Raw genomic sequence first — 72,089 nt, 5'->3', positions numbered from 1 at the left:
ATTTTTTTTTCTGCTGCTCTATATACCTTACCATTCTCGAATTTACAAAAAATATATATTTGATTTTTAATATTTTCATTTAGTTCCCTAATGGAGATTTCATCTTAAATGAAGGTATACCAAACATAATTCCTATCTAGTTAAAGGTAACGATAAATGATTTAAATTTAATGACTTCACTTTAAGCGTTATGGATGATTTCATCGCTCGCACCTTCCTAAAAAATGTTGGAAATATCTCCGAATAGTTCATGCCACTCATTTCTTCGTAAATATCCACGTAGATGATTAATTCAGCTAAATACAAAAATGTGGAAGCAATGATCTTTGACTATGGAACCGAGTGGTTTTAAAAATTAATTTAAAATTTATGTCAAAAAATATTTTTCAGTATTGTGCCTCGAATCTGCTTGACATCACACGAAAATGGATAGAGAGAGAAAAAAAAATGAATTTTTAATTAAAACTTAATACAATGACGGCAAGTGAATGCATCAAACTGTGTCATTTAATCACTACATCAGTAATTATCAAGTGACGTATTCGTACAAAAAAATATATAAAAAAAAGTCATTTGCATTGCTGTAAAAGTACATGTTGCTTTAATTAAGTTGACTTGATTCCATCAATTTTTTTTTAAAACATTTTTATGCTGCTAATGGAAGCGAGAAGAGGCAAATAAAACAATAGAAATTCAAATCAGAATTTCCAATATATGGCATAAAGCGCATTAATTTAGAGAGCCGTAAAGCACAAGAGATTGCTGTATTAACAGTTCTATTATGGAGGCACTCCGATTTAATGAATAAACTATTTAATACTTCCGCTCACCGGAAAGAAGTGAGGGAGTTGTGAATTGATTTTTGTGTGTTGATTTTTAAAATGTAATGTACAGCACACATTGGGCAAAAAAGTGAAAAGTATGGCAATAATTGTTTTGATATGGCTATATTATAGACACTAGTTAGTAGTATACTGGAAAAATATTTTTTCCCGCCATAAGTCCAAAGTCCACCAGATATGACTTAAAACATTTTTTGTGTTTTCGACATTTTCAAGATGTTATAACTCTTTACTAGCTCATCCAAAATTTTTCAAACTTTTTTTATTTGATAGATATAAGTAAGTGCTTTTAATTAATAACAGACATGATATACTTTTGACCCACTGTGGGATCAAAAAATTGAAAAAAGTACGAAAAAATGTGATTTTTTGCACTTTTTCTCTTACTGTGACCGCATGGTGTAATAATAACTTTTTTAAGTTATACTATATTATAGATCTTATTTATATCTATAATAATTGCCTGCATTGTGTACCAAAATATTGACATCTATATGGTCAAAATCGACTTATAAGTGAAAATCTCATAGGTACGAACTCTTTAGAACCATATATGTCCCACGGTGTAACCCAGCTGTTCCATTTTATTTTTGATATTGTTAGAACTTTGGTTGGACTACTAGATAAAAAAATAAAATCAAAAAAATACCACCAACAAAATTGTCAAAAATCGACCTCAAGGGGGTCTAGGGGGGTACCTTGAAATTCAAAGTTTTATAACTTTTGCCACTATTAATGAAATTTGATGAAATTTTCATGTGATATTTATATATCTATTATCTTAATATTCATAATCGAAAAAATTGTTACACTGTGGAATTTTGTTGAATTTTGACAATTTTTGTTTTTTCATGTTTTTCAATCTATTTCATGAGGGTTAAGTGGACTGTAACTAAATTTCATAAAAAAAATCTTTATTTATGCATAGCAGATCCAATTACCTTTCCAACGATACCAAATACGTAACATAAAGTTTAATCTTCTCCGAAATATAGTGAAATTTTTGAAAAAATAGCAAAAATTTGAGGGTTTTGAAAATCTACACTTGACATATTTGCTCATAACTTTTGTAAATTTGAATTTTATGATATAAATTTGATATTTTCAGAAAGGTTAAAGTATTTTTTGGATGATAAAAGAATATTTTGAGATCAAAAGTTACTCTGTGCACCAATAGGCTAAGTCCAAAATGTCATAACTTAACTACCTCTACCAGGTGCGGTGAGCATCCAATTTTTATTTTTTGGAATAATTTCCATGTTTCTATACTGGAACTAAAAGTATTTTAGCGTAAAAGTATTTTTTTCTTCATTTAAAGGTGCAAATAAAAACCCGCATTTTCCAAAAAGAATCACATTTTCGATATTTTCTTTTTCAACTTTTTGAGGATTAAAAAACATTTATATGGCATTTATGTGTTAGTTCTAGTATAAAAACATGGAAATTATTCCAAAAAATAAAAATTGGATGCTGACCGCACCTGGTAGAGGTAGTTAAGTTATGACATTTTGGACTTAGCCTATTGGTGCACAGAGTAACTTTTGATCTCAAAATATTCTTTTATCATCCAAAAAATACTTTAACCTTTCTGAAAATATCAAATTTATATCATAAAATTCAAATTTACAAAAGTTATGAGCAAATATGTCAAGTGTAGATTTTCAAAACCCTCAAATTTTTGCTATTTTTTCAAAAATTTCACTATATTTCGGAGAAGATTAAACTTTATGTTACGTATTTGGTATCGTTGGAAAGGTAATTGGATCTGCTATGCATAAATAAAGATTTTTTTTATGAAATCTTTTAAACAGAATATTTAGAATGCTGTTATTTAGTTACAGTCCACTTGACCCTCATGAAATAGATTGAAAAACATGAAAAAACAAAAATTGTCAAAATTCAACAAAATTCCACAGTGTAACAATTTTTTCGATTATGAATATTAAGATAATAGATACATAAATATCACATGAAAATTTCATCAAATTTCATTAATAGTGGCAAAAGTTATAAAACTTTGAATTTCAAGGTACCCCTAGACCCCTTGAGGTCGATTTTTGACAATTTTGTTGGTGGTATTTTTTTGATTTTATTTTTTTATCTAGTAGTCCAACCAAAGTTCTAAAAATATCAAAAATAAAATGGAACAGCTGGGTTACACCGTGGGACATATATGGTTCTAAAGAGTTCGTACCTATGAGATTTTCACTTATAAGTCGATTTTGACCATATAGATGTCAATATTTTGGTACACAATGCAGGCAATTATTATAGATATAAATAAGATCTATAATATAGTATAACTTAAAAAAGTTATTATTACACCATGCGGTCACAGTAAGAGAAAAAGTGCAAAAAATCACATTTTTTCGTACTTTTTTCAATTTTTGATCCCACAGTGGGTCAAAAGTATATCATGTCTGTTATTAATTAAAAGCACTTACTTATATCTATCAAATAAAAAAAGTTTGAAAAATTTTGGATGAGCTAGTAAAGAGTTATAACATCTTGAAAATGTCGAAAACACAAAAAATGTTTTAAGTCATATCTGGTGGACTTTGGACTTATGGCGGGAAAAAATATTTTTCCAGTATACTACTAACTAGTGTCTATAATATAGCCATATCAAAACAATTATTGCCATACTTTTCACTTTTTTGCCCAATGTGCAGCATGGGAAGTTTGTGAAAAAAATTTCATAACATGCAAATGTGATTAACCGAAAGAGAAATTTATTTTATGGAAAAAAATATTTAATTTATGCTCCCTCTCGTTTACTTTTTGCTGGATACAAATGAATAATGTTTAAAAATATTACATTATTCAACATGTTATCAGCCCTGACTAGTTGCTCATTATTATTCACTGTGTTTTAGTTAGTTTGTTACAAATTATTTTAGTGTAGTGATTTACAGGTTGTTAATGATTAAATCCTGGACTGCTCATGAATTTGTTTTGCAATGTAATCAACTAGTCAATGTCGAGGTAATATGGACTCTATCAGGTGCATATCTTTTGTAGAGATGCATTTTGAGGTAGATTAGAATTTGGGGTATTTAGCCTAATCTAGACAAATCTGCCATTGCAAGAGTAAAATCTCTGAGGTCGAGTTAGGCAATGGATCAAAAATCTTTACTCCAATCTTTTAAAAGGACGTGGGTTCGATTCCTACCAGGAGCCAATATCTCAATTATTACATACTTAGATGACATATGAGTCATAGAGTTTGCTTTTATGGTTCAGAACTAAAACTACGGTCCCTAAAAGCGATTTGATTGCCTGTTGCATTTGCACAATGTGCCAGAGTTTGAAATGGGTTCGAACTGCAAATGTAGTCTAGTCCTGAGTTTAGACAATCCTTCAAACTCCAAGTTGACATTTCCATTCCATCGTAAGCTAAAATTGACTTCAATGTTAGTTTCTTTATAGTAATAGTAGTGAATCGTAGTGGCTTGATGGTGAAATGGTTAAATATCTCGATACTTTATTATTGGAATCATGGGCTCTTTAGTCTCAGCAGAAAGAATTTTTCGATTGCTTTTTCAGTATTTTATGTAGTATAACGTGTTTAACAGCCTTACTATTGTAGGCCATTGAAAATTATGTCACCCAAGTTCTTGTAAGAAGAGATTCTGATCCCAATTTAAATTTTAAGCATCCTGAGTATAGTGATTTAGGTCATTCTCACTTTTTTAATCTTAATTAGGCGCAGCTCAGGATCTCAGTGATCTGTATATGACTTTTAAATTACATATCATCGCATTCTAACCATCCTCTAATTGCTTCATGTTAACAAAAAAAGAATAGATTCAAAAATTCGAGCTACTAAATTGACTACCAAACAGACTTCCAAATAAATATCTCAAAATTTAAATTCTCATTGGGATTATTATTATTATTATTTCAAGACTGCATCAGGATACACTCTTGTTTGTAAGAAGAATTAAGAACAAATTTCAACATCAATTATTGTTTGCTAGGGTTCAACATCCTGAATTGACCAAAACGATCTATAAATTCTCATTAAACCATACTAAGTATTTTAAAATTCACACAAACTCTTCCTGTACATACAAAGTATTCAATTCATTCCCCCCCCAAAAAAACATTCTTATTCTACAGCCAATACTTGTGTTAAAACATTGAGATAGAGCAAAAAACGAGAGATCTTAACATTGAACAAAGAGCTTCCTTTCCACAATTTTATTATTCCTGTATCACACTCGAAACTTGAGTAATCATCATCATCTTTCCTGCATTACTTTCTCTGCTTTATACTGACAGAATATTTATTTAAAGTACATCGCAGTTCTTCTACTTCTTTTGAATAAGTTCTTCATGAACATTTTTTTTTGTGGATAATTGAAGAAACCTTTAAATGTGGTTCTTGATCGAGCCTATCATATTTCCACTCGTACTCGTCGTGATTCATGCATTGAGCATGATACACCTTGAATTCTTTTACAGTACATTCACTTGATTGAATATTTTATTTTTGTGCCTCAAAAAAAAAGTATAACAAAACAGCAATAGATTGTGCCGATCCACTTGTAATGAAATGCCATGTGAGGTGAAGTATGGCAGAAAAAAAAGAACTAAAATTAATTTCAGTTATTTTAAAACTTTTAGAGCATCATTCTTGTTACAGTTTGGTGCCCACTCCCACATCAATTTCCCGTGAATGTAAATATGTACGTTTGTTTGAAGAGACTCTACTCAGATGACAAATGTTTGCATGGTTGTTGTCGCTTGTTGGCCTATGTGCTTGTACATGTTGACATTACTAATAATGCTCATGTGTGTGTCCAAACAGAACTATATGTAAGTTTTCTTTTGCAATTAAAAACCTGTGGATTTTCACTATGAAGTAATTCAAGATAAGAATCTGAGGGGAAAGAAGGAAAAAAGGATAATTCTGTGTAAATTTGACCTCAAATGAATTTAAGTAGAACGAATTGCTTAGGGATTTATTTTGATGGTGTTTTATGACGCATTTTGCAGAATTTTCGGGCAACATGTTGGGTTAGAGGCTATAAACTTTATTTTTATGGCACTTCAGATTTTTGGTTATTTATTTATCCTTGACTTATGCTGTTGTTGTTTAATATTTTTTGGGTTATTTCCAGTTCTTGCAATATCAGTCGATCACATAACAGTTCGAACTTGATGATTATTTATCTCCGACATACTAAATTTGAGAATCTGCTGAAATTTATTACAGATCAAGATATGGATATATAGTGCTGTTTTAAGCGACTGGTGCAGTTCTAGGCGACTGACTGGTGCAGTTCAAGGCGACTGGTGCAGTTCTAGGCGACTGGTGTAGTTCAAGGCGACTGGTGCAGTACTAGGAAACTTTCTTGTGCCTCTGCATGTCAATCCACGACCAAAAAAACACACGACATGAGGTTCATGGCATTTCCATAAGATTTAGCTGCGCACAAGTACACCTCAGCACACAGGTTGACCACACCAGATCAAAGGACGCTCTCATCCCAAACAATAATCTGATATTGTGTCCATAATGTCTATCAATTCATTGGAAATTCTCCTATTAAGGCTAAAAACAGATTTGACAGATTATTTTGAAATCGAGAACACACATCCTCCCTCATTCCTACTACATTTGTGCATTTTTTGAAGCCGCATTATACTGCAATAAAAAAAGATCATTCTATGAACAACAAAATAAGAAGAAATCCTCACAAGATGAGATGCATTTCCAGTGAACAAGATATTTTATTATACGGCTTTATCGTTTCACAATCTCATCACTTTTAAGCATCCAATATCTCTTACTCTGGATGATTGGAACTCTCGGTATTCGGTCAGGTAAAGGAATTTTCTCGTTCATCTCCCTTTTTTCTTCTCGTTCATTTGAGCATCGCATCATCTTCTTTGAGGCACTCGAAATATTATTTTGGTAGAATTTTTTTAAATTATCGGTAAGAATGATTATTACTTTTTATTTCTTCTTTACAGTAATTTTCATAGATGCCTAATAGGTTCCTATGATTGATACTTGTTATTTGTATAATTTGAAACGTTTTTAAATTTTTTGCTGGATCACTGAATTGATGAATATCCTCTGAAGAATTCCTTTTGCATCAAAATTTGCAGTCAAGCAGAAAATTGATGGTAATTTTAGTGATGTAGTAAGATTAATAGTTATGGAACCGTGATATTAGTTTGACTAAGTTTGAATTTTGTACTGGGAATAAGCTACTAGTGTTAGCAATTGTTAATATGTGATCTTATGGAGTCATATGCTTAGTAGAAGTCATAATATCACAATTCGTGTAATCAAAGACATGATTCTTGTCAAATTTTAGATGCTTCACTTTGGAATCAATCTAACTCTGTGGAAGAACTATGTTCCTATGTATGTGGAGCTTAGATTAAAACAAAAGGTTTTCCATCTGTTTCTGTTGCTGACTCTAGTATCTAAATTGTACAAATTCTCTGTCCGCGCGTTGAACTGACATTCTTTCATCACTGTATCGCACCAAGTAGCTTTTAGAGCTCCTAGTTTGCTCCTGGCCGTCGTTTCCCTTGTGGATTCCATAGCAAATGTTACAAACTTGAGTATCTATCACAGCAATGACATTTTCAATTTAATTCTTCTTTGAAAGTGTAAGTCCTAATTGTGAAACAATTATTAACAGCTGTAACACATCACTAATCTCCACAGCACTAATAAGATTCATAATTATCACAGCCAGATTAATAATTTGTCACATACGCATTAGCACTCACCATGAAATTAAATTGAACTTACTACAATACCAAGTCCTTATTAAAATAGAAAGTAATAAGTGAAAAGAAATAGAAATCATTAGTATTATAGAGTGATTATCCTATGCTATATAAACTTTTAATACACCAAATCTCTGTCCACCCTTCAATTCTTATTTATTTTACTTCTCATTTATTTTGGCAATGAATATTGAATTTGTACTTAAGATGAAATATTTGTATACGTGTAAGATGCATGGAATTTGTTTGCGAAAGAATTTTTTTACTTTACTTTCTTTCCATCTCCTGATTATTATTTCTTGAGATAATCCATTTTCTGGATGCTTGATGCTTAGCGCTTAGCAAGATGAAGATGAAAGGAACAGCAAAAAAAAGAGAGAAAATAATTAAATCCCAAGAATTTCCAATTTCTGGACCAGTATTAAGATCAAATTCTTTGCATTTCTCTCATTTCACCTTTCCTTCTTCTTTTACTGTGCTGAATGAAAGTCTTAATCTGCAAATTAGAATTATGAAAAAGTGCCGACAGTTCTTTTAAATTCGAAGACTCTTTTTTTCAATTTGGCTTTTCTTTTATATGTATATATAGTACATAAGATCAGCAGTAGCAAGCTTAATATGAGAGATTTACTTACTCGAATGAATTTCATCTCATTCTGCAGTAATAATAATAAAAAGAAACTTCTTTTTTAATAAAAGGAATGAAAAGAAAGAAAACATTTAACAGTAACAGCAACAGCATGTGCTAACAGTTACAAGTCTCAAATGTCATAACAAATTATTTCCTACAGCGATATCGAAGGAGATTTCACGGGTATTTGACCAAATTATTTCTGAATAAAAAAAAACTGTTTGATTGAAATGAAAAACATAACAAAGTAGATGAGAGATTGAATGAATAAAGTAGACGGATCATGTAGGAAGGTGTTAAAATGTGATCGTAACAGCGTATTAACTATGTAGTGCTTCTTCATTTCAAACATTTATAATAAAAAAAATACAAATTTACACAACTTACCCTCCTTAAATAGCTTCAAAATATTGAGGATCAGACATTAAATACATTATTATGTTACATAATAATAATAACAGTAAGCTTGTGGACATATGAAAATAATGTGAATATGCAGAAGAGGCATGTTGAGTCTATCTTTTGAGTTTCTTTTATCATTTGTTTTGAATAAATGTGTTCTGGATCTTGATTTGACTGGATGTTTTTGCAAAATTTAGATTTTCTTGATTTATCCTGGATATTTGCTGTTGAATTGACTTTATTAACGTATGATGATCTATTGTAAGTCCTAATCTGTTGTTTATTTAGCTTAGAAGCACGAAAACTTGTAAAAACTTTAAAAATTGCAACTTTTGAATTTAATTTTCCAAAAAGGGGTTTTAAACTATGAAATTAAAATTCATCTAAAAGGGTGTAAAAGTATGAAAATATTTGAATATCAAATAACCGTTAGAAAACATTATTTTACTTTTAACAGCGCCATAATGTCTCGCAGTCCAAACCACAGCCAACTCAACTGTTTTTTATTGTAATTTTTACCATAATTTTTAGTTTTGTTTTATCTGTTTACATTCAACACAACATATAATTTATCTATTATGGTATGAATACACATAATAATGAGCACAAATTTGTGTACAAAGAGACACAAAAAAAACTGATTCTCACGTCATTACACTTTATTTTTTGTAAACAAAATAAGCAATATTTAGGATGTAACATATAAATTTTCTCAGAAAAATTAATCTTAATTGTCGTTTCTCCACATATATGTACATAAATTTTTATTTTAGGATGACTTTGTGGCATTTTTTTTTCGTATAAAGTATATGAAAAATTACTTATGGATGTGGAAGATGGAGAACAAAAAAATCAATTTTTATGACAGAAAGGTGTAAAAATTAACAACAAAAAGAAAACATAAAATACAAAATTGATAGAGATAGGAAAGGCGAAAGTGACATAGGCAAAAAATTAGACACAAAAAATAAAATTGGGACGAAAACTAAAAAGTTGAAGGTGTGCAGCATAAAAAGGCAAAAAAAAATTTAGCACAATAAAAGTCAGTCAATCATTACACATGACATTTTTGTGAAGCTTAAAAATAAAAATGTCTCACCATGCTATAGATATATTTTTAAAGATTTATGTATTTTTGGAAGGAAGAATGCTTTTAGTTGCACGAGAGAAGGACAAAAAATCACCAGCTGAGAAACTTTTTTTTTTGTGTAAATTTTAAAAAAATGCTGAAAAAAAAAAATGCATTCCGCATTCCTTTTTAAATTCTCCTTCGTCACTCTGTGCCTGCTCTTCTGTGTGTCCTTAACGCGGCAGTCGCAAGGTAGGTAGAATTTAGAACTGACTTTTTTTTGTGTATAGATGAGACCTTAGGACGCCTTCAATTTCATTCAGATGTTGTGTCACCATTGTTTAATAGTTAAGGTATATCATCATTGAGTCCCTTCCATTAGACATCACAATGGAATGAATCCTCTCCGAGTTATAAATTCCTCTTAATTTTCAAGGCGAAAAATTTTTACAACTTTTTTTTTTTCTTGATTTATTTTATTTTTTAATGATTTTTTCTTCTTTTCTCTTCGAAAATCTCTTCTTGGTTGTGGATGAAAAGAAACTTCGTTGGACAAAAGGTAACACCGAGAATCATTAATCTTTACGGACTGATCTTGAAAAATATAAGAAATTGAGGAATTCAGAAACAAAAAAAAAAAGAAAAAAATAAATTTCACCTTCAAAATCGATTATTTTTTTAATAGAAATCTCCACATCTAGTAGATGCGATGGGTTAGTTTTGATAATGAGAATGGTGCGATTTTCTTAGACATTCTGGCATCGACAGCATATTCTTAGTTACATGAGCACATTTTAAGCATTCTTTTTTTTTTGATTAAACGATTGAGCACGGCACAGTTCTTGTTCATGTTTGTGTGTATGTAACTTTATTTCCAAAAATGTGTATGTTTCGAGGAAATCGTAAAACAGGTGTGGTCTGCATTGCTCACAATTTTTTTTTTTTAATATTATAGATTTATTCTACCTTTTAAAGGTTGGATGGGCTGCAAAAAAACATAAAAATGTATTAATCACAAATGAACATGCATGGACACATGTTTTAATAAATAAATCTCTTTCATTATGCGAAAACAAGACAACGACGATGCAAAAGTATAAAATCCAATAACGCACAACATCTTGAGTCATAAAAATGAGTTTTATAGTCCTCGGAATTTCTCATTTTTTTATTTATTTCCATATTGCGAAGTATTTTTGGCATGTGTTTGACAAAAGGGAGCTTAATAATACATGTTGTTGGGCTGGGTGTTTAGCAAGTGTTTTGCTGGTTGGCGGGCTCAATGGTTAGCTTGCTGGAGGAAGAAAGGACTGAATCTCGACAACTAGACCTCGTAGAAAGCTAAAATTTGAAGCATTATTTTGGTGCCATCGAGTTATTCAGGTATCAATTGGTCTAAAGTCGCTGGATAATTAAAGCGTTACTGTCAGTGTTATGTGAGTAGAGGTCGCTCCATGATGGTTTCGTATTTTGGGACCTACATAATTACTGTCAGTATCAAGCGGTCTTGGATTATCGGGACTAGGCAGGAAAACTTCCTCACCTGCATTTTTTCGAATCAAATGCTGTAGAAAAGTAGCTCACAGCCACCATTTGCAGGCTAAAGACAATAAGCTGGCAATAGCGTCATCAAAGCAATGGATCTGATTACATTTCCCTAACAGGCAAAGAGTATGGTTTCATGTTTCAGAAACACAGTCCCAAAAAGCGGTCGCTTTGATTATTAGGGTTTATTGATTCCATTTGTATGCAAATGGACTGTCAGTGACTGAGATGTATCTGGATCTTGTTCTGAAGGTAGGATATTTCTCATGATTTTCCATTAGCCATTAGGTCCATTCAGCCACCTAACAGGCAAAGAACATGCTCTCGAGAGCTTAAATATACCTTAAATTAACTAGATGAGCATGCTCATAAGTGTTGTTCTAAGCATACTCTGCTCTTGAGAGCATGTTTGTTTCCTGCTAAGGAATTAATCAGTAACAAAAATGCGCTGAAGTCGCTCAATAACCTCGACTTTTTTTTTGTAATTTTTCTTTCATAAATTTTCATGTTTTGACATCCACAAATCATCGTTCGGAATTAAAAAAGATATAAAATAAATTGAAATGAAGCATTGCGAATATATTGATGAACTGACTGACTGATATACCTAAATTTATGTAATTTAATTCGTCGTATTAACTCTTTTTTTTTTCATCTCCATATTCATATTCATAATTTAATTTTATTTTATTTCTTTCGACGTGCAACTTTTAACAGCAAGAGATCTTTAATCGTCTGCTCGATGATGTTCAATCTTTATATATTTTTTTCTTTCCTTCATTTAATGGTTTTTTGATATTGAAGGATGCTTTGAAGATATTAATAAAACAAGTACTTAGTGTCATCTTTTGCCATAATTTAAGTAGCGCATTTAAATTTGTTGATTCTGTGTAGATTGACTGATGAGTTTTGTGAACCGGATATTCGCATGACTGAATATTGCTGCTTATATTACCATGAGTCTTGGACGTTTGATTAGCTTTGTGTAACTTGTAGTTTTGTGCTGTAACTTGCATTTTTGTGCTCTGTTGAAATAATTAGATGCAGAAGTACTTAAGAGCCTTTCTGAAAGAACCCGAACGAACAAGGAGCATGGACATGGATATGCTCACGAAATTGAACACGTTCAATTCAATTTATTGAGGATACTCAAATTTACGCTCATTTAAGTGAGACTGTTCAATGTTTGTTAGTGTAAATTGTCAAAAATCCTATCCCAGGACAATTTGACTCTGACCTGAGATCGGATTTTATCGAATCTGTTTTGGTTCTAAAGTCACTTTAGCCTCGGGTAAGATCTTTTGGTATTTTTACATCGTGTGCCTTCAGGCGCTTGTTTAGTGCAGAGAACTCGAATAATCTAGTATTGTGCTACTTTGGCGACTAATGTAGGTTGCAGTGAAGCCAAATTATTCATTGGGTACACAATTTGGTACCTTAGAGTGGGTTTCGGGATTGAAATCCCGATTCGAACAACCTGCTGGATGACAATGGTATGTGACAATCTGAGGAAAAGGATGTTCCGTTGATGGAATGCGACAACCTATAGAATAGGCCACCTTCGAAAGATGGACTGATAATCGGCAAAACCCGGTTTAAATCAACTCTGAATTGAAATAACCGAAATTCATCAAAACCATCAATTTAATGGAGCTTGGTCAGTATTAATTGGAAATTGGCAAGCGTTAGCCGGCAATAGAGCGTGTTAGGCGACATCTGAGGCATGTTAGGATCACAATTGTTCTGTACGACCAACGAATTAAGTAAGTTGGTCAATATGTACAAATTTTGATTCTGAATCTACCCTTGGCAACACGATCGCATAGAAACACTCGTAACTCCAATCATTTCATCCAAAAAACCGGTAATTTTTTAAAAATTAAATTAATACCCGAAATAAAGTCACTTGGGGTCAAGTTAAATCGAGGAAAAAAAGAAACTAATTATACCAATATAATTTTAATAATATTATCTCATGACTGTAAATTTATACATCTACGTGATATTGCGCAGCAATAATAAAAAAAAAATAAAAATAACCACAAAACTCATCAAATCGGATGGAAAGGTTGACAAGTTGAAATAACCAAAAATAAAATAATTTTTTTTTTATAATGAAATTTCAGTTTTTCACTGACTGCGACAAACAAAACCGGATGAAACGGTTAATGGTGGCTGATTTTTCATGAAACATATATGCTTCATGTGTGTATTTATCTCTTCAGTTGTGCTGCTTCTAGCTCACTACTGACAATTGAAGCAATATTGCTCATTTTTATTTTGTAATTGATACACAGAACCGTTTCTTTCCTCCGCTTTGCACCGAGTAATTGAATGTAATGTTACGTATATGTATGTATATCAAAATCAGATCGGATTAATTTTCTAAAATTTCATCCAATTGCCATATCATGTGTGCCTCTCTTCCTGCTTCACTGAATGTACGTGTACAAATATAAAGAAGATGATGCTTTTAAGCATCAATGACAAGATATAAAGAAGTTTTTGATATTACTCATCGAATATGAAATGAGAGATATAACTCATATGATGATCATAAAGGATGAGGTGCCAAAAATATACCAATGCGACTAAGACTGAAGAAAAATTATAAAAAGATTTGTCTCATTAAGTTAAAATTAATATTTGTCGTATGATTTAGAGATATTTTTTTGCTGTGGAAATGTGCTGTCTTTTGACTGAGTCTGATAGATGGAATTGCATTTGTTTAATACTCTGAATTGTGCTAAATTGATCTGAACTTGCTGAATTAATTTGAACAAACTGACTGTACTGAATAGAACTTAGTATGCTGAATTGTATTGAATTGAACTTAATTCGCTGAATAATCTTAATTGAACTGATTTTACTGAATTTAGCGGAGTATGGTGAATTGTGGTGAATAAGCTAGACTAAACTACATGAATTGAACTTCTTGAATCGATTTGCTGAATAAGATGAGCAGTTTAATGTATACTGAATTAAGCTAAATTTAACCGAATTGTTCTAAACTTACTCTATTGAGCTGAACAAACTAAATTGTGCTGAATATCTTCAGTAGATTTAGAAATGCTGAGTTAAGGTAAATTATGCTGTACCTGCTGAATTGAATGAATATGTTGCTTTATGCTGAATACATCAAACGATTCTTTTTATGACAAATTAAGCAGAGTTGAGGTGAATTAGACTGAATGTGCTTAAATTTTGCTCTAACTGAATTGAATATGCTGAATTGTGTTGAATATGGTGGAAAGAACTGAAAGTGCTGTGCTGCTTTGAGCTGACGTTATTGAACTTATTATCTGAATATGTTGAATTGTGCTGAACTTACTGAATTTGTGTTGATTTGTGATTTGTGTTGATTTTACTGATTTCTGCAGAATTTAGTAAATTGATATTAAAACGCTGAACCATGATAAAAGTGCTGAATTGAACTAAATGCAATGAATCTGTTGAAATTGTGCTGAGTTCGCTAAATTGATCTTATCACGCTGAATTTGCTGAATTATGATAAACTTTCTGAATTGATATGATAATGCTGAATTGTGTTGAATTTGTGGAATTGCACTGAATATGATGAAATAGTGCTGAATTTCAAACTCCTCATTAAATTTGACATTCGTTTATTTTGACTGTCTCTCTGCCTCCTTCCTTTTGCATATTCATATTTTTCCGTTCCATAATATTTTATGAGCTTATTGTTGATTAAATTTTTTTCAATGACTCTAAACTTCTTCATCTCTTGATACTCATCACACGTATCTGCATCTTAATATCTACTAGTGTGTGTATTTGGTGTCTTACATTTGCAAAAATTTGGTGAGAAAAATAACACCTCGTCGCATATTCATATTAGCAGTCATTGAAGAAGAAGGAACAAAATTTTTTGAAGAGGAAAGAGAGGAATCAGGTTTTAGTACGAAATGATGTCACACAGATCTTAGATTATAAATTCTTCATAATTCAGTGCTCGCTTTTTTCCATCCAAAAAACAAAAAAAAAGAACTAAAAACTAGTTTATGGCGAGGCAAATCATTCATTTATGAGTATCATCTTAATCATCATAATGGATGGCGAAAAACTGAAACTCTACAGTAATAATTTTTTATGTCAAATAAGTTTTTTTCTTGCTATCTTTGTGTCTCAGACTCGACGACAAAGTTTTTTGCTGCAGATTAAGGATTGGGAAATGGGAATCTTGATGAGACAGTTTGTCTGGAACTGTTTTGGAAGTCTTAAATTAAATTAAATATTAATTTTCAAGTTTAAAGTCAAAAATTGTTGTAACGGCAATTTTAAATTTGAAAAATTATGCAATTTTCACTTGAAAATTCAAATTGAAAATGACCGTTAAAAATAAATTTGAGACAATTGCACACTTTTTGAATAAAAATTCAAATAAATAATGTCCGTTAAAAATAAATTTTAAATAATTGTGCAATTTCACCTTAAAAATTCAAATAAAAGTTATCCGTTAAAAATCAAATTTCACTTTTTAATACTCAATTCAATTCCAATTTTCATTCATCATTTTCTCACACTAATTACCGAATCAATCAATCAATGAAAAGCGTCTTTCTCATCAAAATATACACGACACTATGACAATTTATATTTATGTGCGTTCAGCTTTGTTTTAGTTAATGAAAGTTTTACGGAAAAGAAGACGAAAAAATGATGAGAAAAAAAAATTGTGAAATTTATTAATTAAGCAAAGTTTTTTAGAGTTTTATGAAAATTAAAATGTGATAAAATCATAAAAAAAAAGTTTTAATAAATGACGTTATTACGTGGGAACTTACATAAAATCTCCATCTTTCCTATCCACTTCTTCTCATGTTTGTTTGCTTGATCATTCTATAAATTTGATTAATAATTTTTCTTCATTAGACCTCTATGCGACTGTAATTCTTGACCATATGATCAGGTGTTCCAACATGTTAATTAGTATCTGTTCGATATTCATGGGAATTATGTTGTGGTTTATTATAGGAAGAGGTTTTGTTTGGGAATTGATGTGTCTATAAATTACACTTGGTTAAGATTAAGTGAGCATAATTGCTTGAAGATGACAAAGGAGTCATTATTGTGGATGATTTAGACGCATTTTCATGGAAAGGAGTTGAAAATAAAATTGAAAAAAATTTAACGGTTTTTCAAAATTTGAATTTTCTACTTTTAAGATGAACTGAACTGAATTTAACTTTAAATTGGTTTAAATGCGTTAACTTTGCTAATTTTTTGAGTTTAGATGTTTGAATTACTTTAAAATCCGATAAATTTGGTGAATTTGCTGAATTAGCCAAACCAACGGCTTTTAAAAATTCAAATTCACTACTTTTGATATGAACTGAACTAAATTTAACATTGAGCTACTGAACAGTTCAGTTTATTTTCAATATCATTTAAGTTTTACAGGAAATTGCTAATTACTAAGCTGAAATCTTTAGTTTACACGAAGACAACACAATTCCTCTATCAAGTCTACAATCATACAAAAGAAACTCCAGATTAAACCACAAAAAACACAAATCGCGTTTCCATAGACAATTTTCAAAAGAATTTGATCTAATTACGCACCTATTTTAATGACTATTAAGCACAATTAGGATGAAATATTGATCCGATTCAGGTAAGATGAAAAATCACTTAAATTTTCGCATTGTTTTTAACTAAAAAAAGTAAGAGACTGGGAACCTTTGACCACAAAAAAATTATGAAAAGGAAATCTCTCAAAAAAAAAATTTCAATTCACACGAAACAACCACAAAGTAGAATTAAAGTTAGAGAAAAAAGTATATATTTTTTGACATCAACCGGCAATAACACCGAAAGACGACGATGATAAAAATGTGTTTTTTCTCCTCTTTTAATAACAAAAGAACTTCAATTGATTTCTATGATGTCTGAAACTCTCTTTTTCTCTCACCAGAAATGAAATGAAAAAAAAAAAAAAAATTAAGAATGAAGCTTTTATTTCATTGAGGAATATCATAAATGAATGTTAATATGATTGGGTTCATGATATAGAAATTCAAACAACAAAAGATTCATTCAATGGATGACACAAAAGAGGATTTTGAGTGAAAAAAAGCATGTTGCTATTGACCTCTACATTCTTTTTCTTACATACATATATATATATATATATTCGGGCAGTAGATGACTATTGAGCCACATTGCAGAAATATATAAAACACGTAACAATAACAATAAAATGCACCATCAATAATTGTGGCAAACAATATTCAGGCTTTGCATATAAAATTTAATGTGTACTTGTGTGAATGATTTTCAAGATCAACATTAATGTCAGACATTTGAAGCTCTTTTTCGTTTTGTTCCGAGTGTTGCTTCTGAATTTATGCATGCTTATTATGACATTCTATCTTTAAATAAGCAAGAAAAGGATTGTAATTGCTGAATTGTGTTGATTTGGTTGAGGACACGAATCAGACTGTTTGGGGCTATGCTGAATTGGCTGAACTTTACCGAATTAGCTGAATAGCGTTTAATTGGCTGTACTATATTGAATTTGTTTGAATTTGATAAGTTCAGTTTTCGGTCTTAAATGCTTGAATAGTGCTGAATTAGTTGAACTAAGTCAAGTTAACTGAATTGTGCTAAAACTGTTGAATCAAGTTAGCTGAATTGATTATACTGTGCTAAATTAGCTGAACTTATTTACCTTAGTTGAATTGTATTTAATTCGCTGAATTGTGCAGAATTAGCTGAACTCAGCTGAATTGCTGGAATTAAACGAAAGTCCGATTAATTTGCTGAATTAACCAAATTGTGTTGAATAAGCTTAATATGCTAATCTCAGTTGATTTAGCTGAATTCATTCGAGTTTACTGAACTTTGCTTAATTCACTAAACTGAATTAAGTGAAATAGCTAAACAATTTAGTTTGAATAGACTAAATTTTGCTAAATTCTGCTGAATAGGCTGAACATTTGCTGTATAGACTAAATTCTCCTAATTATTCTGAACATAGCTGAATTGCTTGAATTCAACTGAATTGACTGAATTCGCTCAACTGAACTCTGTTGAAACAGCTGAGTTGACTGAATATATTGAAGAATAAACTCAAGTTAACCTAAAAAATCCAATCTCATAGCATTCAAAATTCACCATAAATCGACCACAACAAAGCCAATATATGTTGCTCGGTCTCATGTGGGCTAATTTAAATGCTAATAAATTGCTTATTATGTTGAGATTATGAAGAAGCAGACAATTCGAAATTCAATTGAGGACTTGTTTCCCTCTTTTTTGCTTATCAGCTTATAAATGATCTTCAGTAAGTTATTGAATGAAATTTAGAAAATTTCCAATATCGATTTGTAGATTAAAAATCAGAAACTTCTCACCCACAGGCTAGGCAAAATATTAATTGTGAGATCAGCTATTGCTATAATTAAATTACCAATTTTTATTTCCCGATACTAATCGTAGCACACATATTTTTTTATGGCAAACACAAGACCTGATGTGGCAGCAGTTTTGATTGTGAATTATTCAAATATGTGTTGGAGATGCCTACGCATGAGATAATCATTTGGTAGCTGCGAAATGCCTTTAATTCTTGATTAATCGCTCGATTTCGTGCCACTAAACAGCGACAGCACCAACGATTCAATATGTTGTTGCATATTCTTTCTTGCTTATTTTTTTTCTCTTCTCATATTTAACTTTTTAATACCTCATGCCATAATGCATAAATTTTATTGCATTTTCTGCGAAATGAATGGTTGAGATTAGTAAATCGGTTTGACCCGAAATGGCTTTTGGAATGGATTTTTGGAGTGACCTTTGGGGATTTATTTTTATTAGAATTTTTTGAGAATTATTTGTGGGCTTTTTTGGTGGCTTGTTTTGTGATGCAAGGCAAAGGATCGAAGCTTGATTTTTAAATTGAACAGGATACTATTAAAAAGGATTGAATGCTTTATCAGGAATTTTAACGACTTGTTTGAATTCGAATCTAAAAACCTTTCAAATGTTTCAAACAAATTTGAATTTGTAAGGTTTAAGTAGATGCAAAAATCAAAAAATTATCTAAAACCCTACAAACTCAAATTATAGAGCATTACAAATGTGTTCAAATTATGAAAACATATGGTTTTAATGATTCAAACGTCTTAAATTTCAAATTCAAAATTCAAAATTATTTAGTTTCAAAAAAATCAGATTAAAACCTTACAAATATTTTAAGGATTTGGATTTATAAGGTTTTAGTGATTCTTAATTTAAGATGAAATTTCAAATAAAACGACTAAAACCCTACAAATTCAAAATTTTCAAAAACATTTGTAAAGTTCAAAAATTCAAATTTCAAAAACCCGTTAAAAAATCTTAAACTTTCTTCCATTTAGAAGCCAAAAAAACTATGAATGACAAAACTCATGCGCCACCAACATTATCTCCTTTTATCCACATTTTACACAATTTAAAACTGCATTCAATTTCAATATTTTCATTTCTTTTGTTGCATTTCGGTTTCATTCCATCATCATGCACCCGTGCAGATTTTGAAGCTGTTGCATTGTACCTCTTTTACAAGAATACACACTTCTAAACACTCATTCAGAGTCGGACTTGATCTATCTCTTATGTTATGTTCCAAGAATTTCTTCTAATTTTAGATAATCTCCACTCTAAATCTGCCTGATGTTCTTCTGTGCCACCTTAAGAGGTATAATTCTTAGTTTTTTGCATTTCTTATAATGTGTATCTTATTGAGAAGCATGAGTAAGTGAGATGGAAAAGAAAAAAACTTTGTTATTATTATTTTTTTATTTTTTATAACTTATAACAACAAAGGAGGGCGAAATGGATGGAAAAAAAAGTAAAGAATTATAAGTATGAGAGAAGAGCGATTGTGTGGCTGTTAGCTACTTAAACAGTAGCATTTAAATAACATTTGGTTGAATCAATATCACAGACAGTCTGGCTGAATGCAAGTACAAGCGTTTAATAAACAGCATATAGTGAATGAGAAATGTGAGGTGAAGCCCAATGTAGCATGAAAAAAAAAAAATAAAAATATATACAACACAGTATAATGAAATGCCGTTTAAAGGATTTATGATGTGGCATAATATTTTACGATTATTCGTTTTTGTTTTTTCTCTCCATTTTTTTTGCTGCTGCTGCTGCTGCTGCAACATGTTTGATTTCGTAATTGATTGAAGCCAAATAAATATAAAAATTTGTTTTTACAATCTGTTTCATGATCGGATGCACAAATATACATGTGACATGTATGATGTTGTTCTTACTGTCTATATAAAAACTTTCTTGACGTCTTGAATAAGCATATGTCTCGTGTTGGATAACATTATTATATTTTTTAAGGGATAACTTGTAGGTAGATTCAGATGTTTGAAAAAGTTTTTGAAATTTTTGCTGACTAGATTGATGTAAAATTGCTTGACATTATGGTGATCTTTGTGGAGGCAAGCTGCATACTTGTATTCTATGTTGGCCTGCAGGCAAAATTATTAAAAGGACAAAATTTCAAGTATTTAAACTATCCTTCGATTCTATTAATAATTTACAGCTTACAATTGTCAAGTGTAATCCGTTAAGACTTTTTTGATTCATAATTGAGTTAGAGCATGCCAAACGATCAAGTAGACGTTTGTAATATTATGAATAATCCACGAATCCTTGTCATATCAACAATACTATAGTAAAGGTCCTTCAATTTTATTTCGGACCATAATAAAGATAATAATAATCATCAACAATACTACTATGTGAAGATTAAGAAATTAGATTCTGTTGATTCAGTTCATAATCAAGCACATGACCCCACAGAGGTTAGAGTTACAGATTTTTGGTGTATTGTCTAATTCAGTGTTGTCCAAAATTTTTTGAGTCAATTGACATCTTGGTTGGAGAAATGTTTTTGTGGCACACCCCTCATGTGGACAAAAATACGTTAGGACTTGTCGTCATATAGACTAGTGATGTAATGTCAATTAGATGTCAAAACTGAGAATTTGTACAAGTTTTGTGGATCAACCAGCAATAAAGTCAAATGAAAAGCCTTTTTTAGCAAGCTAGGCTTCAATTCGGAGCATGATTCCAGTAAATAAATATGTAAGTAAGTCATGCATCCACCTAACTGGACGCTAACGTGCTTTTAACTAGTTATAACGTAGTTTTGTATACACGAGGATCATTTCTTAATAAAATCATTTTACAGCACACCAATAAAGAAAAATATTATTATATTTTGTTTCCTATCTACCAATCACTATAGCTTGCTATATTAGTGTCATTCCAATTTCAAGTACACGTTTTATTAAACTAAATTGGCAGATTATAAAATTGACTTTAAATAACTAATCTTGATTTGGCAAATTCAGTCAATTAACAGTACCTTGAGACATTCCCGAATACATATTTTTGTCCACTCAATGGACATTAACTGGACACTATTTTTGTCCACTCAAAATTCTCCTCAGTAACCACACCGATGAAAAATTTGCTTAAATCAAACATATAACCATGTTGATTTACTTAGAGCTCGTTTTAAACTACCTTTGCATCGATCCCCTTTCAATCTACTGACAAATTGCAGTTACTCTTCAAAAAATTCAATATTAACCCTTCTGATTGTATTCATCAATAGTTGTCATACCTCAAATGATATAAATTAGTATTATCTGCAATAAAAGGAATAAAAAAATACACACAACATACTCAATTGCGTACCTCACGCTACTCTTAAAGTCATTCTCTCATTGACAGACAAGGTGAGAATGAAAATCAAGTGAGTGTGAAAAACGGAAAATAGCGGAAAATCCTTAAATAACAATAAAAGAAATTGCAATCACAGAGGAAATATTTTCTCCTTTTTTTCTCATTTCCATTTAAAGTCATCAACTTAATTTTTTCAATGCCTGCTTGCTGTTACACTCTCATTGCCAACAATAGAATCATTCTGTTGATAATCAAACTCATAGACAGAGACATATAAAAGAGAGAAACGCAATTAACAGTATTAATTGCATAATTTTCATTGCTACTGCTTTTCTTTCTTCCTATTCTTTAACAAAGGCAAGCAGCAAATCCAATTAGTAATGTTAGGGAAAAACAACAACTTTTTTTATGGAGCGTGCACTGTAGAAGATTATAAGATTATAATATAAATAAATAAATAAATGAAAAATTGTGCACGTTATGATGATTGGTCAATTAAGATCTTCACTGTAAGATAATTAAAGTGTCAAGCTACGGTTTAATTCCTTTTCTCTCATATCATAAGATAGATGATCATCTTCATCACATCATTGCTGGTTCTGGTTTATTACTCTGTATGCTTTAATATTACTCAGTTTGTTTATTTTTTGATGCATTTAATTTTTGATCTAATGAGGTATAATTGTGGTTTGTCGGACTGAAATGGTAGCGAAGTTATAAAGAAGTAAATATCCCCTAACAAAAATGATCAAATTTAGATAAAAATGATCAAATATTACTGTGATATCATTATCCATAGAATGAGGATGTTCATTGTTTGTTAGGGAACTTACACAAATGTAGATTGAATTAGCTGTACTGAAAGATAAACTATTGAAAACCATACTTAATATGCAGAAATGATGCAAAGATTGATTCAGAGTTCAATTGAATATTTTCACTTTAAATTCGATTTCTAGACTTTTTTGTTTTCCTGTAACTTATTATTATTCATTATATTCCATTATATATCAACAATAATATGATCTAGGGTCAATGAATATCAATTCAATTAAATTTTACTGACTTTTTTTGAAACTTTTTTAAAAATGATGCAGAAAAAACTCAAAAAATGATAGAAAGATGCGAATATGATGCAGTTCATCTGCATGTTTTAAAAAGGATGCAAAGTAAATTGAAAAAGTTACAAAAGGATGCAAAAGTGATACAGAATTTTTCTGTAACACGCAAAAAACTCGAAGTGTTATCAAAAGGATGCAAAAGAAATTCGAAAAGTTATTAAAAAGATGCAAAATTAATGCGACATAAAACAAAATGTTGTCAAAAATTATGTAATGAGTTCCTTTTGCATCACTTTTGACAACTAAAAGCTACTAAAAGATCCGAAATTGACACAAAAAATAAGCGAAAATTTGTGGAGAACTTGAATCTAAAATTGTGTTGTTTAAAAAAAAAAATGCGTTTTAATGTAATGACTAATTTGGTTATTTTGAAATGATGAAAATCCTGATCCTGATATAATATAGAATTGTATAGAAATGATACAAATTAGATGTGACAAAATTGATGCGAGTGTGGACTTCAAAGGAGGGAGATGCATGGTTTGCAACTGATCTGTATGATCTACGATGTAAGAAAAAACTAATTTTGTTCTTTCAAGTATCTGTTAAACTCTAATTATAAGTAATTATAAATCCCAATTGGCAGTAAAACAAGCAAATTTGTAGAAATCTGAAGTAATTAATCTGTTATCTGTAATTAACAAAATCATAAAAATTTCCTAGTAAATCCTGAAAAGTTCTTACTTAAATGCGTTATTATCACTTCCTTCCAATAATAATTTAACTCACATTATAACTCATGTTGATGATTTGTTTCAAACAATTGAAAACGAGCCTATAATAACAAATAAGCGGAAAGTATTGTTGTTGTGCATTAAATGACCGTTGCGATTGATACAATAGAGGAGTAGATAATGGTTGGAAATAGGTGCAAATTATAAAATAAAGTAAACATATGTTTTTTTTATTAATTTTTTGTCATTTTTTATTTGAATTTTTTTCTCTCTGAAATTTTTCATCTTTTTTGTGATACAATTTTTATTATTATTATTTTTTTTTCATTCTAGCATTTTTTTTTTTGTCACTTTGTTCATGTTTATTATTTATTAATTAATCATTTAGTTATATTCTATTATTACTACAATTTCTTCTTTCATTATTATTAATATTCGTTATCTCGTCATTTATAATGTATCTAAAAAGATTCTCTCATAATTATTTAATGTTTTTTTTTTTGCATTATTCATGTCTGTTTTTCGCATTTTCCTTTCCTTTTAAAAAATAAGAAAGAAGAAAATTAGGAAAAAAAGATTTTTTTCTTTAAAATAATTTTTTGTTAATAATTTTTTTTTGTAGCATAAATTTTTTTAAATTTATTTATATAATATGCTCGATTTTAATTAGTTTTTTTCAGTAAAAATTAATACTTATGTAGGTAAAGTCTTCAAATTGTGTTGTGTGTAATTTTTATGTATAAATTCTTCCTTATATCAATAAAATTTCAAATTTAATGAAAGAATTTTTTTTTGCTTCCCGAGCGTCGGGACGATAATTTTTTTTTTTGTCATATTCTCTTTTTTAAAACTTAAAACTAAACATACTTCTATTTATGTTATAATTGTTTTATAATTTCTGTACTCTCTGATGAAATTATTAAATTTTTTCTCTTTTTTTACTGTACAATAATTCATAAAAAAAATTAAACAATTGAATTTTCTTTTCCTTGCTGTATATTTGGTATTTCTTTTGATATATTTAAAAAAATGATTTTTTTTTGAAATATAAAAAAGTTCTTCTCGTCTTAAATCATAAAAATTATTATAATAATAAAAAATCTCCATATAGTTAATTTTAATATATGAATATAAGTTTATATACATAAAAGGAAATCGAAATTGCGCTCAATAAATAAGCAAAAAAGACTTTATTCCTTTCTTTTCATTTCAACACATTTCTCGCCGCAAAAGTAAGAAGAAATATGAAGTTTAATGAAAAATTAAATTAATAATAAAAAAAAATAAAAATTGGGATAACAACTTCGATTTGTTGAAGCCTTACCAGCCCAATTGAATTTCCAATTCAAGCATATATAAGCCAACTTCTCACCAATAAATAAGTATAAATGCAATCTTTCATATTTCAATTTCTTCTTGTTTACCACCACTAACTATATGCGAGTAAACACAATAATCGTAATAATAATAATTGAAAATAACGAAATCTAATAATTTCTTTCATTTCATATATATTTTCGCTCATTTTTCTTCATATTTCTCTCAATTGTTGTTGTGATCATAACTTTATGAATTTTTTACAATTAAACTGTAGGCAAATATGTGAAAATATATAATATTAAAGTTGTTGCTTTGAGTAAGTTTGAGTTGCTGTTTCTTTTTTTGTGAAATGAAAAATTACTATAATTGTTCAAATTTTGCTTAAATGAGATTTTGTCAGGCAAATTATGTTTTAATTTGCAGGGTAAATTGAGAAAGTTATTTGAATTCAACTCTCGAAAGGAAACATTTCAATGTTATAAATTTCTTAATTTGTTGAAGTTTGATAGTAAAATTGAATTTTTAAATCCAAATTAGCAAGTCTTCAACTTCAAAATTGTGAAATTCTGACAACAATTGACATTTAAATTTTAAAAAATCATTGAATTTCAATTTTAACTCTTCTTCAAACTTTCAATTTCAAAAATATTTGAATTTTAAATCTTAACTTTTCTTCAAAATTCAAATTTCAAATTTCAACTTTTCTTCAAAATTCAAATTACAAAACTCTTTGAATTTTTAACTTGAATTCTTTTTCAAAATTTAAAAAACATTTGGATTTTAAGATTTCAACTCTAAATGAGAATTTAATTTTCAAAGTTTGAAAACAAAATTAAATTAATCTTAAACTTTTCAAATGTAATAAGACTATTAAAGTTTAAAACTCTAAGAATGAACATTGGTATTTCAAATCCAATAAAATATTAAGCATTAATTGAACAACTAAAACAAATAATTTTCCATTTCACTCATTAATGCTGTTTGTTATGAATGTGTCGTGTAGTTTTGTGTGATTTTCCTTTTTTTGTTAATCGAATCAAGTTAAAATTAAAATATGTTTATGTATCATAAAATTATAAATGGAAAATGAATTTTCATGTTCATTCATTCCTCTTTATGTACATTAAACGCACTGGCTAAAAATGTTGTCGTTTTACAACTTAATAAAGCTTAAAGAAATTTAATAATTTGTTTTCATATTTCTCATTTCGTCGCGTTCCATTTTATTTCATATTCCTTTCCTGTCACTACGTTGTGAAGCTTAATCAAATGAAATTTGTAGATGAGACTTAAGTAGGGGGGGTTGGAAGATGAGGATGAAATATATATAATGCACAGATGTGATTTATATAAATTTAATTTCCACGTAATTTCATCTCATTTAACTTCTCTCTTTTTTTATGTATGTGTCGCGAAATCTCTACACTGTTCCTTGTTGACGATAACAACAATAATGATGAATTTTTCAGTAGGATGAATATACTTTATTATTAAGGCAACGATTATGCCATTGAATAATGACTATATATGAGTTTTGTATGTGATTTATGTGAATTTAACGTAAAAAATGTTTCCGACGGCAGTCAAAAAAATTAATATTTTGTGTCTTATGGAATGGAAGGCGTTGAAAGAAATATCAAACAAATTATTAAGATTCTCATAATTCAACCACTTAAAATTAATCTATTTGTGTGTGATTTTTTTTCATATTTTTTTTGTTTGTCTTTTTCACAACTCCACCTTCTTTTTTTTTCTCTGTGCTTGCTTCTGCCTCATTTTCATGTTTTTTCTCTTCATTACTTCTCTTATTAATATGTACAAAAGAGATTTATCATGTCTTTAGGATTATGATGAGAAAAAAAATGTAAACTAATGAAGCATTTACCTTCAAAAAACTCGAGAAAAAAAAACTTATTATGAAAAAGATAGAAGTTGATCAATTGTGATGTCCAAAAGAAGGGGGCCCCGGGGCAACATATGTGATGTCTACATACCAAAAGTGAGTACTTTTTAGTACCCCAGAGCACCTCCTTTTGAGCATCACAAGTGATCAACCTGTGATTCCCAAAAAGTGGTCACCCCAGGGCAACATTACCCCGGGGCACCTTTCTTTTGGTCATCACAAGCAACCAACTCCTAAAAGCTATGAACTAAAAAGGTTTTCTTCAAATTGAACATCTTATTCCTTATCAAATACAATTTTTTTTTTATTTAAAATTTAATTCACCGGGGCGACGTGTCGCATATTTTTCATCAGGAATTCATTATTTTCATCTCTTTTCCCTTTTAATTATTAGTTTTTTTGTTTTAACAAATTAATTTCTTCATTAAGTTATTATTAATTTTTTTTTAAATATCACACAGTTTCTTCATCTTGTTTTTAATGCAATTAGAACAAATTTTTTCATCTTTGTTGTAAATTTTTTTTTTGTTTTTTTTGTATTTCATTCATCATTACTTCTTCATTTGTTTCCAATCTCTTCAAAACTTTCTTTTTTTAATTCACTTTTTTATATATCTGGTTCATGCCTGCACACACTTCGTTATTATTATATGTTACTCCTCTTTATGTGCTGCTTTAAATTCACTTGTTATATTATTTAATTATTATCGACTTTTTTGTAGCTTTTCATTACTAATTTATTCATATATCTTTTGATTTTTTGTTATCAAAAAAAAAAATCACTAGCAAGAGATGTGAAGATGAGAGAATTGGAAGTAAATTTTGAAAGAAACAATAAAGGAGAGAACAACTTCTTTTTTAGAAAAAGACAGACTAAACTTAAATTTTTATAAAAAAGATAATAAATGATGATTTTTATCAGTGTTTATCATTAAATAGCTGATATATCCATCATACTGCCACAACCATTCTCGCGATTAATTAATAAAATATCTGAGGTTGTGGATGTGCTATCATTAAATGTTTGCTTTAGATGACGATTGAATGGCAATATGGTTGTTGATGCTTCAACGGAATGCGTTGTAAATGGCAATGAGCCATTATGAAATTGATCTCACATGTGTGCAAGTGGTGCCATTCTTAATGATTGTTGCTGTTGTTGTGATGCTTGTAAATCAGGTGATGCACTGTGCTGATAATGAATTAATCGTTGATGTTCAGCTGAAGACGGAATTGAGTCAGGAATTTGATACATGTTCATAAGATGACTGATTTCATGATTGTGAACTGGCTGTTGAATATATTCACGTTTCATGACGTGATTATTATTATTTGTGGCGATGCTTGTTGGCGATGGTGAAACCGGCTCGGATTTAATACTTGATTCGCTTGGACTGTGACTTTGGCAGGACATTTGTGAGCCGCCACCCTGATTTAAACTGTTATATGGTGATGCAGGTTGTTGTTGAATACTATTATATGGTGATCCTGGCTGTTGTAAGCTTGCATATGGTGAGGTTTGACCACCTGAGACACTATACATACTACCATAACCTGATGAATTCATGTAGGTTCCGCCCGTTTGCATTTGATTTGTCATTTCATAATGACGATAATTGCTCATGTAAGGATTATGTTGTGTCTGATAAGCAGCCGTTGCTGGATCCATCATATAACCATTCGGCATATATCCATTTGATGTTATTTGATAAATATCACGATTTGATTGTTGAGCATTTGATAGTGATGAGGAATTTCGACTGCTCGAATTATTTGGATCTGATTGCTGTATTAATGAGCCAACACCAAGTGGATACTTCTCCTTTGTTTTCGTTAATGTCTTTGTTTTTCGTCGTGGTCTATATTTATAATCTGGATGTTCCTTCATATGAACGGCACGAAGTCGTTTAGCCTCATCAATAAATGGACGTTTTTCAGATTCCGATAAATCCTTCCATTGTGCACCAAGACGCTTTGAAATCTCACTGTTGTGCATCTTTGGATTATCAGATGCCATCTTCCTTCTCTGTCCGCGACTCCATACCATAAACGCATTCATTGGTCTCTTAACACGATCTGAATTAATTTGTGCAGCTTTACTACCACCATTACCACCTCCATGTCCTCCTGTTTGACCTGATGACGTTATATGATGATTACTTAATTGAGTTGTTGGCGGTTGTGTTTGATTTGGACTCATGCCTGCATTCTGCTGATGTGCCGGCGAAATATGAGTTTGTTGACTATAATTCGATGAATTATTTGTCATATTATGAGTCTGATGTGAAAACTGTGATTGAGCTAATTGTGATTGTTGTAAATTCATCATACTTAATGGTCCTAATGTACCATAAGCTGATGAATGTGAATGAATTGATGATGGGTGATGTGGGGGCATTGTCGCATGTAAAATTCCCCCTTTCATATCAGATTCCATCGTCAACATTTCTCCAAAATTTTGTGTGTTTCTAATGATAATAATAAGAAATTCTTAGTTCCTTTACTCGCGCACTATATACTTCTTTTGTTTATGTTTTTTTAATAACAAACTATTAACAATTTCGTCTCATTTAGAAATTTTTTGGGTTCAATTATACACACATAAAATTGACACGATTATTATTACTATTATTATTACTTCTTTTTTGTGTAATATTCCACATATAACAAAAATTAGAGTCGTGAATCCATATGTTCTATATATATATTTTTTTAAATATCCAAAAATAAGAAATGATAAGTTCACATGTAAAATTCAATTTTTTTTCAGCCGCTATTATCGGCAATTCTTTTAATTGATAATCAGGACGTAGTTCATGTCTCACTTGTTTATCTTTTTTTGATATCACTTCACAATAATATTTATTTTTTATGGGCTCTTCCGATAAAAATCAAATCTCACTATTATTGTTCATATTTTGCCCTTTTTATTACACATTTAGTTTAATTCTTTCTTTGCTTCTTTACTTCTTAAAAATGCTTGTTTTCCTCTTCATATAATAATTTTTTTTTTATTTATTATTTATTTCTTTATTGTATTTTAGTACAAAAACCCGAAGGAATAAACGCAACAACACAGAGAGGTCAATAAAATGCCTCCACTCGTAACGCAAGCACCTTTTCGTCTGAATGTTGTAAAAATTTTTTTCGAAAAAAGCAGACCTGAATGAAGAGGTATTTTTTGTTTTCACTGTTTATGATTCGTGTGTTCTCATGAAAAATCCCCTCTTTTAACTTAAAGATTTACGCACACAATCAAACTATTACTGCCGAAGAACTAATGCTGTGAGACTATATGTGCTTGCACAAGTCAAAGTGTTAGTAGAAACTACAGAAAAAAAAATGTAGGCGGAGCTTAATCCAATTTTTCCCTTCATGTTGAATTTTGCTATGTTGCCAAACTTTCTCAGTACCATTACTCGAAGCTCAGATTTTTCACGTACATCGTACATCGCTATGCATAAACGTGAAAATATTCTTGTGTATTTTATTATTAAGGGTCACAAGCATAAAACGCAAAGTTAAAATCGTGTAATAACTTTTTTTTTTCCTTTCTCAGTTTTACGAGCGGTTTACTAACAATCTGCTGTGCTGCTTACAATATTTTCTTTATTTTTTTTTTCGCAAATAAATCATATCAAATTAAATTGCTATACATAAGAGTAAGAGAGCTGAACACGTCGTCGTTTCGATACTCGTTCCATCGCCAAATAGGTAGCATCAACAACGCAAAAAAAGAGGGTTAATTTAGTCACTATTTTTTTTTGGCAAAAAAGTAACCACTCTCCTGTTTTTCAAGGGTTAAATTGGATTTTAGAACGAGTTTTTTTGTCATTTTAATGACAACGAATAGTTCACATGTTTCAATTCCATGTCTCAAGCGCTTTAAACTTCATAGATTCTATTGCATGTAATTTATTATAGTGAAATACACGTTTTTATGTACTTACTCTGTTTTATAGAGCATACAGAGAAATAAGACCTATAAGAATATAGAAAATCTATCGAGGTAAATAAGGGTTGAATAGATTCTTCTTGTTGCTTATTTTAAAAACATGATTCAAGAAGCTAAAGAAGTTTTTTTCCATCCATTTCTATAAGAATAACATAAACATAAAAATATAAAGAGATCGAGACATAAAATCTGGAACAATAAAACTTGCAAGAAAATTCTGCTTTTTTGTTTTGTTTTGCGAAAAAAAAAATCATAAGGGAGCAGCATAAAGTATAACAAAAGCAACCTTAGTTTTTCTAGAATAGTGTTGAATTGATATGTGTGTCTTTTTTTCTATCGAACAAAACAAAAAATCAACTGTTGTTGCTATTAAAAGTTCCCTCATGCTTGCAGGTTTCCATTTCATTCAAGAGCACTGCTAAGATTATCATCAGTGCATGTAACTGGCAATGAATAGTTGAGCACACAAATTCATATTCTTTTACTGGATGATGATTCTGATGAAATGCAGTACACATCATACTTTTTTTTTTTTGCCATACCGTACAATAGTATTTACATATTGTAAAGTGAAGCTAATTATGACTCGAAGGCATCTCTTATTTTGCTAATATTGCATATTTTTCATTACACATGAGCAATTGTACTCTATATAACTTAGTGTGTCTGAAAATTATGTACCAGAGAATATAAAAATTACATACAAATGAGTTGATTTGAAAGCCAAATGCATGAATATACCAATACACACATATATATGTGGATGATATGAAGATTTTGAACTCATAACAACGAAAAAGTATTACTATTGTCGTCTACATTTTCACGATGGGACCGTGAATTATTTTGTTTATAAAAAAAAAAAAATTGTTGAGTGTCAATTATCTGATTTACATGTTATGCTTTGTGCATTTTAACAATATGTGTTGACATACCTGATTTTCATGGCAAGCATGCAATTCTATTGCAACTTTTGCTCCTTACGGAAGGTAATTATGAGATATGAGTTGAGTAAAGACAGATCAGGTCGTGCTGATTATCATTTAAATGTTTTTTAAGGTTTTCTTGTTCACTCGTGCTTTAAATTTATGAATTCCTTGAAATCACTTTAATTGAATAATTTAAACTTGGATTTAATACATTTTTGAGTTGATAAACATGACAAAGTTAGCTTTGATCAATTTAGATTGATATTTTTCCGCTGAACACTTGATTAATTTTGATTTCACTTGAATTTTTCAATTTTTGATGATTTATCTTGCAATTTCCTTTCAAATATTGATTTTAGTACTTTAACTTGGTACTTATCTTTGATCTTCTGATGTTTAGTCAGTTTAATATCCTGCAAATCCTTTAAAATTATTTTATTTTACAGAAAATTATTGATTGAATTTAAAATATGACTAAAGATGCAAAAAACGCGCGAAAAATTAAAACAAAGCAAAAAAGACGCGAAAAATTCAAAACCAATTCAGCAGTTGGTAAGTAAATCCAAACAAAAGGAAGGTAAAACTAAATGAATTAAATTTCTTATTGTTTTGTTAAGAAATAAGGAAATGAAATTGAGAGAAAAATAAAGGAATTCTTTGAATATCAATCAAAAACCACACAATTGCAAAAACTGTCTTTCTGTTTGTAATTTGAGAATCATTTTCCCGTTGATTCATTCATTCATATCGATTGGATGGATGTATGTTATGGAATGAGAAAAGGAAGAAAAAAATAAAATATCAAATGTAAATGGCACTAAAATATCTCAAAATTCGCTTGAAGTACGACGAAAGACGAGAAATCCTTTTCAACAGAAATTATATCGTTTCGAATCATGTTCCAGATTTTAAAGAAATGATAGCGATAGGTAAATGTAGTAAGTTGTTAAATGTGTCTCACGAAAATATGGGAAGTAGTAATCAAAGGAAACAAGAAGAGGAAAGAAGAATTGAAAATAAAAAAAAAAAATCCAAAAAAAAGAATGAAGAAGTTTTTGACAATGTCTTGATTAAGATAGAACAAAAAGAGTGGATAATATCTCTTGAAGTGAGTTCTTATTTTTTCGAAATGAACGAAGAAATAAAAAGATTAAATTTTATAAGAGGATAGGATGAGAAAGAAAGAAAGAAAGAATCAGGAGGAAAACATTAATTAATTAAACTGAAGATGAACAAAAGTTCCAATTATATGTAGACGTACGTATGTTTGACCCTTATGAGAACCTTTAAAATTTCATTTTTTTAACCGATGCAATGAAACAGAAGAAACAAAAAAAAAATGTTATCAAATTACACAAGCTCGTTTATTTTATTTTTTTGCCAATCATATATCTCTGCTTCTCGTAATTACAGAACCTCAACAACTTCTTCAATTTTTAAATTGCAGATTATTGAGCAAGTCATTTTATTCATTTTGACTAAATAGGGTAACTTATCATCAAAATAATTAAATTGATGTTCAACCCTAAATTGCCTGAATGAACGTAAGTAGAGAGTTCATAAAACTTCTACAGTAGCAAAGATAGGGTTTGGCAGTGGAAGACCCAGATCCAGATGAGTCAAATTAAAGTTCTTAAAGTTTACAAATCCTTCAAAAAAGGTCGGAAATTTAAATTCTTCATAATCCAGTTCTCATTCTCTGATCATGCTTAGTTAGTTAGACAGTACATTTATATAGACCTAGCGACAACTGCTAAAGGTCATTTAAACCTATCCTAAAATAAATTGCCTTTTGCGTTACGGTACGGCACGGTACAGTACTAGTGCGTACGGTACATGATCTACTTTGCCATACCACGTGTACCATGGTACCCTACTAGTAGTGTACCAATACCATCCTTGAAAGTAATACCTAGCTCTATGTTTGACTAGATATTACTATGTGACAAATCTTTTGTTGCTCACTTTTGTCACATAAATAAATATTAATAAGGGGCCGTTCACTAATTACATAACGCTCTTATGGGAGAAGGAGCGATGCTCTCCAAAAAGCATAAATGTGCCTTAAACAGCCGACGCGTTGTCGTCATGGCACCCTCATATCTTGCCATCAACGTGAGACATAGCGACGCTTGAGTGTCTTCATTAAGCCGCTCTAGTTCATGAGTTCGAAACTGTCAATAGCCACCTCAATCCACAAAATCTCTAAACATCAACCCTCAACTTCATAAACTGCGCTTTATCAACATTTACCCAAGAGCACATCCTTACAATCTTCTCCAACTAAGATCCATTAAGTACATTCGAAAAAAAAAATCAGAAAACTTTACACAATTTTTTCAAGCATCCTTCGGCGAACAGCCGTAAAAGCAGCAGCAGCAAAAAAAATCATTGAACCAGAATTTTGTTCGCCTATCGCCTTCTATCTTATTTCTTTATTTTTTCATCCCTCATCGCATCTTTTAGCTCGTCCTATAGTTTTAATACGAATAAGTATTTTCTTGTGTTATTACGACGAAAGATGTGTACATAGGAGGAATAAGAAGAGGCTTATTTAAAGCAAAAAAAAAATCTGAGAGAGCAAAACGAAATCCCTTTTTTAAAATCCCAAGGTGTGTAATATTGTTCTCAGTATAGTTTATACCATACTATACATAAATCCGTGTGTGTATACATATGAAATTTTACAATTTTTTTTCCAGGTGTTCATCTCTCTTTCTGGCTGTACATACAAACAAATTTATATTTATTTTTTTTTTCGGTATACATGAAAACGAAAATCCTTGTTAAAGCAGTAGCGCAATCAGTCGGATGAAATGATTTAAGGGAATTTCGTGTAACAACTGGCAATTGAATTTCTGACCTGATGATGAACTGTCGGATCATGTAGATTCATTTAAATAACTCATTTATGATTCGTTTCTTAATCATTTTTTGATCTACATTTTTTGAGAAAATAAATAAATAAATAAAATATAAAGCTTGTATGCATACCGATTACTGAATGCTTCCACATGTATGACTCAATGGAGGGGAGACATTAAAAAAAAAAGTTCCCAGTTTATAATATCCAGATAAACATCTTGTTTGCTCTCTATGTCGAGATAGGTTCCAATTCCACTCGAAGCGTAAAAAACAGCAGGATAACAACATACTGAGAGCACATCTACCGTATACAGTAAATTGATTGACAACTTGTGACGTGAACTATGAGAAAATAAAAAGAAGTCTAAATTGATTTCACCTTTTTTTATTTTATATTTCTGCACGCTACATATGAATTTTTGTGCTTAATATTCAATGATTCAACCGTTAATCTCTAATTTCCTCTCGTGGCTTCTCTTCGCTTTTTATATTCACAACAACTTATATTCCTAGAATCACACTTTAGTATTTGCCGAAACGATGTATTAACTTGTTTTTTGAAGCAACTTATTTTTAGGAACCTTTGGTGAGATTTATAAGATTTATTAAAACCCACATAGCTTGATGTCAATTGATGAGCGATATTTAGATGATTGTGGGAGAATTTTGAATCAATAATAGATAAATATTTACAGAGAATTGTTATTATTTGAGAGATAATTTTCCCGCCTTTTTGGATTCCCCACTAAAGAATTTGTTTTGTAAATTTTAAGATCAATTTGTGTTTTTGAGTAGCAACGATTGATGAAATTGATGAAAAAAGGTGGCAAAAAATCATTGATTAAATTGAAATATTTAGTTTTAGAGTCTAAAATGAGGAATTTTGTAAAAAATTTCAAAAGAAATTCTTTGTTCATATTTGTTGTTTACATTTCTAATTTCGAAAAACTCGAAAAAATTCGAATTATTTGATTCTTTCAAATTTTTGTAAATATTTAAAATTTTTTTTTGAAACTTTTAAAATTACTTTTCGAACTTTTAAAAAGAATTGAACGTTTTTTCAAACTTTCGAAAAAAATTTTCTAGAATTCTGAAAAATTTCGAAATCCTTTTTCGAAATTTTAATGAAATTTCGAAATTCATTTTTGAAATTTTAATAAAATTTTGAAATTTGAACATTTGTAAAATTTTGAAATTCATTTTCAAACTTTTGTTATTTTTGAAATTCTTTTTCGAATTTTTGTAAAATTTCGAATTATTTTTTCTTCAAATTTTTGAAATTTGTTTTCGGACTTTTGAAAAATTTCGAAATTTTTTTGAGCTAGAATAAAAAGTTTTAAAAATACACTTTGGCTTTGAACCCTAGATCTGCCCTTTAGAGACACAAGCCTGCTGTTATCGGCAGTATTTCATAGTTTGTCCGAAGCCACAGGTCTACGTATTTTGTATGCGGATCCAATTGAAAAATAATCATATAGTGAAAATTACAAGTTGAAATTGATCTTCCAGCTTCCCATATTTAAGATCCAAGAACACAATCAATGTCAATTCGATCTCTTCATGCAACCAGTAACCACCTAGTTATTCCCTCAAAATTTTATAAAATTCAATTCAAAAGAGATTATTTACTATTTTTAAAGCGATAAAAAATTGCATGCCCACCCATATTTTTTGCAAAAAAAAAAAAAAACAAGAATTATATCACGAAATTATGAATCTAGACACATGCAGTGAAATTAACTGCTAGATCTGTGGCAAGAGAGCATTGTAATAATTGACCGAGTTAAACAAAGTTAAAAGAATCAAAAGTGTGATTGTCATGTGATAATAACATTATTTGAATGAATTGCTAGCATCAAAAAGCCACTAGACTCTTAATTGTACACAATACATAACAATTCACTCACCAAAAAAAATCTATTCATAACAAGGATAAATATATTTATATAACAAAGCCGTCTACATAATTCTAATAAAAAAGAAAAGAAATAAAAAAAAGAAGAAAAAATTTTTTTTTTATAAAGATTCTGCAATTATGCCAAATGCCTTTTGTTCAGGACATTGAATGAAAGTCATTGAACACGAGTGAGAAAAAAGATGAGAGTTCTGTATGTGAAAAAAAAAGCTTTGCAACCTGTAGATTTTTTTTTATATTCAATTTCTGTGTTTACACATGCTTTTTATTATTTGATTCTATTATATCGCTAATAAATAGAATGAATTGCTTGGTATTTAATGTTATTAAATGTAACACATTATGATGAAAAGCCAGAACAGATAAAAGAGGAGTGAAAGAGAGTGAGGATTCCTTTTCATACAACAAAAATTTGGTATGCAACTCCAAATGCCCTTTTTATTCATACAATAATGTGTGTATGTATGTACATGATGAATAAAAAAAATTGAATTGAATGAATTGAAATTCCTTTACATGCTATATATAGTATATTCATAACGTATTTGATGCTCGTCAAGTAGGAAGGAAAATAAAGAAATTACTCAGCAAGGTGTAAATAGGTATCCTTATCCATTTTTAATGGCATCAATATCCTTACGTATGTCTTTCAACACAACGTCATATGTTTATGCTGAATTTCGAAGAGTTGAATAACAATATGACACGATTTTTTTTTTTTTTTTGAGTAAATGAAATTAAGGCATACGAGTGTGAATTGTGAATATACTTTACTAAGTGCAATGAATTGAATTGAAAAGGAAGTTTGAGTGACTTGAAGAATTATTTTAAGCTTTTTACATTATTGAACATTACATTATAGTTAATGCATTTGCCATTTATTCTCCTTTCGATATTTTTTTATCTTCGTTATTTACTCTTTAAATTGATTTTTCAATCAGTTTGATTGACTGACTTTGGAGTTGGAGTTTGCAATGTTAGCTTGTGAGTAGCAGTGAATATTAGGTGTTTTTGGGATTTTAAACATTTTTAAGTTTCTATAATAGGAATAAATTTTATTTAATTTCTAGAAAATTAGATCAGAATGTAAAGACCCAATTTTATTGCACTTTGCCACTTAAATTACATACTGAATAGTTTTTAGAGCATTTTGATATGAATCAGATTTAACTGAATTATGCTAAATAATTTTAATACGTCCTGAACTATACTGAATAGGGTGGTTTATTTTGACTCAATTGACTTTAATTACTTAATCTGCACGTTACAGATTGATGAACTTTATTCAAAAACGAACAATGCAATTCTCGGAATTTCTGTTGTTTGAACTGTAATTTAAAGCTCGAAGTTGAGTGGAATTTTATATAAAAAAAGACTCGATTTCGTGCTAAACTGTACTCGACTTTAAGTTTCTGCTTTAATCTGACCGTAATAAGTGTATACACTAAATATAATCAAAAAGTGCTGAATTGTCCAAAAACAATCAAATTTTAGATTAATTGAGCTAATTTTACCAGAATTCTTTCTAAATTTCGGCCAAAAAGTGCTGAATTCATTTAAATTTTGTTGAGATTAGGTACTTCAATATGTGCTAAATTGTACTGAATACTTCAAAATGTTAGTTAGATGGTCTGAATTTTACTATAAGCTTTATTTAATGAATTCTAGGTGCTGAATATCTGAATTAGAGTGGAAATATAACTCTAACGAGAAGAGCTGAATTGTGCTGAATTAGATTTAAATGAGTTTAAATAACTTGAATAAATTAGGAGGCAAATCGAAATTTTGTTGGAATGATTGTTGTTTGAATGATCAACATAAGTAGCACATATTCATCAATTTAATTCAGTGTGTTCAGTTTTTGATCAAATTCATGAGCATGAGTTCCTAGTCTGTTCGGGAATGCGACGAAGTACAGCGCTTTAGCAAATACGCTTTACTGATCAGGTAATTCGATTAAATATTTGTGTCAAAATCCCTCTAAATGCGCTTTTGAAAAAGCTGATAAGACTAATCAAATGACAACTTTTTAGCATGCACAACATTCCTTCGGATGTACATTATTGAATGATTTCAACAAGATTTTTTAGTTTTGAAAAAATTTCTGCTGAATGAGCACAATATTACTCAAAATGGAAATGTTTTATCGATATTCACACAGTTAATGTATTTTCTCAATTCAACTACAGGCGATTTATTGAATCTTTATGTGTTTTTATTCATTCATTCTCTTACGTGCTTTCATTTTCATACAACAACAAAAAAAATTCTTTCTCTTTCGACAACTCATGTTAATGCTTAAGCATAAGTATTGCGAGAATTTTTATTCCTTACATCAGGTGCCTTTCATAAACCATTTCTAATGTTTAGCGATGATGATGATTAGTCAAAAAATATATATATAAATAATGTATAAAAAATATTTTCGGGGTCTTTATAGCATGAACATCATTCACACTTTTATTCATTTCATGTGATAATGATTGTGCTGTTTTTTAATTCATCATTTTATGCACATTTTTCACAGTCTTCAAGGTGACTTGCAAACTTTTCCTTTTTTTATTTGATTCTGAAGCGTCAAGATTGTACGTTGAAATATTTCAGGCTCGCCTTCAATGGATATAATGAAGAAATATCTTACAGTTTTTTATTATTTCCATTTCATCACCAAATTAATGAAGTTTTAAGACATCATTTAAACTATTTGTGGTTATTAGGAATTTTAATCACATACATTCCAATCAAAATGTTCAGGCATGTAATGAGTAATTGCTCACACATTTACATTGCTAGACATTTGGTCGAGCAGAATCCTCTAAAGAAAATGTTGGAAGTACTTGTGGTATTGAGTGACTTGAGCGCATTTTTCTCCAGTGATCAGTATTTGAAAAATAGGCAAGTACATACTTAAAAATGAATCAAAAATTTCTCAAAAATCAACGGCTAAATTTTATTTGTAAATTGACGGTTAAAAATAATTTAAATATTTAAGGGGCTAAAAACACATTTCAATTAATCCGGACTGCAGCATATGCTTTCTCGATACCGGGACCGGGACCGGGAAATCCCGGGACTGTCCCGTCCCGGTCCCGTCCCGAGTCCCGAAAATCTTCCGGGACTGGTCCCGCGGGACCAGGTTTTAAAAATTTCTTATAAACTCTTAACAAAATAAAAACAATAAAAATAAAAAAACGTTTAATTTGTAACCAAAAATTTAAAATCAATATAAATTATATAATTTTATCATAAATCATGAGAAATATGAAACTAAAAATCCGAATTTTGAACGTTTCTGAGTTAAAAATTTAAAATTTATAATGATCTTTTGATTTTTGTTCTGAAATGCAGTGGCAAATAATATAAACCCAAATCAAACAAACCCTTTTAAATAAACCTGTCGATTTTCAGCTAATTTAAGGTTTTTCAAAAATTTAAAGGTTCAATTCTTTTTAAATTGATTACAAATATTAGAGATTATTTCTCATTACTAAGATTTGATTCTTCATAATCATATAAACGGTGAATATGATATTTAAACTCAGAATTTTTTAGTGTTATTCTATTTTAAAATCATTTAAAACTAGTCAGGTTCAAGAGTTTTGAAAATTTAAATCCATCATTAAATTTTTGACAATACATATTAAGCTTAAAAACACTGAAAAAACATTAAAATATTGCATTTTTAAGCACATATTTTCTTTCGGGAAATCCCGGGATTTCCCGGTCCCGTCCCGATCCCGTCCCGGTCCCGGAAAAGTTTCGGGACCGGGATTTCGGGAAAGCATACTGCAGCAGTTGAGTCCGGAAATTGAACCTGACTTTTAAGTCCGATTGGGATGAAGTTCAGTTCGACTTCCTAAATCCTGCGAACTCTGCATTTAACCATGGTTTTAATTAATTCCACCGTGAACCCGCTTTACCTTCTAGAGATGAAAACCGCCAATCCAAGTCACATAGGGAGACGGAGTTAAACGAGGCTCTGGTTATTGTAGGGTTCGTTGCCCTAGCAAGCCTTCATCATTAAACGCAATCTCACCTTATTAGGCAAAGCTGAAATTTACGCTCGTGAGAATATTTAAGCAAGCTCGCTTCGAGCAGGCTAGTTTTTTGTTAGGGTAAGAGAACTAATGAGAGAGCCGAACTGAAACTAAATACGACGACCAAGGCTAAACGAAAAAGAACCATGGATTATCAAACCAATCGATAAGTCTACTGACTATTACTCGATGAAACGGAGCTAATGCTTCATATCAGGCTTCTTTATGATGTCTGTTTGCTGTAATGTCACACCTGACTCAGCCACCTAGCCTATCAAAGTATAACAATCCCCATTTTCTTAAAAAATGCGCTAAAAAAACCAGAAATAAAATGCGAGCGAGACGATATGATTAATTTGTATTTATCTCTCCACAAAAAAAAAACACATTCCAAATGAAAATGATTAGTTCGCGCGGGTACCACCGATTGCCAAGAGTCTCAGCAAGATAATTTCATTTCAACCATCATTAGTTTGATGAGAGGAATGATTTATTATTATTTTTATATACATATTCTTTAGATTCGGCATCGATCGCATTTGGGCAAAAGAAGTAACGTGAAAATAGAGACAAGCGTAAGGTCTCGCAGAAGAAATTAATTTTTTTTAGGTCTTCTTCTTTTCTCCTTTTTTTAAAAAAAAATCATTAATATCACGAGGCTATAGCCATGCAGTCTAGGTTAAAAAAAAGTATTTTTATTTCTTTTACTCTATTCTACATTCCAGTTTCTTATGTTTATCGTTTATTCTCCGCCTCATGCTACAGATGTATGTCCATATATGATGTGAATATCATCTGGTAACACATGCGGCTTATAAGTACCATTTCGAATTAAATTTAACATAAATTGAGTAATTTTTTTTTTATATCTCATATTTGAGTGGCTTCTGCTGAACTTCCTTCAGACTCAATTTACTAAAATTGCTCTTTTAAAATTCATTTCTCAAATGTATGAAAATTGAATAATTTTTCTACATTTTATTAAATTCAATCAAAAAGAAAAAAAGAGCATGAAGATGCATGCACTGATGATAACCACATTATAGAGTACTGCAATAATACAGCAAGAGATATGTAAATAAATAGCCTCAAGAGAAATGTTGTAGCTCCCACAGAGGAAAACCTGCAAATAATTTATGCTTGCAAGTGCTTGTAAGCATAAATCTCATGTTGAAATACCTAACCAGATTAAAAAATCCATGAAAATATTAAGAATACCGAGAAAATGTGCACTCTAGATGTTCGCAGAGGTAAGGGAGAGAAAGCTGGAAAGGAGGTTTGCGGAAAATAAAGGGATTTTTGACATCGACTGAGTTTTACCTGAGTTTGCATGTAGATTGACGGAGTTGCTTGTTTGGTTCAAAATTCCTTGACTAATATGATCGTGAGTCTATTGTAGCACGTATTTGAATTGTTAGCAATACTCTTGAACTGCCATCATCCGTTGATCTGTCCTTGAGTTAAGTTGAATTTAATTTGGATCGAATTCCGACCATCAGAGCTACTTCGAATCTTTCCTTTAAAACGTCAACCAAGTGGTGCACTAGAAAACACGTTGTCTGAAAAGCGGGGGATTTTACTCAACTCCAATCTTAATTCGTCTCTGGCTAGAACCAAGCTAGAACCATAGAATCCTTGTAATTTAGGGGAACTCTGAAATGGTTTCATTTATTTATGGCATTTGGCATAGTCTATCATTAACCATCGAAATAGGTTAGGTTAGTGACCTAGTTTACATCTCTGTCATTAGGTTCAAATCCTATTAATTGTCCGAAATCTACTTTGTTAAAATTAAGGGGAACAAATCCACTCTGATCGAGACAAGCTTATCATAGCGGTCAAATGATGACTAATTGATATTCAAGTGCGAATTTTAGGGAACGTTATTGGCAAGTTAATGTCCAGTTGAAGACTGGTTCATATGGCAATCGATTGGCAGCAATGAATAATTTGAGTTGATTTAAAAAAGAACGCAAAAACCACCAAAACAGACAATTCGTCTGGCCTGGTTGATTCTCATTCCACTGATTGAATTTTAGAAATATCAAAAAATTTCCATTAATAATCCAGAAGCAAACAACTTCTGGCTACATCCCAAAAAAAAATAATGCAGAAGAGAAATCCTTAAAATATACAAACCGGTGCAGCTCACCTACGTTTTTCATCTCATCCTTTTTTTCTACCTGAATGCACTGCAGCAAAAAAAAAAATAAAATAAAAATCGTTCCACTTCTATTATTCCTTCCAACTAAGTCATATGAAAGAATTCATTCCAGGAATTATGTTGATTTACGATAGTTTTTTATTTTTTACTTTTTTTAAAAAAAAGATCTCACTTTTTTATGTAGAAAAATTGTTTTTTGAGAAGATATTGCGCATATGAAGGAAGAAGATGAAGGCAAAAGAAGGAAGAACAAAAATCTATGAAACAAATTAATTTTAAGGAATTAGAAGTTTTTGTCATTTCAAAGAAAAAAAAAATATATTAAGTATGAAAGAGAGTTTATAATTTTGATTAATGATCGATCATGCTAATGTAATAAATACACCGGTACATGATGAATGAAGATTTATATAAATATTTCTCGGGCTGTGCTGCTTGTTGTGTTGAAATACGAAGTGTGAAGAATGAGGAACCCTTTTTGCCAAAAAGGTATTTTAATTTCCATTTTTAACGCATTTTTGAGAAAAATGATGCTTATTTCACTTTGATTGGCTGGTTGGCAGGGTTAATGTGAGATCTCAGGAACTAGACTTCGTAGAGAGCTCTGGTTTTTTTTTTCATTAGCTCAGTTCCATCAAGTTATTGCAGCGATGGCAATTCAAAAACTTTAAATTAACCCATAAATACTATGATTAAGAATTTTTCATTTAAAGAAACAAAACCACATTTTTTCATTGTTTCTCAATGTTTTTCAATGCTTTCACAATGTTTTCTAAGCAAAATTTGAATTTTTTATAACCGTTAAATTGTTGAAATGGACAAATATTCATTTTTGCAAACAAAAACACCTTTTTGCAATGTTTTACAATGTTGTTTAATGTTTTCACAGTGTTTCTTCAGCAAAGTTTGAATTTGTCGTAACCGTTAATTTTTTAAACTGAACAGCTTTCCGTTTTAGTAAACAAAAACACAATATTCAATTTTTTACAATGTTTTTCAATGTTTTCACAGTGTTCCTGATCAAAGTTTCCATTTTTCGCAACTGTTTGAATTGTAAAAATTTGTTAAATGATGAAATTCATTAGTAAGGGACTTGAGCCTTACTTGAACTTAATGTTAGATCCGGGAGGTGATTATGACATTACTAGATCTTGTTTTTAGGTCAAGAAGTGACTCAAATCCTACAGGATCTTTTTCTTATCGCATTTTGTAAACTGGCAATTTATAAATTTACTAATCCAATTCTGATCGTTGGTTCAAAAATGCGCCTAATTCCCTCAATCAATTGCACAAGGACTTTTATCATTTTTTATTATTTTCTCGCTCCTCCGTTGCTGTTATTGCTGTCGTAATTACAATGATGCTTCAAAATTTGCTGCAAAATTTAATCAAGGAGAAATGGGGAGAGAAGTGATTATATGAATATGAAAATTATAAATTGTTCATTGAAAAAAGACGCATAAATCAACGACAAATGCAATCGTGCGGATGGAAAATTATAGCTATGTAATTATTAACATTGCGGGTTGAAATGTCTATGCTCATAATCACAGTTGAAAGTTTTTTTAATGAGCTTTTTACCATATTTTGTGATCTCAATACTTAGATGGATTTGATTTCATTTTCAATTTCGATTTGAGGGTCATTAGGTGATGTGGTGAACATTCATGCTGCGTTGACTTTGAGAATTATTTTTAATGATTGCTGTAGTTTTTATTGAGGATTTTTTTCGATAATAGCTAGTTTAGATTTTTACTAAGAATTTTCGCATCCTCATAAAAATTTTGTGAGATTTGTACAGCATATGGGTCTATAAAAATTTCTCAAGAATAATATTTGAACTATTTTTCAGTTGGAAGTTGAAATTAATGAGAATTTTTTTTACTGCTGATTGTGATTGCTTGTAGTTTATTGTAATGTTTCCTGATGGCGGGACCGGATCTCAAAACATTTTGTGACTTATTATTAGAGCTCGAAGTCGATTCGAATTTTATATGAAGTTAAGTATATTGACGAATTTAGGCCAAATTGTATGTTTCGAATCTATTACCAAAGACATATCTAAGAAGAGTAGTCATTTGCCGATAACTATAGACATATTGGCTAAAAGTTCGACGGCATACTAGTGGTTCGCGACACACAGTTTGAACAACACTGCAATAGATTCAGGCTACCTAAGTAAAAGCTAAATTGTGAGACAAAGTCTAGTTTACGTGATAAAGCTGAGCTCCGTTACAAAGGCACCTATCGGACGACTGTGAATTTAGTAGCTTATATAATTATTTAGTTTGACTATAGTTACATGATGTATTCATAGATGAGCTTGATATACTTCTTTGTGTATGAAGCCAATGAGAAATAGCCACTATATTGGTCAAATGTCAGTGATCTTAGGTCATTCATGAATATATCTCTTTAAGAACAGGTTCGAATCCCATCTAATTAAGGATACCTGAACTCAAAATTTAGGACTCAATATTAAGCAAAAATCCGAGTCCACAGTTAGAGAATTTAGGAAAATTAATATAATTTCTGAATGTTCCCTAACTGAACTCGTTATCCAATCATTAAACCACGATATCCTCCCACACCCTATGTCACACATCCAGAAAAATAGTCTATCCTCGACCTTTTCAATTTAATTTTACTATCAAATTTATTCAATCCAAACGTCATCTCTGACTTACGATTAAAGAAGCGAGCATCAAACCAACATCACATAAGCCAGCCACCCGATGGATGTTAAATAGAAGAGAAAGAAAAAAATGCAAAAATTATTCATTCCAGTACAATGGAAATACTATGATTGACATGTAACGCCCTACCAACTTCCTCGAACATGGTTCATATACGAACGATAAAATAAAATAATGGTTTATAGAACAGCATAACATTACAGTACAGCACATTCTCATTTTTTCTTCAATGTTCGCCCTCTCTCACTCACTATTTTACTTCGTCATGAATAATCGGTTGTGTTTCATGTTTTCTCACAACACATTATGGAAAAACCGACATTTAATTCAGGCATTCTTGAGGGATTTTTTTTTCGTACTTTGATTCTCTTGCATGTATTTAGGAAAATGAACTTCCCTTAACGTCGTCCTCACATCATTCCCCTAAAAAATATAATATCTTTTCTCATTACTTTATACCTAAATCAATGAGTCTAATGCGAATCTAATCGGAATTGTGGATAAACATATACTTATGATTCATGTATGTGGAAAAGGAATGGAACGGACGGAAGCCACTTGAAAATTTTATCTCGACATTTACTATCTTGTACTGTACACGCATATATATATATATTGGCAAAGTGAATTATACTTGAAGGCTGACTCGTTAAAAATAACGGAAGTTAGATTGTCAAGATGGATTGTAAGCCTTGGATTAATTTTAAATCTGAGGATTAATTTTAAGTCGTTGGATTAATTTTAATCTTAAGTACAATATGTGGTCTAATGTCATCTTGATCACGTAATATTTAGCATTTGAAGTATCTAAACTATGCTTCTATCAAGTGTGCAGAACTGCAGCCTTGGACAAACTATAAAGTACAGCCCCTAATTGCAGACCTGCGCGTCAAAAATCCAGAATGTGGTTCTTGACCAAATTCTAATCTAAACGTCTGAAAAGCACAAATTTGGTAATCGCCAGTTTCGATCCGATATGTTCTTCGAGTTAAGCGCCTGTCTTCGCTGGTCGTACAGATCATTTGTGATCCATGACCTCCCCATGGTGTCCCCTAAAGGTGGCTCTATCATTGACTTTCAATTGCCATTTTCAATACCAATTCCAATTCCAGTTACGCTCACTAAAAGATCGATTCCACAACTCAATATGACCTATCCAACAAAGCAGAACAAACAAACAGCACAAATTATGCCATCCGACTGCAAGTTCGATAATTAAATGAGATAATTAAACATCGTACATAATCAATTTTCTCTGATTTCATTTCTGATTGATGCCGGAAACATCAATGCGATGCATGATTCAATTCACAGTTCCCTTCTTATGCATATACAGTTCTCTCTTTTTTTCCACAACATATAACTAAAGTTTGTAATCAGTGAAAATTAAATTCATCATTTGAATTGACTTTTGATATATGTTTGATTAATTTTTTTCTCTACTTTGCCTTTGCCTTTATTCTCCTCACCCTCTTCATTCAGGCTTTATTGTGTGCAATGCATCAATCATCAAATGAATCAGAATATAAAAATTTTGAGTTTAATTTTTATATATTTTAAATATTTTACTTCTTTCAGCAGCGAGAAAAAATGTGATTTTTGTGTGATGAATAATATGTCATAATGTATAGCACGGAAATTAATTAATGAAAGCCAAAACATATGTGCGAATTTTTTAAAGACAAAATATTTCATGTTGATTATTGTGTGGAATTTTTGGAATTTAATTCGTTGAATTTATTGAAATTTTAGTCACCTGCAAGTTGGTGTTTGAATTTTCCCGCCTTTTTTAATTTAATTACAAATTAATTTTATGAATGGAAAATTAAAAAACACAATTTTAGGATGTTGCAGACTGATTTATGTAACAAATTCGGTGTCAACAGTTGTGCTCCGGACTTTTAATTGCTTTGAAAACATTCAAATATCCAATAAACATGTAATTTTGCGATAAATGCAGAGTAAAATGTTGAAGTGAGAAGGTAAACAAATAATTTTGATAATTCAATTTTTTAAATTTGAAAAGTTCGTATGAAAAATATTTTTTTGTCATTTGAATTTCCAAGTGTACAAAAAAATGTTATAACTAAGGCAAGACTAGTTAATGACAAGTTAATCTTTAGTCGATGACTAGTTAAAACGTATTTTTGTCTACTCGGAATTTGGTCGTCGTTGTTATTCCTGTTTTCATTCCTTTGCTTTCCTAAGGCATGTAGGGTTCAAAGATGGTAGACTGAAAATCTTACCTTTCCTATCCAGATTTTGGAATTGCCACCCTTCAGACAGAGCGGTTTTGAAAAGCTTTTAATCGATCCTTTCAAGTTTATATCCCGGTACAGAGCTCGGTCATCAGCGGTACATTTAGTAGTAACAGAGAATACCACGAAAATGTATGCATTTGGCATTTAATCAATTTCGGAGTCACACTTCAGCTTCCCCAATTCCCCAAAATAACAAAACTGTTTGAATTGGATTCCAGTAATGGTCTTTCAATGGTTTATCATTGGGAGTGCAATAGTAAGAGCGATACAGAATATGCGTAATTTAAATATGACAAGTGTAAATCATAGGACATGGGTTCGAGTCCCACTCGAGATCGCTTGTTGTGAACTATACTTTTTCTGCCAGATCAACAAACACTTTTAAATTAATAAAATTTCTCAGCCTTAATAACAAAATTCATCAACATTTAAAGCCTTATTTTAAAAATAAATTTTTCAGTAATTTTCAATCGCTTCAACTCTCCTAAAAACCCAACAAAGTCTATTTATTTATGTTCATCCTAGCTTATATAATAGTCTACAATCCCTTAGATAATGACGATGACTACGGAAAATTCTGATATTAATGCAAAGAAGGAAGTCCATGTTAGGAGGATTGAATAACAACATGCTTAGCACTCTAACTCTCTTACTCCTACTTTATTTCACTTACTTTCCTTCATTCAAGTGGATTTTCTGTGGTGCTCTTTTCAGCTTCCTTTTCAACAATTTCATCAGCTTTGATTAAATTCCCAGTTATGTATATATATCTTCAATTTTGAACAGAAGAGAATTAACGATGACTACATATCGTATTAGAATGAGATTTTCAGTCTGATTTTATTAATTTTCTAGTCGTTTAGTATAAAGTATATAGGAAAAAAAGAGTTTATTTTATAAAAAGAACTTGAAAGAGCAGATTAAGCACTCCTGTGGTGAAGTTTAATAATAGATTAATTTTCCAACTATTGCCTGTGTATATTTAATATGTTCTCAATAAGGTAGGAGGGGTGGGTAGTGGTGTAATATGTTCGATGACACTCGAAAAAAAATATTACGTACATATTGAATAGAGAATTTATTTCCATAATTCCAATATTTTAACGCTTCTGCTTTTCTAATATCGTGTCGTTTGCCAATAACATATCATGTCTATATATAAGTTCATGCTTAAAATGCGACTACTACTTTTGCTGTTGCTGTGAAAAGAGGGCTTTGCAGATAAGTCCTTTTTAATCTGCCTTATCTTGCCTTTGAACGCAGTTCTTTCGTATATGTACGTACTGTGTCCTCTGCATGTACCAAACTAAGCCTCTGATTCAATTAAATTTTACTTTTCTTTTCCTCATCTGTATGTTATTTTTCTGTGCAGCACCATCATCATTTTACTAGTGCTCCTATTTTTGCAAAAAAAAATTGTCTACAACAAAGGAAGCCATTGAATGCAGCTCATCGAAAAATAATCTAGAACACTACTTTTTTTGCAGTGTGAATTCATTCATATTGTCGGATTACCTTAAGGTGTTTTCGCACTTAATTATTTACTGAGTTCTGATCGTGAATTTGTTGTCAAAGTTTGTGAAATGAATTTTCATAACAATGGAAAAATCCGTTAAAATTTGAATTATGTTTCTACATTCCTTTAGATTGTCAGGGGAATATCAACCTTAAAAATTGTAAACAAATAGCAATTTTCTCACTTTTTAGCATAATTAACTTTATTTAGGCCTCTAAAATGCTTGTAAATTGTAGTCCAAATCACATTCCATCTCCCAAAACCAATAAACATCTCCAAAAACTCCTCATATTCCTAAAAAAGTGCGTTTTCGTCACAACTCTCACAAAAAAGATCCATTAACGAATTTCAATCTTACTCCTTCTCAATCTCCTCATTCTCTATTACAGTACCAATAGCAAAATGAGGAAGTGAACGTCAGTCATTGAATGAAAGGAAATTGTTCATCTATTTTCATTGCAATTAGCTCATTCGCCTGCTCATCCGTGTTTGAATTCCGATAAAAAGATTATAAAATGAGAATGAATGCAGTAAAATGGGGAAAATGGCAAGAGATGTTTAAAGGAAGAGTGCAAAAAAATAAATCGGGGAATGGATAAAGGTTGAATGGTTCATCTTTATGCAATTTGTTATGGCATAAAGTTTTTGCAGGTACAGTCAGCATAAAGCTCTTATTATGCTCCCATAGTCAAATATAAATAATATTCAGGACATTATCATCCTCCCCCACTTTAATATGTCGACGAAAAATGTTCCCCATAAAACACAGATACGAAGCAGCCGTCATACACATGAATGGTAAATTGTTGGCAATCCAATTTGCGAGATAAGACATGAGCATCGCATATACGCATATTTATGACTCCATGAACGCATATTTTACATAAATTTTTCATGAAATAATAATTTTTTTTTAGCCATCTTTCCATTCACATCCACACATGATGAACATTTTACTCCATTCCACTCATTCATGTATGGTATGATATTGATGCGATGGTAAGGATGGGGAGAGAGAAATGCTGTTTATTTTTCGTCGCCATGTCAATGAATGAAAATTTACGATGCCCCCGCGCTGCTTGTGATATTTAAATGGAGTTTATTGCAAAATGTAATTATCCCATAGGATCTCTCCCATCATACTCATTGCCGACATAAAAAATATATATATTTTTCGTATGTTTATGGTGTACCGTACTAAAGTGCTTATCAACAGTCCATGCAGTTTCGACAAATTTAGTCATGCGCATCGTTTATTCTCCTTTTATAAGATTGAAAAATAAAATTAGAGTTTAAATTGAGAACAATTTTAATTTCTTCTTACTTGCTCTTATTTTAAAGTGCTCAAATTGTATTTTTTTTATGGAATAATTTAATAAAAGTCAATTTGTTGGCTGCTGCCATGTCGCTATGGTAATTTACACAATAATAAAATGAAAAAAATTTCTCACACTCTCCAAACGTGCACGAGTAGATGAGGAAATTGGTGTTGATTAATGCGAATTATGAACTTCTGGGTGGGAGTGGGTTGTGTCATTTGATGAAATGGCAGTTGAGGACCTGGATATAGGGTTGATGTTTCTTGGCAGAGGTTCGGGTTTCGGTATCAGAGTAGCTTTCTTTGGAAGCTTGTTGCTCATTTTGTCAATCATGTCATGAACTTAGTTACTTACTTCATAGGCTGGGACACACGTGGCCCCAATCCCGACAGAAATAACTATCAAAAGACGGTTCTATTCTTCGAGAAATTCTGCCAGCTCGGTATGTTCTTTGTTGTACCTTTTCTACAGATCCAATCCAGGAATTCTTTGTTCTTCCTCGAGATCATGAATCTCAGTTACAATTCTTATTAGGTCTAGTACAAAATGAGTCTAATTTGTTAGGAATTCAAGCAAAATCCAAGTAGAAATCGAGCTCTGTAGATTAAACGAATTTTTGGGTAATGCCGTGTGTAGTTTCGGTCGTTGCTTACCACAAAGGTGCACCGTGGCACAAAATTTGGACAAAATTGTCTTACGGCAATGTTTTCCAAATTGTTCTACTCCACAGTACTTCTTGGCGGTAATAAACTTTGATGCAACCCCAATCGCACATGGCATGCAGTAGTTAGCATTTTTAAATAGTTTTGTCAGCACTCTAGTGTACAGCGGTACAAAGTTTGGACAATACTGATCTAGGCAATCCTCAGTTCCATTACAATTCAGTAACAGTCATACCACATCCAAAACATCAGCATGGAAGCTTGAACTACAAAAAAAACCTTTTTTTGCTGTAAAAAGTGAGCAGGAATTTAATTTAAAAATTAAATTTAACAAGAGCATGTGTGTGGCTGAGCGTGTTTGCTATTAAAATCGAGTCTACGACCTAAAAATGAATGCCTAAGCATCTTACTGGTTAATTGAATACTTTCCATCATTACACTATGAACACCCCATTCAAGATACAATAAAATAGTAATTGAATTTGAGACTCGACACGAATTATTGTTTGGTATTAAAAACACAGCAACAAGAATAATGTAAACTCAAATCAAAATTATCGAAAGAACCATATTGATGCAATCAAGCAATAATCTGATTTAAAATGCATACGATTTCACATCCAATCCCCCTTTTCATTTACGGATTGAGTATATTTTGCACATTTTCACCCTCAACTGAAAATACATAAATATAATTATAGATAAATTAAATATTGTTTTTGTGATTTCACTTCTTTTTTTTATGTCTCACTCCTCATTTTTGGTTCTATGTCTTTTCCTTGACTCGCCTCGACAATATAAAATTTAAATCGGATTTTGCTGGCAATAGCAACAGCAACTTCATGAACAACATTTTAAAATCAGATTTTGAATAAATTATCATAAATTTTCAGATTAAGAGGAAAAATTTTTTTTCAGGAGTAGATTCATAAACTCACATGTGTTGTAGAAACGTGAGCACATAAGCTTTAAAAAATATATATATATTTCCATTCGTATGGGTGGAAAAAGAGTTTATGTATCTATGGGGACATGCAAATGAAAGTGGATATATTTAGAAATTACCAACTGATGTTGAATTTATATATATTTTTGAAAGGGGGGATACTTCCATTTTGTTATATGTAGTTATCTTGATGTTTTCATGTGTTTTCAGAAAATTTTATGATTAGACTATAAACTTTATGCTGTATACTCAATTTTTTTTCTTATTTGTTTAAAAATAAAAGTTGAATGAAAGTTGTTTATGGGTTGACAGAGGACACATTTGATGATAAAAGTTGTCAGCTTTAGCATAGTTTTTTGGAAATTGTATGTTTGAGTTTCATGAAAACTTTATCCTTTACTGATTGAGAATTGTTTTAAAACAATCTAAAAATACAAATTTAATCAACAAATTTAAATAAATTTTCTGGACTTTATAGTTTTCCCGCGCTTTTTTGCAATTTTGTTTACAAAAGTATTAGCTCAAAAAAACGTGTTTTCTGAAGTTTTCAGCATGATTTGCTGATGTTTAATGCTTTGCTCACATTTTTTGAATACATTGAAACAAACAAATCAAGGATTAAGTCAAAATTCATTCCAGAATTGAGAGACAAAATCTCGAGGTGAGAATGTTAACAAACTCTTTCGAATTTGAAATTCTCAAAAACGTTTGCAAGTTTTTGAACATTTTTTCGAATCCAATGATCAATTTTATTCTAAAATATCAACAAAAATAGGAATTTTTCCCAACCTAACCTCAAAATTTTTTTTTGTCAGGTTAAGATATCTAGAGCCTTGATAGAGCGATTTGCAGCTACCAAGTCTCGAATCCTAGAACGCAGGGTCGGAATTGCAATAATTAGGTTTCCGAAGTACCAAACTTTTCTAACACCAATCCACTTCGACCAAAACTGCGTCACAATCAAACTACCCCAATCACCTTCCAAAACTTAAAATTTTCCCATTTTCTTAACAAAAAACTTTTTCCTTAAGATTAATGATGGGAGATTATTCAATTGCTTATGGACCATTCATGCAACCACATGATTTTTGTTTTCACATGTCAACCACAACTATAAATGATATGTAGTTACGTATATATGCTAATGATGATCCTCTTCCTTTTTTTTCTTCAAAATATTTCATATTGTGTGTGGGAGGCCTAATTTGAGAGAATTAATAAATAATCCTTTTCCTTCTTAGTCTTGCATCTTTTTTCTTTAATTTGCTATCGTCCCCAGGATTTGGAATAAAAACCCATTCATCATTTTACTTCATCTACAGTATTTACCATTAGTAACTGCCGCCATTCTTAGAGAAAGTTTAGGTAAACAAATATACGACAAATGCTTTATTTCCCTTGCCAATTTCACCTTCTTCTTGTTTCTTCTTTTCCTCATGTCTCCTTCCATATCTCGACATAGTCGCACAGTGAAGACAAGTTCACCTTCATCACAATCTTCTTGCCTCTCCCTTGGAAACTTCTTCTCATGCTTTTTATGTTCTCATTTCCACCATTTTCCTTAATACTTTAGATATATAATTTTATTTCAGTTTTTTTTTGTGTATACTTTTTTTGTATGTTGGGGATGGATGTAGATGATAATATTATAAGGAAATTTTTTTCCGTCTCTTACTGGCATGAGAAACTTCTTGAACCCTCCATTTCTCTTTACTTAAAGTTCTTTTACTACATTTTCTTTTTCTTTGGTTTTTAACCCCCCATCCCCTCACTTGCTTGCTTGTTGTTGTTGTTAGTTACTTTTAATTTATGTACAATTTAAAGTTTGGATAAAGTTTTTTTTTTCCATTTTCTAATTTTCTTTTGTATTTTGATGTTGCTATGATATTGTGGGGTTTTGGAAGTTATTTAGATTCTATGATAGTTTAAGGAGAGAATGACTGATGGGTGAATTTATGTATACTACAATATGTATACTTATGTATACTAATCCACGTATACTCAAATTCGTAAACTGTTTACATAATTTAGAAATATTTAGTGTATGTATATAATGAAAAAATTTCAGTCGAGTCTAGAGTTCAGAAGCATACTGAATTAAGTAAATTTTAGTAAACTACTTCAAGCAAGTATACTAAAGCATACTAACTTTAGTATACTTTTTCAGGTAAAGAACACTTAGTGTACTAGCATTTTATGGCACTTAGACCTACATTTGAAAATTAAATTTTAGCATAATAATTCAAATAAGTTTTAGTATGCTGATTGTAGTATACTTTAGTATACTTCAGTACACTAGTTTTAGTAAACTTTACAATATTTATGATAGTCTTCAAATTCTAGTATTCTGAAGGATTCTAATTCTAGAACATTTTAGTATACTAATTCGAAACTAATTCTAGTTTCCTTTAGTATACTAATTCTAGTATACTTTAGTATACTAATTCAGGTATCCTTTAGTATACTAATTCTAGTATAATTTAGTATACGAATTCTAGTATACTTTAGTATACTAATTCTAGTATACTTTAGTATGCTAATTCTAGTTTACTTAAGTAAACTCTTCGTATTATCCTTTATTATATCATTTGAATAACCTCAAAAATTCTGTAATTGATAAGTTTTTCTACTATTTTACCTATTTCATTTGTTAATTTCATTTTACCATCGTAATTAAAAGAGATTTCTCAGTTTCTTAAAAATGGCACAGTAGGTTTGAATGATATTATTGGCGATATCTCAAAAGTTTGTCTTATTATGAAAAATTTGAATCTATTTATAATTTTATTAATGAAAATTTTACATTTTTAGTCATCATTTCCATTACTAAGAAACAGAACGCCTATTTTCGTATGCTTCACGTCTACAATAATTTATAATGAAACATTAATTCATCGTAAGCTCTTGACATGCCATATAGTCTTAACGATAATCTCTCTTTTCGTATACATATTTTGCGTATAAATTATATGAGCGTATTGAGTGATGATAATGCAACGACGTTAATATGCATTGCATGATTGATAGTTGTTTGGGTCAAAATGAATATTGCTTTATTCATGGAAATACTTTTTATGGAATAAAAAAATCTTCATCCTTCATCAGTCGTAACAGCAGCAGCAAAAAAATACCCCTCCTCGCTTACACATCAAGAATGATGAAAATGTTTTACATTTTTTTTATGGATGAAGGAAGAAAAATTATTAAAATTCATACGGTGATACTGGCTGGTAAGAAAGCATATTTTAAATTCCTTACTAGCAATAAATATTCGCGTATTGGAAGTAATGCGCAAGTGCAAAAAGTTGCGAAAAAAAAAATAAATGTTGATTGAATAAAATCAGTGTCAGTCACTCATTCTGTAAGTCAGATGAGGGAAAAGAAAATGAAAATTCAAAGCAACGGTTTTTTCGTAAATAAAATGAAGGACATTCCGTTTATTATTAAGGGAATGTGGATTGGAGTTTGAATTTTTTGTTATTAGAAATTGCTGAGATACTTAATTTAAATTGTTTTTAGTCGTTAAATTTAGAAATTTGTTGTCATATTGATAGCACTACGTAATGATTACTAAAAATCAGACTGTGGAAATCTCGAATTTAGCCGTTATTTTTATTTTCAAAAAAATAAATGACCGTTTATTTTTGAATTTAGAAAGACCGTTATAAAAATTCCAAAATTTTTATTATTAATAAAACCCAAATTTTTTTACGAAATTCATTGTTTCGTTAACTTTGAATCATATTTAGGTTGATTAACCACAAATCAATCCTAATGTGACAGTTTTAGTCAAAAATTTACATATTTTTACATCAATTTTTATAACGGTCAAAATTAATTTGAAATTTCGACTCCCTTCGACGTTTTTTGAATCCTTCGACATTCAGTGTCGAAGGATTTCGACACTCAGATTTCCACAGTCTGCTAAAAATATTGTACTAAAGTACACTAGAGTTAGTATACTAAAATATACTAGAATTAGTATACTAAAGTATACTAGAATTAGTGTACTGAAGTATACTAGAATTAGTATACTGAAGTATACTAGAATTAGTTTACTGAAGTATACTAAAATTTGTATTCTAAACTAGATTTTAATTAGTATACTAAAGTAGACTAGAATAAGTATACTTACTAGAACTTAAATTTACATTACTTTATTGAAGAATGCCATCGAGTTCTTGTGAGAATCGAACTCATATCTTCACTAAAGATAGGATTACTCTAATTCTGTTAGATGCGTCATTATATGACTCGATATCCCGAATTCAAGTCTGCTTTGACACAACATTTTAGAACATTCTAGACTGAAAGTCAATTTATTAATAAAATAATAAATAGTCACAGAACTCTGCAATCCCATCCGCATACCCTGGCTTATACTTTTTCCAAGACTTTTATTTCATTTTTTTTTTACTTTTTTTTAAAGTCGTCTGTTTTTTATGACGACTGAAATGATGAGTTTTTCCATCAGTCGTTTTCATCTTTAGCAGTAGCGATAGAAGGGACATTTAATTGAGCTATCATCATCATACAACAGATGCTCGATGACTTTATAAAAAAAAAAATCTATGGCATTGATGGCAATGACTAGTGAAGATCTATGCAAATGATATCGTAAAAATAGTTTTACTGATGATTAAAACAAATCTCATTCCTAATCTCAATTCCATCTTCAAACAAACAACAATTTTTGTCGAGGGACAATTTTTTTTTTATAGTCATTCTATTTATTGCTATCAAGATTGCAGCAATATAATTTTTCATGAGGGGTGGAAAGGCAGAAATTTATGAAGGATAAAAAATGTTGAAATTTTTTAGATAGTTGCACGTGACAAACCATTTTTCACTCATTATTTGCACTCAATGTGTACATACATAACATTGTTGCGTCCTCCTCGATTTGGCTTCTTTCAAATTTAGAAAAATTGTTTTTTTAAAAACTTTTCTTATCAAATTTGTGAAATCTTCAATTTTAAACATTTCTTTTTTTGAAAATGATGGAAATAAAACGAAGATTAGCAGCACTATTAAGTAGGTTTACTCGTTTTGATAAGAAGAAATCATTGTATCTACTCGTGTTCTATGTAAACAGTATAATAGCTGTGAATTTGGGATTAAAATGAAATCAACACGTTTAAATTTTGTTGAATTTTGTACAGCCTACTGAGAGATTATTCTATTTTTAGTCGTAAGATAACTTTGCTTAGCAATTTTACTTACTTTTTAATCACTTTTTCAGAGAATTGAGTTATTTTCGTTTGTTTACAAAGATATTGAAATGAGGTGAATTTGGTGAAATTGGTGAGTTTGGTGACATTGATTATATTGTGAACATTTGCGAATGTGGTGGAATTTGGCAAATTTGGTGATATTAATGATTTTGGTGAATGAGATAAAATTGGTAAATATGGTGACAATTGTCAATATGGTGACATTGGTCAATATGGTGACATTGGTATATAAGGTGATATGGTAAATATGGTGACATTGGTCAATATGGTGACATTGATAAATATGGTGACATTGGTCAATATGGTGAAATTAATAAATATGGTGATATAGGTGACTGTAGTGACATAGTTATCAGTGTAGTGATATCGATGATTCAGATGATTGTTGAATTTGTTGAATAAATATTCAAATTTTAATTGATCATTATAATTCATCAATTCTACTTAAATGAATCTTAAAGAATCCAACTCAAACGACAAAACTCCCTACCTAACCTCAAACTTTAAATCCTTCTCAAAATAGTTCTCAAGAAAATCCCCAAAAGACGGAAAAGGAGGATCGAAAATAATTTAAAAGTTTTAACAAGAAAAGTAGGTGTAATTTGTCATGTTCATAACACCACATGGTGAGTACATACCACAAGTAAGTATGAGTTGGTTCTTTTTGCTTTCTTGTATCCCCGAACAAACTTTTCCATCGCCTTAGTTCAAAAGTCTCACGCGTCATTGTTATGGAGATTCTTTAAAGTTCTTTTTTTTCTCCCATTTCACGTCGTCATGATGAAGGCACAAATGAAAAACTTTTTCCTTCAAACTCACTTGAAATTTAGATTTTTACTCATTTCCGAAACGGTAAAGTTGAGTAATTTTTAGAATATATAAGTTTCTGCTTGAGCAATCTCTTTTCCTTCTTCTACTTTTTTTTTGCCAAGTCGAGATGTCTCGTACTCTATGGCTGAATGAAAATGAGATTGAGATGAAATCCCTTGAGGCACAACTACCGACAAAACTTATGGTGAAAGTTTTCAAAAAAAGAGAAGAAAATTTTATTAATTTATTCAATTTCAGTGGTAGAGCATGTAAATTAGCTCGAAGCTATTTTCACGTAAGTAAATTTCAGTTTCTGCTTCGAATGTGCTCTGTATATTAAGTTCCTTTTTATTTACATAAAGTAATGGATGATGGTCAAATAGAAATGAACAATTTATGTACATAATATACAGAAAAGGCGCAAAAAAAAGAGAGGAGAAGATTCAGTGAGAAAGAAATAAAAACGGAAAATAGTCGACGGATGCATTAGACGGACTTCCGTAATGAATTCATCATGAATTCTTTTCTGCTTCGCTACGAAATATCTATAATAATTTTTTGCAATAACTTTCGATTCATAAAATCTAAATTGCAAGAGGAAGCAGGCGGCTATGAAGGGACAGTCGGTGTAGGGTTGATGGCAATTCATACGCATGGAAATGGTCATAAAAAGTTATTGAAAAGAAAAGGGCGTGAAGAACCAGCAGTAAGAATTAAATTAAAAAAAATCTCTTTAAAGTATAAAGTTTACACAACCATAACACGATGATGCTGATCATGTCGATGGAAAAACAAAAGGATACAAAACAAGCAACAGAAGAATAAAAATAATTAAGTAATTACACTTCCTAACATATTTTTACTCAAAAAAAACTCTTTGTGTGCTCACGAACGAGAAATATAAACAATTTTTGCTTCTTCTTATTTCTCTTTGATGTTTCACATTGCTTTGTTTTTGATTCCATTTCAATGATAATGTGTCAGGCAGAAAAATCTCAGTGTTTTTCAAGTAAATTTTATACAGTTTGTTTGTAATTACAAATAAAATACCACACAATTCTCCATTGAGACAACATTATCATCATCCTCATCATCATTACATTTTGAAATTGAATGTGCATAAAACAACTTCTTTCCAATTCTATGACTACCTTCATCATCTCCCTTGTGGTAAATTTTTAACGAATTTTTGAAATTTGAAATTATTTTCCTTTGTTTACATCTTCATATCGAGACTTTTTGAGTCGATTTTAGCTTAATTTGTTACATTTTAGCTGTTTTAATGATTAGATACTGTAAATTATGTGTGAGCAAGCTGATTGGCATGATTGTAAGTCATCAAATTGTAGTAAATAAGTTAAATAATTCAAAAATCAATTTTTGATTAAAAAAATTTGCAAAATGTTACAAAAGTATTCAAATTTTCAAGAATAACGATCAAAAATCAATAAAATTTCATATGAAAGATTTTCAACGAACTTTTGAAATTTAAAATAATTTTCTTTGTTTACATTTCCATATGGAAACTTTTTTCATCGATTTTAGCTTAATTAGTTACATTTTAGCTGTTTGAATGATTAAAAAGTCTTTATGTGTGAGCAAGCTGATTTTTATAGATAAATACCATCAAATTGCTGTAAATAACTTGAAAAATTGCAAAAATTGTATTTCCATAGAAAAGGCTTCCAAAAAAAGCAAAATTTTTCAAAATTTAAGAATTAACTATAAAAAATCAACCCAAAATCATTACAAGGACTCATCATCTTAATTCTTCATTCTAGCGCGTACTTCCCATTCATCATTCAACATTTCGACGAGAATGTTGAAACAAACGACGAGCCTACAATATATTCGACAGGAAAATTACTTTTTATCAATTGTAAAATCGCATAGAGCAGTGCCATTCGTACATTTCTCGACGATGTTGATATACGCTGCCGATATATACGTTCTATGTGCAATAAGAAGATTAAAAAGATAATAAAAACGATTAGGTTTTCTGATTACTTTCATCAATCTCCCGCTTCGAGCAAAAAAAAAAGCTCATGAACAATGTTATTATGGTAAAATAATATAAATGAATGGAATAGGAATGAGAAAAACGTACGTACAGTCGAGATGAGAGAATAGAAAATTGGAAAAAGGAAAAAGAAGAATCAAAAGAGTAAAAGATGGATATGAAAACATATTTCATTTCCAAACAGACTTTTTCTTCCTTTTATTTTACAAATCGTACACAGAAATAAAAACTGAAAATGCAATTTTTTTTATAAATTTCAATCAAATCGAAGCCAAAACAGAGATAGACGAGATGTTATGTTATGAATAAAAGACTACATGAAATAAAAAAAAACACAACATAGAAAAGGTTCTTCATAAATTTTCGTAGATTATCCCTCTTTTCAATTAAACGTAATGAAATCCATCATGTATTTTCTTTCAGCTATTCAATGATAATTGAAAACGAATGAATAGAGGAATCAATTATAGGTCTTCATCGGAATAGATATTAGATAGATTAGATTTTCTAAAGGCCTTTTTATGCATACATTAATTGAAAACAAATGATGATGGACTATGAAAGATTTAGATTTCCTGTTCATTTTCGAAAAAATGGAAACATTTGAGTGGGCAATTAAAATATGTCGTTTTTATATTTACTGGATATACTTGATGTTTTTTTTAAAAGATGTGTAGATGAATCGGGGAGACAATGTGATTGAAGTTGCTCTTTTTCAAATGTATTCAAAATTCAATTTGGGTTTTTGAAAACATAGTTTTTTACTGAATTTATAATTTGAATTTTCGAACTCAATTTCGAAAACTTCAAACTCAATTCCGAATCCCTCAAACTCAATTTTGATCCCATTGAACTCAATTTCGAATACTTATGACTTAATTTTGAACAATTCTAACTCAATTTCGAATCTTTCGAATTCATTTTCGAACCCTTTGAACTCAATTTCGAATTCTTTAAAATTTAGAATCTTTTGAACTCAATTTTGAATATTTTTAAATCAAATGTCGCATTTTCATAAAGTTAGAAGTCAAATTGAGTTCGCAAAAAATCATTGAAATTTATGTAAAATCTTATAATTCATATGTGCTAGTAAATGAAAATCCACACGAATTTCAATCTTTTTTTAGCGAAACGAAGCAAAATCAAGTTGATTTTGACCTCTGAATTCTCATATTGTCAGACATCATTTGTTTACATTGTCACTTGAAGATTTTGGTCTTGAATTTTGACTCAAATTCAGTATTCTGAGGTTTTTAAATGATTGAAAAGTGTTTAAAAAGTCGGAGCATAGCTTAAAATAACATATTTACTTAACTTTACGACTTCCAAAAGCCAACAAATTAAAATTTAAAATCATGATTTTTTGTTAACAAATTTTTTAAAAAATATTAACAAATCTACTTGAAAGTTGCATACAATTCAAATTTAAAAGACGTAAACATAGATTCTGCAGTTATTTTAATAAATAAGTTAAAAATTAAACAATCAGTTATCAATTATCAATCTTATAAATCTTAAAAGTCAAAACAAATGCAATAATTTCCAGGCTGAGAAACTAGGCGGTATCGGCGGTATTTATATGAAATACCGCGGTATTTGGCGGTATTTTGCGGTATTTCGCGGTATCGCATTTATAAGGTTTTATCTTTTTAATATGGGAAAACCGAGATGGAAAATAGTATTTTCCGGTAGTTTTTCACCCTGGTAAAAGAAAATTTATACGAAAATAGTCATTCCCGAGAGTTTTGAACCCTAATATTGAATAGTTGAAGCGAAACTTTGCTTTTTTTAGGGGTTTTCACACTAATTTTGGAAAACTGAAAGGAAATTATAGTTTTCCAAATGTTTTTCGCCTTAACATGAGAAAATTGTGGCAAAATTAGACTTTTCCAAGAAATTTTCACCATAATATAGGAAAATTGTGGTAAAACTTGGCTTTTCCGAGTGTTTTTCGACAAAATATTGGAAAATTGAGACAAAATTTGGATTTTCCAAGAGTTTTTCATCATAATATAGGAAAATTGAGGCAAATTTGGACTTTTCCGAGAGATTTTCACCACAATATAGGAAAATTGTGGCAAAACTTTGCTTTTCCGAGTGTTTTTCGACAAAATATTGGAAAATTGAGACAAAATTTGGATTTTCCAAGAGTTTTTCATCATAATATAGGAAAATTGAGGCAAATTTAGACTTTTTTGAGAGATTTTCACCACAATATAGTAAAATTGAGGTAAAACTAGGCTTTTTTGAGAGTTTTTCGACATAATACAGGAAAATTGAGACAAAATTTAGATTTTCCAAGAGTTTTTCATCATAATATAAAAAAATTGAGGCAAATTTGGACTTTTCCGACTGTTTGTCGACATAATGTAGGAAAATTGAGACAAAACTTGGCTTTTCCGATTGTTTTTCGACATAATGTAGGAAAATTAAGACAAAATTGGGATTTTCCAAGAATTTTTCATCATAATAAAGGAAAATTGAGGCAAAATTCGACTTTTCTGAGAGATTTTCACCATAATATAGTAAAATTGTGGTAAAACTAGGCTTTTTTGAGAGTTTTTCGACATAACATTGAAAAATTTAGACAAAATTTGGATTTTCCGAAGAATTTTTACCATAATATACAGAAATTAAGACAAAGTTTGACTTTTTCAAGAAATTTTCATTATAATTTAGGAAAATTGGGGCAAAATTCGACTATTCCGAGAGATTTTTATCCAAAAATAAGAAATATGAGGAAAAATTCGACTTTTCCGAGGTTTATTCACTTAGGATGGAGAAAACTAAGGTGAAATTAGACTTTTTCCAAAGTGAAAATAGAATTTTCACAATTTTCTATTTAAGTGTTTGAGTTATAATGATCGGCGGTATTTATATGAAATACCGCGGTATTTGGCGGTATTTATATGGAATACCGCGGTATTTTGCGGTATTTAGCGGTATTTATATGGAATACCGCGGTATTTTGCGGTATTTAGCGGTATTTGTATGGATACCGCGGTATTACCGCGGAGTTTCTCAGCCTGGAATAATTTAGCAGAAAATTCCAAATCCGACTCTGGAATCATAAATTAAAGCATTTATAATCAAGAATCTACACATCTATTAACACACGCCAAATCAAATGATACAAAAAAGTTTGCTCTCCGTTCAATAATGAACATAAACCATCACACTCATTCGCATTTCCAACAAAAAATAGGAATCAAATGAAATGAAATATTGAAAAAAACGACGAAAATAAATTACAAATAATTTGCCATTTTGCACTTCCTCTTATCAATAATAAATGATCTATCTTATACACAGTTCAGTAATGGTCTCTAAATCTGAGGGTTTGATGTTGTTATGTCCATCCATTAATTTACCATGTCAGCGGAAGTCAAATTATTTTTTGGCAAAAGAAGAGAGGGCAATGGAGGACACAAAAAAAAAATAATCTTTCGGCTACGAACTTTAACAACTTCCAAAAATTTATCTTACTGCTCGAATCATGTTTTTTGCATTTTTTCTCGATTTCCATTTACATTTCCATTTTTTTTTTTTTCGTGAAGGGACCAGAGCGGAATCTATTTTGTCTTTGTGGTCCTTGCTATCTTCTTCCTAAAGTCATAAATTTTCTCTCGAATTACTTTAAGTCTAATTTGTAAATCTTTTCTCCTCATTCTTTCTGTGTCTTTTTTTTTCTCGTTCGCAGATTGGGAGGAGGAGGATGAATTTTTTTTTATGCCAAGTCAGAATGCTCAGGCAATTGAGAAAAAAAGGTCGATGTAGGCACTTTTTTTTCCTCTTCTGTAATTTTCTGATGTCCTTTTTTCCTGTATATATAAAACCAAAAACTAGTATGTATGTGGACATTTGAGATCATCGGAAGCGCATTTTCATCTAAATCTCCATAGCCTAGCTCCACCTGTTTACTTAATTTTTTCACATATTCTCCAAAGGGAACATAAAAACGAGCTCTTCTCTCTCTAAACACGTGTTACGTAACATTGAACAGCCCCTAAGTTGAGGAGCTATTTAAGCTCTCATTTCCACCGTCTAGTGACATAACACGAAACGTTCAGGTCCACTTTATCAATTTTTCAGTCAAACGATAACCCTTGTAGTTCTGGCTCCTTTTTTCCAGCGTTCAATGTCGACTCTAATTTTGCCTGGAAAAGCCAAGTAGAGTCTATTCCAAAGCTGAGTCGACATCGAGCTCTGCTTGTTTTGACCACTTTATTTCATTTTCCAGATTCCCTCTTTAGACCAACCCTAGTATACACAAATTTTTATATGGTAAGATTCAAACCGACGACCTTCGATTTACCACATCAAATTTGAACCAACTGTATTATCAATTACTCCACAGAGGCACTAAACTATGTGAAATAATGTTCAGCAGTTGCTCTTACATAACATAAGGTTTACATAGGTCATAAGTTCTTTAGACCCAGAAGCATAGTCTTGCAATCCGGAAAAGTCAAGTCCAAAACTCCAAATAATTCCTGGATTGGATATCCAGAAAAGTCCTTATCATTCCAAACTGGCAGAAGTTCTCAAAAGATAGATCCGGTTTTAGATGTTCTCTTTGCGCGGCATTCGCCAACATGCGCCCCAGTCAAGCATGTATGTAAGTAAGTAAGTAAGAATACACACAATTTGCAATATAAAGATATATATGGACTTAATATGGACCCAAAGTGCGAGCATGACATCCCATCTCCTTACAATCATGCGACAAAAAAAAATACACTATCGCTACATTGTGTATATAGCTACATAGCTGATATATACTATTGCTGATATCGAGGGTAGTTGTCCTCAAAATGAGGCATTCATTTTTTTGCGTTCATAACGATTTACTCTTATCGTTCAAAAATCTTTGATACTAGGTAGAAGCCGTTCCATTCTTAGTCCATTTACCTTTTTTTTCACTCATGCTATAATTTTATGTTATATTCCTCATAATACATACCATCTCACTTGGAGAGAATCACGGATAGATTCATCGTACATAAGCAGGATGTTATGAGTTTCAGTATCTTAGCGAATTGTCCTTATATAATACATCCTCCCCATTCACAAGTCCCTTCAACATCTATCCACTGTTATATACATTACTTCATATATATATAAATACGAAAAGCGATTTTGTCACGAGTGGATACACGGCCATATTGAATGACAAAAGGAAACTCTGTTAATGGGGGGAAAAAAAGAGCAACGAAGATGAAATGCGATAAGATGGTGAGTGTTTTTTTTCCTACATTTTTTTATTCTCTTTTCATCACATCATCACATTTTCAATGGCTGATAAGAATGTAATAAAATGTTGTTGCTTTAAAGGAAGCCTTAAAAATTATTTTTTTTTGCTTTGCTGTCGATGTTTAAAATTGGAAAAATTTTGCTTCTAGAATGGAATGTTAGGGAGAGATTTGATAGGCACAAGATGTGCTGAAGATGGCAATCTGCTTGGTCCTTAAAGGGATTGCTTTGTATGTGATTTTTATTTAGGAAGTTTCTTTGATTTTTGGAGTTTGTGAACGTAAATTTGTCTATTTTGTCCGATCCGAGTGAAGCCATTGATCACAGTTGATCTGTCCGACCAGCGAAGTAAGTAAGTATGCATAAACAGAGTGGAATCTGGGGGTATTTGGCAATATAAAGACGAATCTGCCTATACAACAGTAAGACCTCTGTGACAAAGTGATTAGGCAACAGACCAGAAATTTGTACCTCTCATTTGAGACTACGTGGGTTCGATTCCCACCAGAGGCCAATATCTCAATCACCACTTCGAGTGCTGTCAACAGGACAAGGATTTGCACAATGCTGGATTCTTGTAAAACTTCCCAGGCTAATAGATCAATTGCCATTCATAAGTATCCATCAGATGCACTAATAGTTGGCGTTTCCGTTAGCTTCCTTTAGTTCTTTGAAATTTCCCAGTATTCATACTGAATTCTGTTGAATTTTAATATAAGTAATATTGAGCTACTTGGTCAATAAATCAAAAAAACTCCTCAAATCCACAACATCCATAATCCCACAAAAAAACATTTATTGATGAGATTCATTTTTATTGACATTTTGCTAATTATGTGGGCCTTGATACATTTGATGCACTTCCTCATTAAAATGCAATGAGATATGGACACAATATCATTGTCATGCATGAAAATTATTAATGATACTTTTGAATGTTACATAATGGAATCATGAAGGTACTTACGATTGTGGAATAAAAAAGAGAACCACATCTAGTATTAAGTGGACATTCACAGTCGGAGAGAAATGAATGTAAAAAAAAATTGTCAAGAGCATATTCATTTCAAAAAATGTTTTTGAGTTGTTCTGTTAAATGCAGGGTTGTTAATCGAGATGGTAATGCATCCATGAGATGCTTAATACCAATATTTGCTTTATGCTGAAACTTACTTCGATATACTCCCAGATCAATTTCGATTCTTCTTGTCAATTTCCTATACAGTACAGCACTGAATCTATAAGGAGCTTCTTCTCATGAGTTCATTGGCTGGCATTGAGAGATTTACAGTAGGACAATACCTGATTATAACTAGGCATACAGTCAATCATCGCAGCCTTTTTCACTCGGGTCTGCCTAGTATGTATAATCAATCTAGACCAACAGTGAGCAACTTTAGACTTTTCGTGGTACACCTAAATGATAAGCCTCGATTGACACGGCACACGGCACACGGCTTATGGTTCGTGGGATTTCGATCATTTTTGCCGACACATCAGTGGCACAGATTGGCTATCATTGATCTAGACCACTGGTCACACTTAGATATTTTATTGCCTATCCTCACCGACAACTTTAGCATTCTAGGCTTTAGACTGATTTGTGAATTTAGGACTAGATTGTGTCCATTCTGGCAAATATATGGAGTTGATCCGTACAGTTTAGTTAGAACAAAGGATTGCCTATGTGGAAAATGGCTTACAATTGTCATTTGTCTTAAGCATACAGAGCGATGAAAAGGCATTAGTAGCCTAAATGGTATAGTGTTGGTCTTACGTTTCAAAGATCCAAGGTTCAATTCCAGGTCATGCCTAAGTCATGTCTAATTTTTGAAGCTCTTTTTCCATTTCACCGATTCAGTTAGGAAGCTCCGTGTGTGTGTTGGATGCAGTTTTGGTAATCACAGTGTCTCCAGCTTTTAAGGCTGGGTCCTTCAAGCATTATGTATAAGCATTATAATCATTCAATCCAAATGTTCGTTCATGGAATCTATGTCAAATTCGAATGTTCATTAGATTTGTATAAACAAGCCAAACATCCCAGATAACAACACTGTCTTCATCATATGTATGTACAAACCTATATGAATTGTGTTGTGTCTAAATTATTTTATTGTTATAAAAGAATATTTTTTTTTACAGTACAACTGAATATATAATGTATGTACGTACATATCCATGTATGATATGTATATTATGTGTGAGTCATGCGCCTCATAATAAAAACTGACTTTAATAATATTGATTTCAACTTTAATGAATGCATGAAAATGAAATTTTTGAAGGGCAGTGATAACAAAAGGAGGAAAAACTTCAATAACAATAAAATTGTGAATAGAATAGACACACAGAAAGGAGGAATGAGAAGATAGAAATGATATGTCATTGTTTACATGCATTGAATTGTTTGTGAAATCAACTTACTTACTTTAATGTCGACTGCTTTCTGCCTTTCATTTCGCTCAAAAATCTCTCAGACGATGCTTTATTATTATTATTGTTATTATTATGATGATGATGATGATTATTTTCCTTAATGTATTATTGCAAATTTTCCGCTCACTTTTCTTTAAATCTTTGCTTCTACTTCGTTCCTTATTTTTTCTTTATTATCTTAAATTGTTGGCAATTTTTCTATTTAATGAATCGCATGAAAATTCTTTAAAGAAATTTTTTTATTTATTTTTCCTGCTCAAGATGAATGAAAAAATATTTATTAGGGATATACAAAAAACATGCCTATTGATTTCTAGGGAATGTAACATCAGCAGAATCAGTTTGACTGAAATTTCAAAATTTTGAAATGCAGGGGATTGTCAACTGAAAATTTTATATTTAAGGAGTTTGTCAACCATTTTCAGCAGATTGTCTACCAATTCCAGAGTGTTTTCAATCAATTTCAAAGGATTGTCAACGAATTATATAGGATTTTCAACCGATTCCAGAGTATTGTTTACCAATTCAAGAGGATTGTCAACCAAGTCCAAGGGATTCTCTACCGATTCTAGGAGATTTTCAACCAATTCTAAGGGATTATCAACCTATTCCTGTAGGACTGTCCAATTTACCAATTTCAAGAGAATGTCTTCCAATTCCAAGTGATTGTCAACCAATTTCAGGGAATTATAAACCAATTTCAGGACATTGTCAACCAATTCCAGTAGATTGTACATCAATTCTTGAAGAGTATCAACCAATTTTGTGGAATTTTCATTCAAATCCAGTAGATTGTCAACCAACTCTAGGGGACTGTCAACCAATTTCACGGGATTGTCTACCGATTCCAGGGAATTGTCAACTAATTCCAAAATATATCCTTTCTATTTCAGAATTCCATGGGATAAGGGGATTGTCAACCAATTTCATGGGAATGTCAACCTATTCTAGGGGATTGTCAACCTTTTCTATGGGATTGTCAACCAATTCCACGGGATTGTCGACCTATTTTATTTAGGAGATATACCACCAATTTTAGGAGATTATCAACCAATTTTCAGGGGATTGTCAACCAATTTTAGTGGATTGTCAGCCAATTCACATCTTATGCATCATTTTCACTTCATAATTGAATAGAAAATATATACCTTGATATGAGGAAGCCCTCATTTCAGCAATTTAGAAGCCATATTGAGTTCAAAGCATGAATTGATTGCTTATGGATTGCTTTAATCTTCAATGCATTTTGAGTTTCATTTGAATCAGACAATCAGACATTCTAAAAATCCCTTCGAGTTTCCATCCCCAGCACCAATTTTCATCGTACTAAAAAATAACATAAAATTTCAAAAATAGGAAAATTTTGCGAGAAATAAGTAATAAAAATTCATCTACATAGAGATTTTGGCTGTTCATATCCACATCCACACAGACACATAATATAATAATGTTATATTCCATAAGCCTCGAGAGAGCAACACATTATCGTCAGGATAAAATCTTTATTGTGGATAAACAATATGGCAGGATGGAACTGCTAGGTAATAACGACGCTAACTATAAATTATTTTTCATGCATAAACAAAAAAAAAAAATATTTTTTTTGCCACCCGACAGTGAAAAAAAAATATGAGGAAAAAAGAGAGGAAGTGAACGGAAGGAAAAATTACGAAAATTCAGAGTGTAATTTATCATGGAGCGAAATTGTAATAATCGTGCTCATGCTGCCGCCAAAAAATAATGCGTGAAATAATGCCTTTCAGAAGAGAATCCAATTAAAAATTCATTAAAAGATATAAATATCTGCTGGATAATGGCGCGGCAAGTAAAACTTTTTATTTTTACTCATCTCTTCCTGCCATAATCTCATTCCTTTCCCCATTTTCTTTAACAACGCTTTTTTATCCAAATTTTCACATTGCTACTGCTTGTTATGGGGAGTGTTTTTTAGCAAATAAATTAAAGGCTTCGTAATGAAAATGGAAAATTGTGCTCTTTGGAAAATTCTTCTTCTTGCAGGGTTCTTAAATTGTTGTCGTGACTTCAAATTTTCTTTTGTTCTAATTTTATAATGGGAAATTATTTTAATGGGGAAAAGTTTGAATTTTCAAAGATTGCTTGGTTTTGAGTTTTTGAAAACTTTTGAAATTTGAATTTTTGGAAACCGTTAAAATTTTTGAATTTTTCAAATAAAACGTTTTTTTGAACTCTTGAAAATTGGTAAATTTTGAATTTTTAAAAAACGTTAAACTATTCAAAATTTTGAAAATCATTCAATTTTTGATTTTTAGACATTGGTTTTTACGTTTTTAAATTTTTGAAAACTGGTAACTAAAAATAGTAAAAATTGTGAAAGATTGTTAAGTTGCAAAAAAACTTTTATTTAAATTTTCAAGATCAAAATTTTTTGAGTTTCTGACGACGGTTATAATTTTTGAACTTTGAAAACCATCGAACTTTTGAGTTTTTGAAATCCATTAACTTTTTTAAACATTTCAAATCTTTAAAATGTCGAATTTTTGGCAATTTTTAGTTTTTTCAAAATTTCCTAAATCCCTAAAATTTTTGATTTTATTGTTAATCGTTACGTTTTTAAATTTTTGAAATCGTTAATTCTGTTGAATTTTTCAAAGATTGCTTAGTTACAAGTTCTGTTTTTCTGTTTTTTGAAAAATCATTGAACTTTTTATAATTATCAAAATTTTGAATTTTCGACAACCTCAAGATAGCCATTTGAATTTTTGAAGACCGTTAAATTTTTGAACTTTTCAATTTATTAAATTTTCGAATTTTTGACAACCGTTAGAGAAGAATTTTTGAAATTTGTCATCGTTTTCGAACAATCTTAACATTTTTGAAACAATTATGTTAAGATTTAGAATTTGATGAAAAAATGGTTTTAGAAAACCAGGAAAACTTCATAACGAACCCTAAACAGACATGAAAAATTGCTTTTTAAACAAATGGCGAAACTTTGAACTCAAGAAGTAATTAGTTGAATCCTTTATTGCTATCTCAAGCTATTCACAATATATATATTTCCTCGTGTATAAAATGCAATTTAATATAACAAAAATATAAGGAATAAAATAAAAAAATTGCGAGAAGCTGGAAAAAAATGAACATGAGTCCCTTCACTTCATTCCACTCGATTCCTCCTTTCATTTTTATTTGTTACACTTTTCAAGTAGCATGCTCTTGACAACTGTTATTGTTTGTCTACGTACTTATCCAAAGCATATAGCACTGAAGTGAAATATATAAAAAAAAAAAATTGTAAGAGATTGAAACAACAAACAAAGCGCAATTCAGTTGCATGAAATGAACCCGATGAATGGATAGATTGGAAAGAGAGAGCTAGTAAATGAATGAGTGGTGCAAGTGGGTCTCAACAACAACATCATCATCATCATCGTCATCGATTGGAATGGCGGAATGGATTTAATAATTGATTTTCCCAACTGAAAATTCATTTTCGGGTTCTCGATGTTGTTTCTGTTTTTCAATGTTCGGTCTTAATGATATTTACTCATTGTTTAAAGTGTGGTTGCACATGAGAGAAGTTTGAGTCCTTAAAATGTTTGTTTTTGTGACTAATTTGAGTTTTTAAAATGCAAATTGTGTGATTTAATCTTTTGACTGTCGTTTTTTGAATTTTGCACAACTTGAAGTTATCTTCTGAATTTTTTAACCGTCATTTTTTGAACTTTATACAGCTTGAAGTTAGCTTGCGAATTTTCCAACTGTAAATTTCTGAATTTTGTACAACTTGAAGTTAGCTTCCGACTTTTCTAACTCTAACTTTTTGAATTTTGTACAACTTGAATTTAGCTTCCGACTTTTCTAACTGTCATTTTTTGAATATTGTTCAATTTAAAGTTAGTTTCCGACTTTTCTAACTGTAATTTTTTTGAATTTTATACAATTTGAAGTTAGCTTCCGACTTTTCTAACTGTCGTTTTTTGAATTTTGCACAACTTGAAGTTATCTTCTGAATTTTTTAACCGTCATTTTTTGAACTTTATACAGCTTGAAGTTAGCTTGCGAATTTTCCAACTGTAAATTTCTGAATTTTGTACAACTTGAAGTTAG

At 30.7% G+C, this 72,089-nt stretch overlaps 1 protein-coding gene and 1 long non-coding RNA gene across 2 annotated transcripts; one reads left to right on the top strand and one right to left on the bottom strand.

Moving 5' to 3' along the window:
• Positions 1–25,979: 25,979 nt before the first annotated feature.
• On the bottom strand, positions 25,980–30,091 carry SoxN (SRY-box transcription factor soxNeuro). The gene has a single exon (XM_070640012.1). The coding sequence runs from the start codon at positions 29,423–29,425 to the stop codon at positions 28,094–28,096; it is 1,332 nt and encodes a 443-aa protein (XP_070496113.1). The 5' UTR covers positions 29,426–30,091; the 3' UTR covers positions 25,980–28,093.
• A 3,222-nt stretch (positions 30,092–33,313) lies between these two features.
• Positions 33,314–35,101, top strand: LOC139090295 (uncharacterized). The gene is made up of 2 exons (XR_011544362.1): positions 33,314–34,475; positions 34,566–35,101. It is a non-coding gene; the product is annotated as an uncharacterized lncRNA (long non-coding RNA).
• Positions 35,102–72,089: the final 36,988 nt, after the last annotated feature.

Source organism: Chironomus tepperi, unplaced genomic scaffold, assembly GCF_022539635.2.
Source record: "Chironomus tepperi strain 1889 unplaced genomic scaffold, CSIRO-AGI_Ctep_v1 contig_217, whole genome shotgun sequence".
Taxonomy (NCBI): Eukaryota; Metazoa; Arthropoda; class Insecta; order Diptera; family Chironomidae; genus Chironomus; species Chironomus tepperi.
The sequence above is the reverse complement of the archived record's forward strand: the minus strand, read 5'-3'. Positions and strand labels throughout refer to the sequence as shown.

Coding starts and splice junctions, on each gene's coding strand:
- SoxN (XM_070640012.1), bottom strand. CDS start 29,425: ATGTTGACGATGGAATCTGATATGAAAGGGGGAATTTTACATGCGACA.